At 42.1% G+C, this 56,844-nt stretch overlaps 3 protein-coding genes across 3 annotated transcripts; 1 reads left to right on the top strand and 2 right to left on the bottom strand.

The window, feature by feature from the left end:
• Positions 1-2,140: 2,140 nt before the first annotated feature.
• Positions 2,141-2,853, bottom strand: LOC308367000 (neuropeptide B-like; the record flags this gene model as incomplete). The annotated part of the gene is made up of 2 exons (XM_080840822.1): positions 2,141-2,269; positions 2,593-2,853. The coding sequence occupies 2 exons, from the start codon at positions 2,851-2,853 to the stop codon at positions 2,141-2,143; spliced, it is 390 nt and encodes a 129-aa protein (XP_080696948.1).
• Positions 2,854-9,911: 7,058 nt separating this feature from the next.
• Positions 9,912-51,167, top strand: LOC308366945 (E3 ubiquitin-protein ligase rnf213-alpha-like). The gene is made up of 67 exons (XM_080840748.1): positions 9,912-9,948; positions 10,939-11,045; positions 11,241-11,353; positions 12,335-13,063; positions 13,302-13,480; positions 13,636-13,800; positions 14,342-14,544; positions 14,643-14,941; positions 15,479-15,738; positions 15,918-16,130; positions 16,512-16,704; positions 17,086-17,141; positions 17,346-17,520; positions 17,620-17,775; positions 20,196-20,294; positions 20,382-20,504; positions 20,707-20,899; positions 21,165-21,338; positions 21,505-21,657; positions 21,818-22,443; positions 22,628-22,787; positions 22,891-23,108; positions 24,839-24,973; positions 25,274-25,438; positions 25,606-26,899; positions 27,028-27,209; positions 27,442-27,597; positions 27,696-31,289; positions 31,692-31,816; positions 31,908-32,003; positions 32,089-32,210; positions 34,167-34,289; positions 34,433-34,494; positions 34,778-34,934; positions 35,390-35,528; positions 35,890-36,078; positions 36,322-36,452; positions 36,849-37,006; positions 37,136-37,351; positions 37,627-37,814; positions 38,024-38,144; positions 38,246-38,346; positions 38,823-39,005; positions 39,294-39,460; positions 39,590-39,695; positions 40,297-40,411; positions 40,976-41,183; positions 41,361-41,557; positions 41,784-41,906; positions 42,064-42,174; positions 42,371-42,613; positions 42,821-42,896; positions 43,036-43,070; positions 43,181-43,281; positions 43,471-43,627; positions 44,459-44,630; positions 45,165-45,259; positions 45,678-45,929; positions 46,373-46,505; positions 46,594-46,668; positions 46,906-47,086; positions 47,312-47,513; positions 47,717-47,794; positions 48,169-48,366; positions 48,583-48,672; positions 48,941-49,119; positions 50,072-51,167. The coding sequence occupies exons 2-67, from the start codon at positions 10,946-10,948 to the stop codon at positions 50,223-50,225; spliced, it is 15,672 nt and encodes a 5,223-aa protein (XP_080696874.1). The 5' UTR covers positions 9,912-9,948; positions 10,939-10,945; the 3' UTR covers positions 50,226-51,167.
• Positions 51,168-52,122: 955 nt separating this feature from the next.
• LOC308366722 (baculoviral IAP repeat-containing protein 5.2-A-like) lies at positions 52,123-54,519 on the bottom strand (the record flags this gene model as incomplete). The annotated part of the gene is made up of 4 exons (XM_080840459.1): positions 54,401-54,519; positions 53,432-53,541; positions 52,935-53,052; positions 52,123-52,212 (listed from the first exon to the last, which is right to left on the bottom strand). Exons 1-4 carry the CDS (start codon positions 54,506-54,508, stop codon positions 52,123-52,125), a joined length of 426 nt encoding a protein of 141 aa, XP_080696585.1. The 5' UTR covers positions 54,509-54,519.
• Positions 54,520-56,844: the final 2,325 nt, after the last annotated feature.

The raw sequence follows: 56,844 nt of genomic DNA, 5'->3' as shown, positions 1-56,844 counted from the left end.
CAAGACAGACTGATCAAAACGAGGAAGCAGACTTGTTATACTGACTTTATCAAAGAAAATAATAATGACCCCTCAAAGTTATGGAAGACTATGAAAGATCTGTGTTGCAGTGGGGAAGTGAACGTTAAGGCCTGTCAAGCAAATAGTAAGTAAGTAAGTAAGTTTATTTATTTATAGAGCACATTTAGGATTACTCACAGAGAAGAGGATGGAGTTCGACTAATCAGGCTAAACTGCCAGATAAGACTGGAAACTGTGTCAAGATTGTCTCCAAATATTACAGCAATCTAGGAATTGAAGAAGGAGCATTTTCTTTTAATAGTCGCTGATGAAAATGTGAAAAGAAAAATGCTCAATGAGCTTAATGTAACAAAGGCTACAGGGCTTGATGTCATTAGCGCCAGATTCCTTAGAAAGACTCTTAAGCAGGCTAAGATGAGTCCTATTTATAAAAAAGAGAAATAAATCTGACCCCAGTATTTACACACCAGTTTCAATACTAAGCAAAATTCTGAAGGTTTTTGAAAAGGTCGTTCAAGACCAAATCTACAAATACATCTGTCAAATAACTTCCTATACGAGCTACAGTCCTGCTTATATTTCTGACCAACATTATAAGGAGGGAAATTGATAATAGCAATATATGTGGACTAGTTCTATTAGACCTGCAAAAAGCCTTTGACATGGTTGACCATGGTATTCCTTTATTCAAGATGAAAGAGACCAACAAGTAGACATAGGCAGCGCACTATCTGAGGCTATGCCAAATTCCTGTGGTGTCCCACAGGACAGTGTACGACTACTCTCTCTGTTGTACATCAACGATATGAAAGCTGCTTGTCCTAGTGTCTTGAATGTATCTGCTGATGACTCTATTCTTGTATCACGTAGAGATCTATGACCTGTATCACATCTGAAATACAGGACATTTTAACAGACAACTTCTTGAGAGTTAAAATCTGTTTTAAAAACAATAGAATATCACTTAACCAAGGACGAGGTCAGTTTTCTTTGGATCAGTAAATGGGTTTTGACAATTTAGACATTACCATAGAAGAAATATCAGTCACATACGTAAAAGCCCTTGGTTCATTTATTTATTTATTTGCGTCCTATGGTATTATAAGTAAAGTACCAGATTGCCAAATGAATAGCCTGAACATTTTAGACATAACTTTAGTCCATTGCCATTTTGAATATGCCAGCTCATGGTACTGGGGACTCAAGAAATCCTTAAAGCAGGCTGCCCGAAATAAACTCATTACAGTGGTTCTTGATCTGGACTATAGGAGCCATTTCGGGGGGAGGGAAGGTTTCGGTGGAGGACGAGGATGGGGCTACAGATCTTCAATTTTGTATGGTTCACAATATTTTAAATGGTAGAACTTATTTAAATGATCACTTTAAGAAACCATTTCATGAAGATAATACAAGAGGTAGTCAGGCTAATCTCACCCTACATGGCTACAACAGGTCCTCATTTATTTATTTTGGGGGAATGGAATGGAATGGAACTACCCCTGTTCATTAAAGAAATGGAGTCCAAAAGGGTTTAAGATTATTAACTGTTTTAACGTGTCACCCTAGAATCAGGAATGAAGCATATCACTTGTTTATTTTTGTTTAGACTTATTTAATTTATTAATATATATGGAATGACCTTCATATGGAATTATACTTACACACATCGTTAACACTTGACATGGATTTCCCTGACATGAAGTGTATGCTGCATATCGCTTTTATGTCAAATAAAGCCAATCAAAACACTCTTAAACAGCTCTGACTGGTTGTTTGAAATAATTTAATGAAATTTTACAGATCGATTTAGGATTTTAACTATTAACAAATAGAAATTACCCATTATAATGGTCTTGGACCTGTCTTCTTCATTTTGCTTCATGCCATACAATCTTTCCTCCTAAATACAACATCCATCAGACGAAGAAATGTGCTGTCTGTTAACGTTTAGATCATAATTTACATGGTATTCAATGTAATGTGCATGTAAAAAAAAATACACTCTACAAGAACGTGACTGGTTAACAAGACATGATACAGAACATCTACAGAGAAACAAGCAAGAGCTGTCCTTCACTGTGTCAGTTTGGATGGTGTTCCCGTTCGTGAATGCAGATGCTCAAAGTCTGTCACACTCCCGTGTATCCAAGGACAGAAGTAACTCGCCTTTGCACTGAAACACAGCTGTCCCACCTTGGACTAGTTCGCAGCTTTGAAGGTTCGGTGATACATCTTTGATACAGATTGGCTGTGGAAAAGAACAAAACATTTTTAATAAATCATCTTACAGCTATTGGTTGTTTAATGTATTCCCTGTGAGATGGGTATCTACTGATTTGTTTGAATTAAACTTTACATCAAAAGTGGCTAAAGCAGCAGTTCATTTTAACGTCTCAAGTCATGGAACACAGATGGCGGTTCTGAAAGGACAGCGCTAAAGGCTTACCATAGGAGTAGCTTGGACATCGATAATCGTGTCTCAGACTGGACACTTAATTTACCACAGCACATTGTGTTTTATTAGGTTTCCTAACTATACCGCACGAGGGATATGCAAGACAGTTAACTTACCAAAGTTTTGAGAAAGATTGACTGTCGAAAGTTTGAATCCGGAATCGAATTTTTATCTGAAGACTCTTGCAGTCCTTCGCTTTCAGATTCTGACTCTGCTCGTCGGACGTAAGGAGACCTCCTGATCCCGGACAGCAAACCTGACGCCCTGCCGACGGAGTAGTAGCTTGGGCTTGTAGATTGTTTGTACCAAGCTTCAGCAGGGATAGATGTGACAATACAAAACACCCAAAGAGCCACTGCTATTCTAAACCTATGCATGGCGACGGAGAGATACTTTTCAGCTGTGCTTTAGGTTGGTCCCTTCGTAACTTCCCCGCGCGTCTGACTGCCCCAGACTGTCTTCGATCCCTTTAAATATACACCGTGGGATCATATTCTGGCTCTGCCAGTGAGGTTTCGCGTCTGTGATTCATATTTTGCGTGTAACACTGCGGATTGGTCAGTTTAAGCGAGAGCTACGCACAAGCACAATGGTTAACTAGAAAATGCATTTCCTGAAGGAAATACCAGTGCATGAAATGCAAAAGTTAGGAAAGGAAGAAGAAAAGAAAGAAGAGTGAAAGAAGGAAATAAGAAAGGAAAGAAGAGTGGAAGAAGGAAAGAAGAAAGGAAAGAAGAGTGAAGAAAGGAGAGAAGATAGGATGAAGGAAAGAAGAGTGAAAGAAGGAAAGAAGAAAAGAAAGAAGAGTGAAGAAAGGAAAGAAGAGTGGAAGAAGAAAAGAAAGAAGAGTGAAGAAAGGAAAGAAGAGTGAAAGAAGGAAAGAAGAAAGGAAAGAAGAGTGGAAGAAGGAAAGAAGAAAGGAAAGAAGAGTGAAGAAAGGAGAGAAGAGAGGATGAAGGAAAGAAGAGTGAAAAAAGGAAAGAAGAAAAGAAAGAAGAGTGAAGAAAGGAAAGAAGAGTGGAAGAAGAAAAGAAAGAAGAGTGAAGAAAGGAAAGAAGAGTGAAAGAAGGAAATAGTAGTTGAAGAAGGAAAGAAGAAAGGAAAGAAGAGTGAAAGAAGGAAAGAAGAAAGGAGAGTGAAGAAAGGAAAGAAAAGTGAAAGAAGGAAAGAAGAGTGGAAGAAGGAAATAAGAAAGGAAAGAAGAGTGGAAGAAGAAAAGAAAGAAGAGTGAAGAAAGGAAAGAAGAGTGAAAGAAGGAAATAATAGTTGAAGAAGGAAAGAAGAAAAGGAAAGAAGAGTGAAAGAAGGAAAGAAGAAAGGAGTGAAGAAAGGAAAGAAAAGTGAAAGAAGGAAAGAAGAGTGGAAGAAGGAAAGATGAGTGGAAGAAGGAAAGAAGAGTGAAAGAGAAAAAGAGTGAAAATATTGAAAAAAGGAGATAAAAATGGAGTGAAGAAGAGAGATTGAGTGTGAGAGAAAGTAGACTGAGAGGGATAGAGAGAAAGATGGAGAGATGGAGAGAAAAAAAGTAGAGAATGGAAGGTGTCTTAATGTTCCTAGTTACAGTTAAATTGAGAGGGACAGAGAAGAGGTTCCTTTGATTTGGCGCAGCTGTCAGTGAAGCACAGGTGCAAGCCAGTTTAAAGACCCTATTATGATGTCATAATGGCCCAATGTAAGTCAATGGGAAAATTTCGATTTGTTTTTATTTAATATCTTAAAAAGTATAAAGTTTAGAAAAGTGAGAAATACATAGCATAAGTGTCCTTTACAAGACCTACGCGACAAAGTTTGAATGAAGTTTCTACGTTAAGCGGTTCGGGCTGAATTAATCGCAGAAAAAGGTAACAAGAATAAGAAGAAGAAGAAGAAGAAGAAGAAGAAGAAGAAGCCTAGGAATAACAATACAGGGCATTTCATGCACTGTAATAAGAAGAAGAAGAAGAAGCCTAGGAATAACAATACAGGGCATTTCATGCACTGTAACTAGAAAATGCATTTCCTGAAGGAAATACCAGTGCATGAAATGCAAAAGTTAAGAAAGGAAGAAGAAAAGAAAGAAGAGTGAAAGAAGGAAAGAAGAAAGGAAAGAAGTGTGAAAGAAGGAAAGAAGAGTGGAAGAAGGAAAGAATAAAAGAAAGAAGAGTGAAGAAAGGGAAGAAGAGTGAAAGAAGGAAAGAATAGTTGAAGAAGGAAAGAAGAAAAGAAAGAAGCGTGAAAGAAGGAAAGAAGAAAGGAAAGAAGAGTGAAAGAAGGAAAGAAGAAAGGAGAGTGAAGAAAGGAAAGAAAAGTGAAAGAAGGAAAGAAGAGTGGAAGAATAAAGGAAAGAAGAGTGGAAGAAGGAAAGAAGAGTGAACAAGAGTGGCTCTGGATAAAGAGAAAAAGAGAGTGAAAATATTGAAAAAAGGAGATAAAAATGGAGTGATGAAGAGAGATTGAGTGTGAGAGAAAGTAGACTGAGAGGGATAGAGAGAAAGATGGAGAGATGGAGAGAAAAAAAAGTAGAGAATGGAAGGTGTCTTAATGTTCCTAGTTACAGTTAAATTGAGAGGGACAGAGAAGAGGTTCCTTGGATTTGGCGCAGGTGTCAGTGAAGCACAGGTGCAAGCCAGTTTAAATACCCTATTATGATGTCATAATGGCCCAATGTTAGTCAATGGGAAAATTTTGATTCGTTTTTATTTAATATCTTAAAAAGTATAAAGTTTAGAAAAGTGAAAAATACATAGCATAAGTGTCCTTTACAAGACCTACGCGACAAAGTTTGAATGAAGTTTCTACCTTAAGCGGTTCGGGCTGAATTAATCGCAGAAAAAGGTAACAAGAATAAGAAGAAGAAGAAGCCTAGGAATAACAATACAGGGCATTTCATGCACTGTAATTAGCACCGTTTTAACTAGACGTAAGAAGTTGACCTTGTGCCCTAGCCAACTGTTTTCTATAGACCTTGCAATGCCTTTTAAAAGTCAAAATTCATATCTTTTTTCTCAGTATACAACCTGTAGGCTGAAGTCTGCTAAATTGTAGGATTCATGTGTTTTAGGGCGTTTCTTTAATTGCGGGCACTTTTGCCATTTTAACTTTTGAATTTTAAAATTAGAAATAAGGTTTAACTAATGATGTTAAAACAGTGTTTACATGCTTAGAAGTAAATATTCAATGATGGCCAAAATTCTGCATATGTGAATTTTGTATATTTTATCTTCTTTTAACATATGGCATTGCAAAATGTCATTACCATCACAACATCAAAAACTGCCTTTAAATTAAAATGATCCAATAGGAACAAAATGTAATCTCATCCATGTAGTAAAAATGGGGGACTGTTAACAATACTTCAAATAAAGAAAAGTTTACAGGCATCAAGAGGATTTCAACAATGCGAACTTTAGTTTAATTTCTATAAAAGTAAATATACACATTTTTTCTTTGAATAGGTGCATATAACTCAATTAGGGTATTAATCTTATAGCACCACATTTAAAATAAAATCATTTGTAAAGGACTTTTATGCCTAATTAAACTCATTAGAGTAGCAATGCGGTAATGACGTGCTGTTGCGGTAATGACATGCTGTTCCGGTAATGACAGAGTCACTTCATGGTCAAAACAAAAGACTAAAAGTGTAAAAAAGAAGTCAGATTATCTGTCAACTAACACTGACATAAAAGAACAAAATGTTCAAACTCATACTCATGACAAATTAAAACAAGTTTATTATCCTCCTTTAGTCTTTTTCTATGCTTTCTAGACCTCTGTGCCGATGTTCCGGGTGCCATACTGAATGGAAAATGTAGAAAATGCACAGATTTAGATTCAAAGAGTGATCCATTCCATTATAACACCACTCAACTATGTTTTACTTCACTTAATTTCTAAAAACTCACTAAGATACCAATGCTAAAAAAAAAACCATGTCATTACCAAAACAGCCCGTCATTACCAGAACAGTGAGTTTTGTGTCGGTAATGACCGTTGTGGTAATGACATTTTTTAGTTTTTTCAGGATAAAGGGTGCTAAGTCTTTGAATAGCTAACACCACTCAACAGCTAGTTCAAACTGTACTTAAAATATATTATGAATAATCTGTATATTTCATTATTTTCACAAAAAGTGTTATTGTAATAGCCATCGTGGTAATGACGCTGAATTGATGTACTCTATGGGTAAGAGGAAAACAATAATAAATTAGGCCTACTTACTTTTCAAGATATCAATTGACCCTCCTCCCTCATGGCTGACATGTGCACCTCTGTCAGCCTTCATTTCCATGGTTACAGCATAAACAAATCTTGCCCTCATACAAATATATGCACTTATCATAGACCGTCGCGGTAATGACGGTGGTGTTGGGGACAGGGCTATATTGAACACAGCTAAAATATCTAGACTCTTTTAAAGATGTTAACATAACAAACATTGACCCTTATTAATTAAATAATAATATTCTATATCTGTTTTGGAGAAAAGAAGTTTAAAAATCTGGGTTGGGGACGAGCCTATTTGGCCAAGTATTAGTATTTACAATATTTTTAAAAATAGAAAACCTCATGATTGGGGTGTAAAACTTTTTTTCATAGTACAATAAATATTATTTAAAATAACTAAGGTATTTATTATGTACAATATCATTTTAAACAGACATTTTACCTCTGGGGACATAAAAGTGCCCGCAATCAAAGAATCACAGTATTCAGTAGCCCAATGAAAAAAATGCTCCTGTTTCAAAAGTAAAAGGAATCGCTGTACCCCTATGAGAAACTTCATGAAGGGACTGCGGCATCATATTTAATTAAAGAAACAACAAGGCCAGACAGCCTTGGCATTTCCCATGACATTCCAAGGCAAGTAAACTGGAAACTAGTTTTGAAGTCATTTTTGCAGAAATTGTAGATCTTTATTACCACCAGACTAGGAAGTGTAGTACTCGCTTTACCTCAAACCTAGATAATTTGTGGAAACCTGCAGACCCTTTTGGAATTGTCTTAGTCAGGGTAGATTGAACAACCCGTTTGCCAGACCCCACCCACTGGCTTTCCACTGCTGTCTAGTCTGGGTTGTGTATGCATTTGAAGAGCAGCTTAGTCATGTCTTCATGTCATTCATCTGCGATCTCTTTCTTCCAACATCATCACAGACCTGACATTTAAGACTAGCAAGACTAAGACTAAGATTAAGGCCGACAAAACTCAGGCTACATTACTAGAGTTTACAGCTTTGTATAGGGAATATTGTAAAATGCAGTGTTTTCCAAATCTTCAAACTATTCACCATGCGACAAAACATGCCCTTCTGCAACATAGCATTAAAATACATCAACAATGTTGCACATTTAAGACTAGCATGACTACGACTAAGATTAAGACCGACAAAACTCAGGCTACATTACTAGAGTTTACAGCATTGTATAGGGAATATTGTAAAATGCTGTGTTTTCCAAATCCTCAAATTATTCACCATGCGACAAAACATGCTCTCGTGCAACATAGCATTAAAATACATCAACAATGTTGTACATTGAAATGCATCTTCATTATCATTATAATTGTTAAAATGGACATGTTTATTTGTGTCCATTAATGGCTAAGGAACAAATATTACAGGAATGTTTTGATTCTGCCCACACTGAAGACAGTTTGTGAGGCTGCCCCTGCCTTTTGTTCAGCTGCTAGCTGGAGCACCCTCTGCTGGTTGGTGCCATGCAGGCACAGGGCCATGTTGGCAGCTGTTCCTCTCTCATGTCAACTTCATCAAACTCTGGATCACCACCATATAATGAATCACAAGGTGCCGTCATACCCAGCCACACCAACTGTAAGTTACTGTTAAAGATATGCTTAAGAGTAGTATCTGAATACCATCCTGATATCCTGATATCCTGATCTGCGTGGTTAATCACAGACATAAATCAGACATAAACTGTCTTCGCATTGCAAAGATTGCATTGCCAAAAACCTAACAGAAACAAATACTTGTATGAAAGCAATGCTCATTTCCGGTTAAATGGATACACATGTGAGGCTGAAATCATGTGGGAGAAAGGTATTTTCAATGCAATTATGCTTGAAATATGGACTTCTTCCTCGGTCGTCTGGGAATGATCAGATATGGTGGGACATACATTGTAGGTCACCTAGGAGAACAATAAAGTTTAACAAGTCAAATAAATTAAACACATTAAAGCAGCAATACAGAGTTCTGTTCCAAAACCAGTAAGCTAACTACCTAAAAGGCATGCAAAAACCTTTCAAACACCACCAACAGCCCAGCTGACACTGATAGAAGCTTGTCAACACACTAACTGGTGTCTTTTTGCAGTATAGCTGGCAATGTCATGCGTGTGAAAGTTTTTCTTCCATTTTTGCAGGGGGTTCCAGCCCGTTACACAGAACTAGGGCATATCTTGGATGGCTGCTGGGGAAGACACAGATGTTTATCTGCTATCAAAATGAATTTGAGAGTGGTACCAAAACTAGTTGCCTATAAAACCATGCCTCAATAAGTGTCAAACTGTTGCATGTTTTTAAGTGAATTTTGATTGGACTATGTAAAATAGAATGAGAATAAAACTGCTTAAATACTCTCTCTCACTCACACACACACAGACAGAAAGAGAGAGAGGGAGAGACAGACAGACACAGAGAGAGAGAGAGAGAGAGAGAGAGAGAGAGAGAGAGAGACACACACACACACACACACACACACACAGAGAGAGACAGAGAGAGAGTGAGAGAGCGACCTAGTGGACACAGCTTGGCATATAAACTGGGGGATCCCCAAAAAGTACAGACAGAATGTGAACAGAGGTCAGTCAAAGCAGAATTGTGTTTCATAAATTTGAAATAGCAGGTCAACACTTGACTTATATTATATCTTTGAATATTCTCTTGTTTTGAGTAGGAAGTTACAGGAATGGATACCTAATTGTTATTCAGTCAGTAAAACAGCCTAGTCAGCGTATGATACGTCAGTTTGTAACACAATAAGGATATCTAATCAGTGTATCGATATTATATCGTGTAAATACATTGAATATTTTTTATATAGTATAACTAGTAAGCAGTGCTGAGTACCATATTGAATAGACTATTTGACCCGGAATCATAGATCATGACGCACTTGGACTTATACACTTCATATGGGTACAAAAACACTAGCCTTACCACAGGGCAGAGTACGGACACTTTACCATCAGGTAGCATAGACTCTCGTCTGTGACCTACAGTAATATCGCTATGTCCATGAGGAACATATTGTGCCATGTTCACGCCCATCTGAAACAGAAACGAAACTTTGTACAGTTTCATGATTTCGCTTAGCCTACTTGGAAACATCTAGACCAATTTTCAGCACTTCATAGTATTGTCAAAGCTGCGCTTTTGAACTATTCGATACACTCGACAAGTCAAGTAACAATGAACGTCAGGTGTACCTGAGGCTTGCTTCGTAAGTGTGGAGAACAGTGTTATGATAGGTAAGTTTCACACCTAACGTTACTTGACATGTTTTGATATGTCATGCTTGCGTGTTTCCTTCTGAATTTAACTTGACGTGAGATGTTGGTGTCTATTGCAAAGGTAAGAAGATTCTCTATGATGACAAATCTTAAATTACCTAGCTAACGTTAACGTCGGGTTGGCCACAACCATAATGTACGAGCTATCTAACGCTAGCATTAATGCTATGTAGTTAGCAATGTGTGCTGTAACGTAGGCTATTTCCTTGATTTGCAGAGCCCCGTATTAGACATGATAGCTTACGCATCTAGCAGTTAGCCATAATGTGAAGTCTCTACTGTAACCTGTTGGTAAGCGGGCTAACTGGCTAGTTTAACCTACATACCTCGCATAATGTTAAGCTTGGTCAGCTATCCTCGGGTAACATGCTTGTAGCAGGACATATTCTCTGTATTCTGTCATGTTTGGTAGTATGACTGACAAGAATAGATAAACGCAGAAATACTATATTGGTGGTTGTATAACAAAGTCTATTGCTTGGCCTTCAGCCTGGCAATAATTGGGCAACAGCAGCAAAACTTTCCTCCAACATCACTCAAAGGGCAAGGGCATTGGCTCTAATTGAGTACCAGTGTGGTTTGTTAAATCATAGTTTCTACTTAAATGGAATCTCTTAACGTATAGCCTATAGTACATTGTGCTTCAGATTAGAAAGCCATGACCTTGTGCATCTTAGTTTATTAATCAGATGGAGGGGAGCGTATCTGAAGCATGAGGTGGAAAGATGGGCTACCTACAGCCTACCGGGGACAGCTCTTGGTATCTAAGCTAAGTTGGACAGATGGGCTACGTACAGCCTACCGGAGAAAGCTTGTGGGCTTGTCAGACTTGTTCACATATTGTGGCGAAGGCATTTACAGTGAAACGAAAGCGAAAGCCTGAGGACGTTTGTAACCTAAAAAACTACTGAGTATTAGAGAAGTTGTTCACTCCTCTCCGTCTCACAGATCAGACATGAAGTGTGTATGTGGTCATGTCGCCAAGGAGCAGGATGCAAAGTTTTGTAGCCAATGTGGCGCACGTTTCGCCGCTCAAGAACACCAAGTCACAGCAGGTAATGTAATGCTTATTTACTATCGTTGATTAACCACAAAAATACATAGCACAGTTACTGATGTAAGTACTAATGTTAATGTATCAATGCTGGTTGTTCTTTGCCTCTCAAACCAAATTGTATTTAATCGGCATTGTGAGTTCTCTTACCTAAATGTTGTTTTCACCTTAGCCAATTCCTCTAAATTATTGACAGGTGGTGTTGAGAAAAACTCACAGCTATCTGATGAACCTGCATCTCTGGACAGTCAACCAACATCCTTGTCTCCTAAACGCCCCCTTGAGGAGCCCAACAACCCCAAGAAAAAGGTACCCACTTTGGGGCTGGCATGTCACTTGGTGTGTCTGATTATTTTTCTCTTTTCCGTGTGTTGTTTCTGTTTGTGTGAGATGGAATATAAATTAATCTAAGAAGCATTTGTTGAGAATTATGGTTATAATCCAGTGGTGTGGTGGACATGAATCAGTTTTGCAACAACAAGTGTCTTAAGGCCTGTGTGCAGCAATGGGTGTTATGATTAGGTCAAACAGAATAGCCTGTGTGCAGGAGTAAGTGCTTTGTTAGTTAAAACAGAATGGCCCGTGTGCACAGACCAAGGTCAGGCCAGCCAGACAGACCTACGTGCAGAGAAGCCTGTGTGCCAGGCAGAGAGGCCTGTGTGTAGGGATGAAGGCCAGGCCAAACAGAGATGCCTAATTTCTCAAAACAAGATCACGGTTTCCACAGGTGCAGGCGTACAGAGACAGCCAAATATGAATTTAAAGGTTTATGCATAAGGGGATGCAGAATTCATCAAAGAGCATGTAGAAAAAGAGCCTTGACATTCCTAACCGGGAGGGGTGAAACTACTGAAAAGGACACAGCTGTTTCGGCCTCTTGAAAGATGTTTTGGAACGGAATATGCCCTATAAATTGTTTGTGCGCTGGGTTTTTTAGTCAGAGCTGCTCCATGGACCACCACTCTCGTTTTTGATGAAATGTCTGCAAGGATTGAATAAAACTTCAGTTTATTGCATTCCGGACTTCTGTTACTGATTGAATCTTTAAGATTTGGAAACAGTTGTTTTTCGCTACAACACATTAATCATAAGAGCATGTTACCAGCTCACCACTGAGTACACAGTGGGGGTGGTGTTTGAAATAAGGTCTGGATAACTGTGTGTGTGTGTGTGTGTGTGTGTGTGTGTGTGTGTGTGTGTGTGTGTGTGTGTGTGTGTGTGTGTGTGTGTGTGTGTGTGTGTGTGTGTGTGTGTGTGGTTGGGTATTTTTGACATTGTTTACCCTACCAGAAAAAAGCTCGTAAGCGACGGAAGAAGAAATCTGAGGTGAGGGATGGGCTGCAGTCTCTTACCAGTGACCTCTCTGACACCTCCCTGACTGAGCGCAATGTACATCAGGACTGTGGAAGTGGGGATGCTGGCTCAGACAGCGAGAGTTCTGCCAGTGCCATGGATGAGATGCCTGACCCGGTGGCCAGTCCTGCCGACAACCCGGTGCTTTCTCCTGTCACTGAGACGTCTGAGCCATCTGACACACCAACAGCTAATTCCTCGCCCGCTAAGTCTCCGCCTGACAGAGGAATGGAGGAAGTGATCTCTGATCAGACTCCGCCTGCTAATGACGCCCGTATAGTCCAGCCTGAGGCAGAAGTGCCGGAGCAAACTAAGGACTGTATGGAGCGGGATGCTGGACCTTCCTCACTGGAGATCAAAGCACCACACCCTCTTCAAACAGGCGACCCTGCATCCACTGGCGAGCCCATTTCTGTACAGGCTGTGTCCAAGAGTCAGTCCCCAACAACAGACGAGACTCAAGCCAAAGGCTTAGCCAAAAATAAGCAGAGCTCCAAGAAGAAGAAGGAAACTTCCAATGCATCAAAACCTCAAACCTCTGAGGACAACAGTGCCAGCTGTGATAAGAATGCAAACGTAACAAAGGCCCCTGCTGAGAAGACCAAAACAAATCAGCAGAAACAGGGAAGTACAGAGATGGTGTTTGGCCCCAAGAACAAACCTCAGGTACAATAAAATACTTTGCCATAATGATGTTCTATAGTTTGTTACGGTGTCTTATATATATGTATGTATGCATGTATGTATGTGTATACAGTACAGTGTGTGTGTGTGTGTGTGTGTGTGTGTGTGTGTGTGTGTGTGTGTGTGTGCATATGTCTTATAACCTCTTATAACCTATTTTAGCAATGAAATGATTTGTGTTGTTCTATAATACACTGTGCTTTATGATGTCTCTGTGTAGGTTAAGGACCGAGGAACAAGTGTAGACCACCCAGTGGAAGTGAAGGTGGAAGAGAGTGAGGTCCACCAAGGTTCTGCCCAGGCTCCAGGAGATGTGCCCTCAGAGCCCTCTCAGGAGAAGGATGCCAGCGGAAACAACAAAACCTCAAAAGCCCCGAAAAATGCCACACCCCCAAAAAGGTCACTGCAGGTTTTCTACTATTTCTTGTATTTGGGGAATAAAGAATTTCGTGACTCTCTTTCCGCCACATATTGAATGCCATGTCAGGATATCGTAAGTTCTATTTTGCTGACGATTTTTCCTTTAACTGATTTGATGTTTATGGGTATTGCAGGATTACACGCAGTCAGCAGATTGCTCCAGTAGACAGGCTGACCATCTACTTCCATGCTGTGCTGTCCAAGGACTTCAAACTGACACCAGAGGACCGAGTCTTCATCCGTGCAGGTTCACGCATAGGAAAGTGGGAAACTGACTTAGTCGAGCTTTCTGTGTCTCGGTGGGTTCAACTCTTTGACTGTTTGTATCTTTAGATTACCTCTGTGGCTTTTCACCATTGATTGTTTTGACCATCAGGTATAGTTAACAATGGGTCCCATAAAGTTGATAATAATGTTTTGAACAGCTAAAATGGTCAGACTTCCTTTAGTCCTGAATCTGACTCATATATCCTGTGATTGCTTTTTGTTAAATAGCTGATTGTGATTGTTCGGAAACTTGATTAGTGTCTGAAAACATTCACAAATTGCAATTATTGGTCCACATTGGAATATTTGATTCGTTATTCTGGAAATTGTCAGTCAATGATCATTTTGATCATGTTGATTAAAATGTTCAATGTTGCTTATGGAGGACCATCATTAACTTTCAAAATAATGATATATAGTTATTTGGAAGATATTGTGAATGCAACAAAGCAATGCGATGTCCAACAGTCCATTTAATAGTCCTTTTTGATTTTTTCTTCTTTTTGCTTTTTATTAAATTTTGCATATGTTCAACAGTTGATATTATACAGTGGCTGCTTATATCGTTTACAGTGACCTGGGAGAACATGGTTACCTCATCGAGGGAAAACTGCAGACAAACAAGACAAAGGCTACATCAGTGTCCATTCCATACAAGTATCTTGTATGGAAGCAAAAGAAGGAGGATTACGAGTATGAATATATTTACAAAATGGACTCACAGATTACTACCAACAGATGCCTATTTGTTCAGCCACATCTTTTAAACGAGGAAGGCAAGTCCTACAAATTATGTGTTTTATTCCCTTCACATATATTTTTGCTATGTACAAATGATGTGTAATGTCTGTTTCTGCCTGTGTCCCCTCCTTAGGAGAGTGGCATCAGTATGATGATATCGTCTGTGCTGAGCCATCCAAAAATATGTTCAAACGACTGACTAAAGCCTTCTCAGACTTCTGGCTTGAGAAGCAGAGGGATCTGATTCAGGGCAGAGGGATTGCTGGGAGAGTAATGTTGGAGAGCATCTTTGACCTCCTTCGTACTTGGAGTGACGTCAACCGCAAGAGTTTCTTCACTCAGCTCAAACAATTCCACCAGATCTACGGAAACCCCTTTGTGTATGAAGAAAGAGAAGAAAAGTGGTTAGCCTTAAACTATGGTGAAAAAGATGTAAGTGAACTCACTTTACATTTAGGGGCATTTTACTTTCTGTAGAAAGCAAAAAATAAAATTGAGTTTGAAACCTATTGTAAGTATGGACAGACTCCTCCCTGAACATGATCAACTGGCTAATTGGACAAGTGCATACACCAACACTTCTGTTGGTCTAAAAGGTTTTTAAATGTTAGCATAGCAACTATGATTGGCCTGCATTTTCAATGTTCCATGTACATCATTTAACATCAACAGCAATGCTTATTCAGTCCGTAAGATGCTGGGAACTGAAGGCATGTTTTACGCAGATTAAAAGAACAATTTTGAAGGATTGATCATTCTGGCATCGTCCCCAAAAGACACAGACTAAAATTAAAATGGTAATCGCCAACCAATGGGGACATTGCACTGAACATATCTCTTATTGGGAAGCCTAACTCCTCTATTATATTACCTGCACTTCACTCCTGGGGCATTTGAAGAGTTTCCTGTCAAAATTATATTTGGGTCTACATGCATGTCCATTAATGCTCCCCTCTTTCCTCATTGTAGGTGAGTAGACTCCTGAAGGATTTCATGCTGGAACATGTGACTCCTGAGCTGCTGAAAGACAAAGGAGGAAAGGGCTCCTTCATCAAAGATCCTCTTAATGCAGCTGTTATCATGCTGTATGCGTGGAAGACCTTCAAGCTTACATTAGACAATGGAGAGCTCTCTCGTCTCTGTGTGGCACTCCGCCTCCCAGACCTCCCCAAAGACCAGTTCTTGCTCCACTGGGAGGACTTCCAACAGTCATTCTCCTGCCTCAAAGGGTGATCCTCACTTCTCATCCTTCATCTGAAATTGAATACATTTGTGAGCAATTCAGTATTTAATAAGGGGTTGCCATTGTACAATTGTATGACAGATATTTAACAATGAATGGTTGGTAGTATTAATGGCATAGTAATGGACATAAAATAGTCATGACATGCTTTTTCTGTTTCCTTAGTTTCCCTGATTTGCTGGTGACTCTTATGAATACTGTTCGGACAAAAGATATGCATCACTGGGTCCTAGTGCTACCACTCTTTCACCTGCAGCATGGTGTCTCCAATCCCTTTGAAGCAGCCCCTCTCTCCCTCAACCCCAAACTTGAGCCATCCTGGGCTGGGCTCCAAGGCTTAAATTCATTGCGTACACCCTATTCAAGCCAGGACAGAAGGTGCTTTTCTTTTTTTGTAAAGCGGCAATCAGACTATATGACTCTTCAGTCACAGACAGTAACGTGTGATCGCCATAATCCTTTGTGATAACTGTCTGTGACTTGGTGTTTAACACTATACAAATTCGGTTAGTTTATGAATATACGCTCTTCGACACTCTCTGACAGGACTGCTCTTAGATTTTCCCGAGCTGTGCTCAACCAGCACTTTCCTGTCTGCAACTGAAAAGTTGTGTAGTCTGAAAGGATATTTAACTACTTCTCGGCTATCCAGCTTTTTTGTGCATTGGAAAACATTAGCTAGTTTGAAGCATGGCAAACATTTATTTCATTTTGTATTAATTTGTTGTTTTTTTTTTTACCGTGGCCTCTATCATTTAGCTCCATATTGAATTTAATGAAGAAACACCCACATCTGATGGAGATTGATCATCTGCTGGCTCGGTCAGTCATCTGCCTGTTGACACCGGAGGACCTGACTGAGTGCAGCTCAGTACTCAGTGCTGGACTGCTTGACCTGCTGCATATCTTCAGTCTGAGAGCCCCCGCTGAAATCAGCTACAACAACGTCACAGTGAGTTTCTCATGGGCTGGTTGGTATCGATGGCAGTTTTCTTTTTTTTATGTAGTTGTTAATCCTGTATTTCTTTTTTTAACACTTTATTTTGATTTATTTTTTAAAAGTTTTATCACAGATACAGAGGAACAGAAAAGTAAACATCAAGCATCTTCCCTCCTCTCACATTGGATTTTAAGTGTATATAATTCTGATATTTGTTAATAGGAGGTATTTTTTGAAAACCGATTAGAGGAGCTCTCTACTCTGCGTCTATCTCGCTCTAGCGCCACACAGGAAGTCCTAATCCTATATTTCTACGAGTACTAGGTATACTTCTGGCATTTGTTTATAGATCAATGTTGATAAAAAGTTGGTATTTATTTCTTTGCCTTTCAGATGATTTCTGATACTCTGGCTCACATTCAGACAAACCTTATTGAACACAAATTCAGGTAATTTACCGTAATTGTGCTGGTCTACATTTATACCAGGCCTATATTTGAAATGAATTTCCTGCTAATGAATGTTCACTGTGTATATGTGTGATATGTATGTAGACTCTTTCCGACTTCCATTCTATGAAATCCACCTTCAGCCAAATAATTTGTACTGTGAGACAGATTCTTGTATACTAATACCCTGAACATCCATTGCAGTTGCTATAGTGAGGCGTACGGAACCGAGTGTTTAGCCACTGCAGTGAGACTACTTGGGAAAATCTGCAAAGGAGTGAAATATTACTCTTACGCACAAAACCATGTTGCAATTCCTGTTGCCTGCATGAGCCTTGTTGGGGCAGTTTCGGATTTCACCCTCTCCTCCAACTCACAGGTTTGAAAAAACCTTGATTTTGAAAAACGTTACTGAGCTTTATTTGTTTTTATTGTCTGCTTGGGTGCATATATGATATGCTTGTGTGTTGTGTTCCAGGAATCAGAGGCCAGGAATGGTCTAAGTCCACGCAGCCTGAATCTGCTGTCTGAAGCAATGCAGGTTCTCCGCTCCTGGATGAGTCAAACCTTCAAGCAGAAACTGCTGCATTCATACATGTACCTTACATCAACCACTTTAACCTCTGAGTTTGAGGTAACACTCAAAACACACAACATCCCTTTTGCATTTGCATAATGCAATCCTTTGAGCTTTTGTATGTGACATGATTTCATGCATGTTGGATGCTTGGTGTCTTTGTTGTGCTCTATGAACTGGTAATTTCACATATAATCATGATTGCCACTTTGCAGTGGAAATGTAACATTTGGTTTATGTATAAACCTACCTACATGTAGAAACATGTGTATATCAGGAGTGATAGGTGGTAGAACCTTTTCTTCATGAAAAAGTTGACATTATGGGCCTTAGTTTGGCGTGGAAACTTGGCAAAAACGGCCTATTCCACCCAGGCGGGTTGTCATAAACTCAAGCGATAAATGACATGTTCCACATCCAGTGGCGGCTCCTGAATAAATTCTCAGGAGGGGCAATTTTTTTGATAATGATTAAGGCGACCCTTTCAGTAGGTACATTAAGTTAGCCGATTTAGTCATACAGCAATACCTTTTTGTCCACTATTGGCAGCAACTAACAGTAATATTTCCCTTCTTTCTACATGAAAGTATGTGAACTCCTTGAGTACTTAAGAGTTTTCAGTTGATTGGTTTGCTTAATTGTCTTATTAAGCACCCAAATATGTTTCACCGAGTCTGTTACCTGCTTGACTTTACCAATGCAGCTGGGGGTTCACTTACTTTTGCACATACACTAATTCCATGTTTCATGTAGTTCTTTGGCTACTCAAACAATTCCCTCTAAACAAGTACATGCAATTGATAAACATAAACTTGACATTTCATCTATGGAAAATTGATAAATAAAAAATTCAAAATCATGGTAAAACAACAGAAAACTCTTAGGTGCTCAAGGGGTTCACATACTTTCAAGTGGCACTGTAGCTTGAGTAGCAAGTTACAGGTGGAACGCTATGGAAGAAAGTTACATTCAGGAGCCTTCATAAGCAAACATGATGTGGCTCCACATTAAATGATCACACTTTTACATTATCCACATGTCTCAAATGTTGTATGATGTAACATAGCTGAACAGGACACATGATATGTCCACTAACAACATAAAGAAGGGGGCAACATACGTCAAAACCAACGATATTTATTGACTGATCTTGAAAGTATTGGCTTACAAAATCAAAATAAGTCATCACATAAAAAATAATTAATAGTTAGTTCACACTGTGAAACCTATGAAAAGTGACAGTGGTATATAGAAAACAGACCGCGTTAGCCACTTCACGACGCGATTTTCTTTGGTTCCCATTCCCTCCCTTTGTTGAATGGAGACATTTGGTCTAGGAAGTCCTAATTGTTTTTTTGGTCAATTTATCTTCATTAGTACGCTGACTAAAAATAAGTTTCTGTCAAAGAGCGGATGGAGTTGTACTGAACAGGTGCCATCTTGACATGCCTCTGTCGAAGCTGTGTGACATCCTTATTGGCTTTTACCATAGGCCTTTATGTCCATTACTTATGAAACGATATTGAGGGGCGAGCCCTCCCGGAAGCCATAGAGAATGCATTGAGAGTTTCGTGAAAAAAATGGATTTAACATGGGAGTCAATGGGAGAGGTCTAGGCGAAATTCACCTTCAGGGCCATTTGAAGCACGACTTTTGGCTTGACTGCCTGGCTGTTACCTGATTGGACAATGACATTAAAAGGCATATCAGACGGTCTACTGGTTGGATCCGACAGGGAAAAAAATATGACATTTACATTTAGGCGTTTAGCAGACGCTATAATCCAAAGCGATTTACAAGGAAATTGAATTTATACATCAGGATTTTTTTTTTTTTTTTTTCCTTTTCCCATAGGCAGTGGGTCTCCCCAATTGCCCTTATGGATTAGCCGCCCCTGTCCACATCCATTCTGGATGTAGGCGTGGCAATATATTCTTCTCTGACAGGGAGCATATCCATGCGCCAATCACGAAACCATCACTGCCAGATTCCGATTTATCTATCTAGCAAAAATATTACGTTCCCTTAATTGGAAAAGTGGTGCATCATCCCTACATATTCCTCAACACAGGTTTGCTCCTCAATGCAGCCGACTTCAGGTGGTAAAGCACGTCTGACAGCTGACAGCTACAGCTACAGTGTATACAAATTGGATTATGCTGAACAGAAGCACTATGTCTTATTCCTTGTAAACCCGTGGCGATATTGCCATTTTGCATTGTAATCTCATGTGACTCATTCAGTTTAAAGTAATTGCTCTGCAATGCTATTGGTTGGCTCAAATCAAACTTCGGCCTGGCACTGCCCACTTAGTGCAGATGACCTTTCACCTTTACCTCTCTCTGAAGCATCTCTATTTTGTGTAACCGTGTGCATGCACTGCCAGTCGTTTTCACTACTTCCCAAACTGTTACTTCGACCATAGCAATTATGAGTTCCTGAACACTAAACTACTGTGTTATCTGATGTTTTCACAGATATGGAACAACATAATCTCTCTTAGTTTTGTGAACGAGGACTTCACAACCACGTGGAGAAACACCTTCACCAGAGATTTTGAAGGCAAATTTCAACAGGTATGTATTTGAGTACATGTTATTATAATGTCGCTTAATAACTTTATGGTATTCCACTGCAAAGTGTTCTGATCTATTTGTTCACAGGAGAAGCATTTAGATCAGGTGGATGTCTACTGCTCCAAGATGGAGGAACTGAATGACTCTCACCCTCATATAGCCAGGAGTGTAGAGAAATGTGCCCTCGATGCTGTCACTGCCCTTTGCCAGGTATCTCACATTACATTAGGACTTGTATTAGGAAAATCTCTTCAATCTATTCCAAACATCTCATCACCTCCTTCTTTTACATTTTGTTAGCTTTGGACCCAGCCTAAGACTACTTGTCATTTTGGTACTACTATATGAATCATTTGAATAACTCGTTATTTAGTAAATGTCTATAACGAAGGCTGATGCTGCTTCTGAATAGGTCAAGTCAGAGGGCGATGTCTTCAAAAGGGTAAGCAACTACCCCTTGAACTGGAAGTTTGGGAAGCTCCTATCCACCATGATCCAGCAATCCTGGCCCAAGGATAAACATGGACAATTCCAAGACGAACAGGAAGTTGTCATTCGACATCTCATGGACTGGAGTGCAGCGAAAAACATTTTCCAGCTGCAAGGTAACATCCACATAGCCTGCTGCATGGTATCCTTCACATAGCCCGCTGCATGGTAACCTTCATGTAACCCGCTGAATGGTAACCTTCACATAGCCCGCTGCGTGGTAACCTTCCCATAGCCTGTTGCGTGGTAACATTCAAACAGCCCGCTGCAGTGTGTGGGCAAATATTCCGTGTGTCAACACACTCATAGTTAGATGAACACATGGATGGACCTCGACATGGAAGTGCTTCTGAAAACAAACTGTCTTACTTGTTCATGTAGGCGCAGAACGGAAGCTCATTGACAACCTCTCTGAAGACGCCCAGGAGAGGATCACTGTGGCTATATCCTCATTCACAGACGTCACAGAACAACTGATCAGAGGTGACATTCAGATGAGGCTCCTGAACTACATTCTGGAGAAGAAAGAAACGTTTACAGAGTTACTCAAGACAGGTGAGAGTGAAGCCAAAATCCCTGTGGTGTTTGACCTCTTCATTAATTTTAGCAGGAATTTTAACAGTAGCTTCAAGTCTAACTGCTTACCTACACTTCATAGTCACATTAATGTGGTTTGTGTGCATACCTGTTTGTGGAACTATACATTTGTTTTCCTCTGCAGAGTGTCTGTGTGGAGATGAAAGGGTTAAAGATAGCAGTGCCATGAGGAGATTGCTGCAGCAGAGACAGAAAGAGGCCAGAGCTGTGTACCACGAGAAAAAGCTAGTGGATGGCCTTGTCAACATGTGCCACAAGTTGCAGGAGCACTTAAAAGGTATGTGCATGAATTTGCATGGCGGTCTTGGGTTTTGTATGTGGTATGTTTTTTTTTAATAGAAATTACATAAGAACCATCTTAAAAAGCAAAGTAGCACACACATGAGCATACTACTTGATATTGGAATGTGTAATAATAACAAATTAAAAAATTTCAGTTGATGTTGAGCGGCTGGATCAGAGAAAAGAGGTCGACATTGAAAGAATGAACCTAGACGATTTCATGGAGGTCCATTCCTTCGGTCAGGTCTCCTCTCTCCTGGCAGGAGCGGTGACGTTCTTCGAGTTGGATGAGGATGTGAGGATGATGGCCGAGGTTCTGCATACGTTTAGAGACAGTTTCATCTTTAAACTCTGTTGGGACTTGCAGGCCCGCGATTACTCAAAAATGGAGATGAGTGATGAGTCAGACCTAGAGGACGGTGACCTAGAGACTGACATTGTGGTCACCCCTGAAATAATTCACGATGAGATCTTCCAGCCTTGCTACAGCAGGTATCAGCAGATTTATGCCCAGTTGAAGAACGGTACTCTCCGTCTGGAGCAGGTTGATGTCTTATTCAAAGCCTTTCAGGGCAGGTACGAGGAGCTGTCTAACGATCTGGGCATCATGTGCTGCATCGACCCAGCTGATGACAAACGCTGGCTTGAGAGGAAAGTACAGCAGATTGAACAGTACCATGAGCTTCACCTGGCTGTCGAGTCTGCAAAGGTCGTTCAAAAGGTCAAAGAGACCCTCTGTCTACAGGGAGACTTTGATGTTTTGAATTTGCTACTCCTAGCTGTAAGTAATTATAATTTAATTGACCAACATAGTTCTAGAAATATGTTTTGTGTGTGAAACTAAACAAAAAAGGACCTGTCATTTTGGAAATAAAACCTACACATACACAGTTTTTAGCCTGATGAAAAAAAAAAACATTTACTTTTTATACACAATTTTGAAGTGTAGTTGTGTTTGTCCACAGACAGAGACGGACTTCAAGAAGGAGTCCCTTGATCGCATTGATAATGACATGATGCATGCTAAGACCGCACTGGTAGGCATCACAGAGACACGCAGATTTTGCCTCCAAGAACTTGGACTCAGAAAGAATTTTGTCATGTGGGTCAAAGAGGCCCTTGAAGGTGACTAGTAGTTTTTGATTTGTTATTTGTGCATCATTCAATTTATGTGAAACTTACTGAGCTTAAGTTTAAACTTGAACTCATGTCCACTCTTTCCACATAGACATCAATGAGCTGAAAGTTTTTGTTGACCTGGCCTCCATTTCTGCTGGTGAGAACGACCTGGATGTGGACCGAGTGGCTTGCTTCCATGATGCTGTCCTCGGTTACGCCCCAATGCTTTATGAACTGAAGCCTCAGTCAGGGTTCAAGGATTTTCGAGAGATGCTGAAGAAGCTCTGGAAGGCTCTGAATAATGATCCAAACCTTCCCAAGAAGCTGGTGAGTTTTCTTTCAAGAGTTGAATCTATTACTAATTGATGCCAGTGTAAGCAATACAATTTCATTTTTTTGTTGCTTTCTGCTGCATGCTCCATTTCTCAGCCATGTTAACTGCGATTATAGTAACATGTGTATAATAACATGTGGATAAAGCAGCTATCACCAACTGCTTACAGATGTACTGATCCTGCAGTTAGTAAAAAAAATATGACTTTGAAAACAGTAATTATGCTGTTCACTGCTCATAACAGTTAACACATTTTTTTTCAAATGTATTATGTCGACAGTTATGTTTTATCATCATTCAATTTTTTATTTTTGTTTAATAATCAGCATACTTTGCTATGGTCTATGGTAGCATTACGAGATCCAACAAACCCATAATACGAATGCATCCCATATTGGACATGCACACATAGACACTCATTCTAGAAATCTTTCACAATTTAGATTGTTATTCACCGGTGTTCTCTTATCTTCATTCATAAACTTTGCCATGACAATGATGCAACAAATTTCAATCCATCCAAATCCAATGCAGATTTCTAAATAGAAAATGCTAGTTATGAATGAACTATGAATGCTAAAGGACACCATGAAGGCCTATGAATATCATCACTTGCATGTAATGTGGATCGAGTATTTATACCAACAAGGTTATGAATGATGTGCACAATGCTATTTATAGCCTGAGTTATGTCATACATCCTCAAACATCCTACAAACTTCACTTGGCACAACCCAAATAGGGTAGTCGTAATACAATCCAAGGTCGGAAACACGAGTAAACAATTAACATATACGGAACATAAGGGAAACAAACTAAGAGACAGAACGGGCAGATAATCAAGGGCAGGGTGTGAGGATTCAGACACGAGGAAACAAACGTAAACAATCACAAAAACGAAGAATACGTGACAACACAAGGCAAACAAACTAAGAAATAGGACAGAGACAGACCTGACATAACCCCCCCTCTTAGGGCTGGATTCCAGACGGCCCAAAACCAAACTGAACAGGTCCACATAGGGTGGGTGGAGGGGGTCAAGAGCAAGGCAGGCAGGGGGCCAGGCAGAAGGCTGGATAGGAACCAAGGGTGAGGCGGCCCGCCTGAGTGGACGGCCGAACAGGGGCAGCGTGTCTGGTGACCGGCTGGGTAGGCGGCCAAACGGCCAGAGTGTCTGGTGACCGGCCGGGTGGGCAGAGTCTTTGGCGGCTGGCCAAAATACAATATGTTACAGCTCACAATGAAATGAGATTTTGACATTAGCGTTATTTTGACGAGACAAGTTTTCATCGTTCTGCATCGCAGCCAGCGGGCCTATTCTTCAGATGCTCAAGCATAATGTTCCCATGCCTAGCAAGGGCAGCTCTGCAAATGTTAGAGTTCACAACATTCTTGGCAGAGTCAAGGGTGAATTGCTGCCACACTGTTGAGGACTTTGGTAGTGAAGGTGCTGCCATCGCTGCTATTGTTCTGTTTCATTGTAGTTTGTGTGGTTTTTTTTTGTGCTGACCCAGAATGGTCAGTGATGTCACCACCAATCATCTATGAAATTTGTTGGCAATAAACTTAATTGATTTTAGTCGACTACATTGATCATCTGTTACACCCTTAATCATAACTTATGTTGTTCATTGTAACTCCCTTGAGTTTTTTTTATGCTTCTCAGTTTTTCACTGCTCATAAATTTGTCCAGTTTTACTTAATGGTGTCTGTCATGTTTTAGCGTGATACAGCCAGGCATCTCGAGTGGCTGAAAACTGTGAAAGACAGCCATGGCTCGGTGGAACTGTCTTCACTCTCCCTTGCCTCAGCTATCAATTTGAAGGGAATCTACACTATTGGTGCTCATGGCCAAAAGGTTGGATTGTGTTTTACTTACATAACTTTGAATTTGGTAAAACCGGTCTTCACAGCAAAAGCAATTTATGTTTTACAAGTGCATACGGTGCAGATCATTTTGGGAATAAAATGATATTATTGTTTATAGTTCCAAAGTGCAGGTAATAATTATGATGAAAGTATCTTTCAAAATAAGATTTTGTGTCTGTTTGTGATCAGGAGGTCATCAGGGCAGCAGTCCACAGCAGTCGCTACAGCTAGTCCCTCTGTCCTTACACATCCCTATTCAAGTCTAATTCATTGTTGTGTTGTCTTCCAGCTCAGCCTAGACACTGTGGTAGCACTTCAAATTCCCGAGGATCATGACGGCGTTCAAGAGCAGAGACACTACTCTCTTGAGGACTTGCGAGACCTTCAAAACAAACTCATGCTAATGTCTGGGAAAGGGGACCAGGGCCAGAGTGAGGTTGATCACTTTGCTGAGGTATGCATGCAGTAAGATGAGGCTATAATTACCCATTATGTGACTTCATGATTGTACAGATATGTCATTAAGAGTAAAACAAATCTTTAAATTCTAAACAATTTGTCATTTAGAGTAGAACATCTTTAAATTCTAAAAGATTTGTATGCTTGTGTGTATTTTGTCAGGTCTTTGCCAATGTACAGAGGTTAGCGGAAGCATTCATTGATCTCTTCGTTGCTGGCAATCCATTGTTTCGTCAGTGGAAGGCCAACATTAACTGTAACGCTGAGCAGGCAGGAATCATCATGGACTTTGGTCTAGGAAATGCTGTCAGTGTGATCATGGTCGAAGGAAGTCCAGCTGAGCAGCTGCCAAAGCTATGCAAGAAGATGGAGACGTGCCTTAGCTTCTGGAAAGACTTCATGAACAAACAGCGGTCTCGACATTACTATCTCAACTACTTCACTGCCGAGCAGATTGTCTACCTGTGCAGTAAGCTGACACAGAAGAGCATTATTAAACCTGATCAACAGGCACTTATGATGCTTTCATTCATTAAATCAGATTGCAACCCATCCAACCTCAGAGAGTCCTGGCACTCTTTGCAGTACCACTTACTGAAAGAGTCCCCTGAAAAGAATGATGACATTGAATATCAGACTTTTGTTGAGGTTCCGATTACTCAGGGAATGGGTACACAATTGGGAGCTGAGTTTGAATCTGACTCTGATGATCTTTTCAACAATATGGTGCAAGTTCAAGGTCCAGACAAACTGGATCTGATCTGGAACGCCTACATGAGAGATATGAATGCTTTTCTCTCAGATTCTCTCGATGTTGGACGTCTAGGACATCTGCTTGAAATCTTAGCTAACCAGGTTGATGAGGATAGCAGTGATGAAGAAGTTTTGAGCAGTGAGAAGAAAAATGGAGTGATTCAGCGACAGTTGCCACAAGGACTAGCTGGTGGGCGTCCAAACGTCATTGTGTGTCCTGCTTCTCAGATCCTTACCTCCTGCATTTCTATTTACATGGCCAGCGCCTCAGAGCCCTTGCCATCGTATGATGAGGTGCTGCTTTGCAGTCCCACAACACCCTATGAGCAGGTTGAATTGTTTCTCCGGCGCTGCCTGATGGAAAAATCTGACTGTGGCACGAGAAAGATCTACACCATGCTCTATGTAGACCAACTCACCTACGAGGTCAGCTACAAGGTTGAGCAGTTCTTCCACAAGCAGAAAATGCAGAGTGCAGATAAGTACCGCCTGGTTCTGATCTGTAGTTCTGATCGGGAGCATGCCTACATCCCCTCTGCCTTCAGTCAGTATCGGCTGCCCATGGTGCCACTGGAACGCCTGGAAGACATACAGAAGTACCTCACCTCTCATTACAGAGTTCCCTCAGACCAGTCCAGTGCAGCTGCTGTATTCAAAAGTGGACTGTTTGTGGGGGTAGTGACCTCAAAAAGAGCAGGTGTAGGTGAGTAGGTTTTGTATTACCGTACAGAGATAATGTTGATTTAATTGGTAATATTTTAACAATGTGTTGCATACATTAAAGTTTAAGTCAAACATACAATTCCTAACACTTTCTCTATCCATATCTAGGTAAATCGCTGTATATACAGAGAAAGTATGAGAAACTGAAAAGGATCACCAAAAAGCCATCTGTACTTAAGTGTATCCGCTTGATCGAGCCCAGGGTGGATGAAAACATCATTCTCCATTCCTTACTTGAAAGCATGGGGAGAAAAGAGCTTGCAATCTTCCATTTTGATGTCACCACTTCAGTAAGCTTGTTTTAAGTGATTACATTTTTTTCATTGATCAATTATTAATTTAGAAAGTAGCATTAGTGTAGTGTACATATTGAGGAAAATCTAAAGCCCTTGTTATCCCTAAATCTGTTGATGGTTGGAGTGTTCATATACGTAACACTAAGAATTACGGCTACTCTTGTTTATAATGGGTATCTATGAGTCATGTACAAATTAATTATTTTCTGTTGTGATGTCACCTCAGGTACAAAAAGGGTTGCACGAGTTCCTATTCAAACTGCTGGTCTTGCAGTACTTGATGGATTCTGAGGGGAGAATGTGGAAGTGCAGCAACAATCACCTGTACCTCATTGAACTTTTGCAATCTGATGGACACTTGCAGAGGAATGGTCCAAAAACTGTGAGCACCTCCTTAAACTTGCCAGTGTTATGTAAAACTGTGTGTACCTCATCAAAAAGTTTGTTTTTATATATTTTTTCTCCATTTTCTCCCAACAGACCATGAATGATTCCTTTCCCTTCCTGGATGTGTTTCCAATGATCTACTGCCACCCTCCAAAGAAAGTCCTTGAGCTGGAGATGAGTCCACATGCAGAAAATCTAGAAAACCCTCTAATGGATGATCAGGAATTCAGAAGTGAGGGCTTTCAACGTCCGTACCAGTATTTGACGCGTTTCCACAACCAAGTCACCCTGGATAATTTTGCATACAACGGAGTAGAGGGAACTCACGTTGAATGTCTTCAGATGCTGTTTGTGTATTGTGGCATTATGGATCCTTCCTGGGCAGAACTGAGAAACTTTTCCTGGTTCTTGAATTTACAGCTACAGGACTGTGAGACATCGGTGTTCTGTGATGCCACTTTCACGGGGGACACGTTGCAGGGCTTCAGAACCTTTGTGGTGGACTTCATGATCCTAATGGCAAAGGACTTTGCTACTCCATCTCTCAGCATCTCGGATCAGAGTCCTGGACGGTTTGAGATGGACCTGGCTGAGATGAACGAGGCAGATCTGGCTCCATTCAGAATCAGAAAAAGATGGGAGTCAGAACCACACCCTTACATCTTCTTTAACGACGATCACGTATCCATGACATTTATTGGCTTTCACCTCCAACCAAATGCACAGAATGGGGTAGATGCCATTGATCCAGCCACACAAAGAGTGATCAAGAGGAACATCATGACCATAGAACTGTATGAGGGCCTTAAGTTGCAACGAGTCCCTTTCAACATTGATTTTGATCAGCTCCCAAGAGGAGAGAAGATTGAGCGCCTTTGCAATGTTTTGGGAATCCAGTGGCCTCTTGACCCCGATGAAACTTACGAGCTGACAACAGACAACATATTGAAGATGCTTGCCATTCACATGCGCTTCCGTTGCGGGATCCCGGTCATTATTATGGGAGAGACTGGGTGTGGAAAAACTAGGCTGATCAAGTTTCTTTGTGAGCTTCGAAGGAGTGGAGTGAACACTGAAAACTTGAAGCTGGTCAAAGTTCATGGAGGCACAAGCTCAGACATGATCTACCAGAAAGTGAGAGAGGCTGAGACCATAGCAAAAACCAACAAGGAAAACTATGGTTTTGACTCTGTCCTCTTCTTTGATGAGGCCAACACAACTGAGGCCATTAGCAGTATCAAGGAAGTCTTGTGTGACCACACTGTTCTAGGAGAAAAACTCACTCCACACACAGGCTTAAAAATAATAGCTGCCTGTAATCCATACCGAAAGCACACAGATGAAATGATTACGAGATTGGAATCTGCTGGTTTAGGATACAGGGTCCGGGCCGATGAAACAGAGGAGAAGCTGGGGACCATTCCTCTTCGGCAACTCGTGTACCGAGTTCAAGCTCTGCCCCCCAGCATGATACCACTGGTCTGGGACTTTGGGCAGCTAAATGACCAAACAGAGAAAATGTACATCCAGCAGATAGTCCAGAGAGTCGTTGAGACAAACTCCATTGACGTGAGATACACAAGCATCGTTACAGATGTCATGGCGTCATCTCAGAAGTATATGAGGACCAGGAAGGATGAGTGCAGCTTCGTGAGTCTCAGGGATGTAGAGCGTTGCATGCAGACCTTTGTATGGTTTTATAAAAACCACTCCATGCTCCTCGGTGAGCTGGAAAAATTCCAGATAAGCCAAAGACCTGGACCAGCTGAAAGAGCCCACAGGCTTGACAATCACAGAGACCCAGTGCTATGGTCCTTAGTGATGGCAATTGGAGTGTGCTACCATGCCTGCCTGGAGGACAAAGAAAAGTACAGGATAAAAGTCAGTAAATACTTCAGAGAAGTCTACACTCCAGCAAAAATCAATGATGAAATCTCCCTAATGCAGGATCTGATGCTGAGTGGAGTACCCCTTGGGGATACAATTGCACGTAACAATGCCCTGAAGGAAAATGTCTTCATGATGGTGATTTGCATTGAACTGAGAATCCCTCTGTTTCTTGTGGGGAAACCTGGGAGCTCTAAGTCTCTGTCCAAAACTCTTGTGGCTGATGCCATGCAGGGCCAAGCAGCACATTCTGATCTGTACCGCTGGCTCAAGCAGATTCACTTGGTGTCCTTCCAGTGCAGCCCCCACTCCACCCCAGACGGCATCATCAATACTTTCAAACAGTGTGCCCGCTTTCAGGAGGGCAAGAACCTCCAGGAGTATATCTCTGTGGTGGTCCTGGATGAGATTGGATTAGCTGAAGATTCTCCCAAAATGCCTTTAAAGACCCTACACCCGTTATTGGAGGAAGGATGCATTGATGATCAACCATTGCCCCACAAGAAAGTTGGTTTCATTGGCATATCTAACTGGGCTTTGGACCCTGCCAAGATGAATAGAGGAATTTTTGTGTCCCGTGGCGACCCTGACGAGAAAGAATTGATTGTGAGTGCAAAGGGAATATGCTCATCTGATGCAATGGTGCTTGAGAAGGTGAGGGAGGTCTTTAAGCCTTTTGCCAGGGCTTACTTGAAAGTCTGCAAACGCCAGGGGAAAGGCTTTTTTGGACTGCGTGACTACTACAGTTTGATCAAGATGGTATTCGCCATGGCAAAAACCTCTGAGCAAAAGCCTAGCCCAGAGCAGATTGTAGAAGCAGTACTGAGGAACTTCAGTGGCAGAGATGATGTGAATGCAGTTGAAGTCTTCACAAGCAGGCTGGGGATCAAACCCAACCTGGAAAGCATCAGTGCCATTGAGCTTGTCAGAAAGAACATCTCAGCTATCGGACAAGATGAGGAATGCCGTTATCTACTTGTCTTGACCAAAAACTATGCAGCTTTGCAGATCCTTCAGCAGACCTTCTTCACTCAGCAAACCCAACCAGAGATTATATTCGGTTCCAGCTTCCCAAAGGACCAGGAATACACCCAGATTTGCCGCAACATCAATCGGGTAAAGATCTGCATGGAGACTGGCCAGACCATTGTGCTACTGAACTTGCACAACTTGTATGAAAGTCTGTATGATGCCCTCAACCAGTACTACGTCTGCCTTGGAGGGCAGAAATACGTGGATTTGGGGCTGGGCACTCATCGGGTCAAGTGCAGGGTGCACAAAGACTTCAGGCTCATTGTTATTGAGGAGAAGGAGGTGGTCTACAAGCAGTTTCCCATTCCCCTCATCAACAGATTGGAGAAGCACTACCTAGACACCAATACTGTCCTCAGTCGAGAACAGAAGGAGATTGTCAAGGAATTGGAGAAATGGGTGAATGCATTTGTTGCTCCCGACAACCGTCAGTCGCTGACCATTCTGGTGCACAAATATCAGCGTCCTGATGCCTTCATTGGCATTCATTCGGATACTTGTGCCTCCGTCATCCTGCAAATAACAGAGAAGTTGAGGGACAAGATGACAACGCCAGACTACCAGAAGAGAGTGCTTGAAGAAGCCAAGCTAGTGTTGCTGGATTGCGCAACTCCAGATGCCGTGGTGCGGCTTGACTGCACAAACCTGCCTCGTGTGGAGAGTCAGCACCTGGAGAGGGTCTACTTTGAGGAACAGAAGCACAGTTGTTTGACTGACTTCATATTCTCTCACATCCAGCAGGACAAAACCCCTGTCTCCTTTACTGAGGTAACACCAATTCAGTTATTTTGTTTTACATTTAGCCAGATGTGAGGTAGGCTCATGAGTCATAAGACCCCACATAGTCTATAATATTTTGAAGATGAAATATATGGAGCTATGGGCATATCTAGATAAGGCTATGCCCATGGATTTACTGCCAATCTTCACAGTCTTCAAGATGTGAAGGTCCAGGGTGTAGATATTTTTCACTTTAACAGTCTATTTGTCACCATCACCATGCACATTTAAACATAATCATGGCACACAGATAAGCATTGTCTGTTCTATACCAACTGTGTGTCCCTCTATGTCATTCTCTGTAAGGCATGTCATAATTATGTTAGATATGTAACGTTTTACAGGAATTCTTAAATGTTGTGATGTTTTTTTCCACTGCATATTCAATAGGTGACCACATTCTCCAGACTTTTGACAGCATCAGACCTTGGGCAACTTCAAGAAACTGTGAGAGGTGTTGAACTCCTCTCTCTTCAACAGTTTGACACAGAGTACTCCTTCTTGAAGAAGATCAGGTTAGACAAATACAAGCATGAATGGTGATATATTTTCCATTCAATAATTGAATGGTGATTCATTTTCAATTCATATATGTTCTTTCCCTAGGACTTTCTTGGACACTGCTCTTGGGTCAAAAATCCTTATCATTCAGACAGATTTAGAAGAATCCTCTCACAGTTCAAACCTCATTGCTTCGGCAAAGTGAGTCTTACACTTTTGTTAACTTGCTACTGTTTTCTTTCTCCCGGGAAAATGTGTGACATGCTGAAATGATTTTCCCTTTCAGGTACTCCGCAATTAATGAAATTAATAAAACGAAGCAAGAAGACAAGGGGACGGTGTTCGTCTATTTCATTACCAAACTGCCCAGGGTTGGAGGAGGAACCTCCTATGTTGGGTTTCATGGAGGTCAGGCTCATACTTTTCACTTGTTATTTTTTTTTCACATTTTTTTCGTTTTCTGTTATACATTTTATGGTTTAAATAAAACCTAGTTATTTCAGAAATAGATTTCCACTGATAGTGCAACCACCAGAAGGGAGATTCATATGAGTTCCATCAAAGTACGGAATAGAATAGCCTAGTTTAATCATGTAATCTAATAGACAACATAAGGACAAGGACACCCATAACATGTTGTATACTAATAGTGTAAGAAGAAGGGTTCAGATCATCTTAACAGTTCCCCTTTAAAAAAAGGAAGGTTGTAGATAAGGTTGCTTTTTTGATAATCAATTCATCTCTATTTTGAAGAAACAATTTTTTTTGTTAATTGATTGGTTGGGTAGTTTGAAAAATGTTTAACATTACATGCTTAGGAATTTAATCCAATGTGCTGCACTGCTTCATTCATTCAGCAGATTTTCAGCATTAAAAACATTTGATACATCGCTCAAGTTGCACATTACCAGCAACCACCCCACTGGCAGCTAGCTTGCAAACTGATTTTTGACCATATATTCGGTGACTTATGCTGTAAAAGCCTTTCTTTCAAGCAGCATAACGGAAGAATTGCTAATCTCTAACAAGAAGTTAGCGGCTAAAACTAGTGTAACCTCTTGAAATGTGCTTACTTTAACACTATGACCAACTAGTTAGTCAACAACTGTCCTAACACAGTCAAACATCAAGCAATTGCAACACAAGACAAAGCAAGACGGCAAATAAACGACTTACTAGTAGGGCTGAACGATTCGGGAAAATAATCTAATTGCGATTTTTTTTTTTTTTACCCAAATATTGCGTTTGCGATTTAATATGCGATTTTTTTTTATCCTCTTTTTTCCCAACAAAACGTTATGAATGATTTAAATATGACCAACACAATATTAGATACATTTAGTGTAAAATCAAATTTTTCCCCCACATTTTACATTTTGATTTAACTGCTCATTACAGAAACAAGAACAACAAATCGGTAGCTTTGCCACTGTGCATTTAAGTAATTTAAATAAAGTAATTGTAAGTATAATCACAAGGCATGCACTTTTTAAACACTGTTTGCAAAATGTACCATCTTAAAAAATATATATATTTTTTTTTTAGACCACGTTGTAATCGCGGACGTTGCCGTTAGAAAATCGTGTTTTACCATATTGCGATTAAATCGCAAATGCAATTAATCGTTCAGCCCTACTAAGTAGTTTGGCAGACAGTAGAAACCGGGCGGCTTCAGGCAAACCTACATTATGCAGTAATGTGCCTACGGACCCTGGTATGGCACTGAAGCGATTCTCTAAATGAAAAGTCATTGTAGCGCCCCAATTTTTTTTAAGGCTGTTATTTTAAGGTAAAGCTGCTTATTTTGCGGTGTTTCTGACAGCTTATAGAGAACCGATGACGTAAGATGTTATCCAAAGTTTTTTAGGTCTGTGGTGAACAATGGGGTGGCCAGTGAGAGATATATAGTTTTAGAAGAGGTCTGAAAGACCTTGTGTAGACCTTGTTTCCATCTGTTGTATTCAATTCATAGCAGACTGGTGAAAGACCTTGTGGCTGTAGCCTGAGCATCTCTGATGTATCTCCGACAGCAGCCTTATCTTTTCCTCACGGCACAACATTCCTTAGGACCTCTGTAGAGAAGTAGGTCATACTGTAGGTCAGGAGAGGCATGTCATTTTACAAGTTCTCAGGCATTAGGTAGTTAGGTAACCATCCACGTGGTTTGCACCGTATACAGTTGTAATTCAAACATGTTATCAGACGTTTTCATGGACATCAGGATTTCATCTGGTATCAGGGGTGGTGGACTTGAATTTTGGATAATATCTTGGAATGTTTTTGGAAGGGTTCTTATGGTTTCCAAGATGGTCTTCCGAATCATGTCAAAAGTCTCATTCACTCACATGATCTCACCCATTACAGGCCCATGGAGATCAGTCCACATAGATGATTTGCGGAAGTCTAAAGACATGGTTTCTGACATCAAGGCTTTAAGGAACCTCACAATCAGCCAGCTGTTTGAAGAGAAGGAAGACCAGCCTGAAGGTTGGACTGCACCTACTTTGCATACCTGTTTAATGTAGTAGTAGCCCCATACCACTTTCACAATACTGTAATATTCACACCAAAATAATAATAATAATAATAATAGTATAACAATAGTCCCTTTCTTCTTCTTTATGTGATAGCTATGGAAGTGGAGGACATGTACTCATGCAACACAGAGCCCATGGAGCTGGAGGAAGCTGTTGTAAGTCTTAGCCCCTCTCTTCCTGTCACTAGACTGATCTTCTTAACTACAGTGTTTAATAAGAATCAATCAATCTGACCAATAACGAATAAATCAACACTTTAGTGTTAAATTAGAATGAATCTGACCGTTAATGGATGAATCAACACTATAGTGTTAAATTATAATCAATCACTATAAAGGAACAGATTTGTTTGCTTTTACATTTTAGTTAGATTTCTTGTTTTGTCTAAATTTATGGATGTTTTTTTCCCCCTCAATTCTGTGTTCACAATGCATATAGCAGGCCGGTGGCTGGGAGAATGTTCTAGACACCACAGTGTTGGTACGCAGCTGCGTGCAGAGTGCCGTGGGCATGCTCAGAGATGAAGTGGGTGTGCGCAGCACCAGAAGAGTGGAGCTTCTGCTCATGCTGATGAGTGAGAGTGAGGAGCTCAGAGGTGAGAACCTAAGACCACACACAACATGCTGAGAGTTCAGGGTTTATGCTGTCAGCACTGCTGTCTTCAAACAGCATTTCACTCTGACACCACAGGTTATCAACACTGTCACAAATCAAAGTCTGCTGACAATATGATAGCTTTGGAGTTCAGATGTGAAGCCATTCAAATCAGTGTTTGTATTATATGTGGTTTTGGCACTGAAGTGTAGCCAATACATTCATGATTTAAATGAAAGATGGCACTTTTTGTTTGTAAAGCTAGTAATATAGGTTAATATGTATCATAAAGGGACACTGCCAAAGTTGTATTGTTGGATTCTTCTCTGGTTTCTTGAAGAATTCGAGCTGACTTCAGATGGCTCATCCATGCCTTAAGCTTACCCACCAACCTCGTGCAGGAATCTTCTTAGATAATTGCAGTGCTGTTGGTAAAACTGACTTTGATATCCACAGCCATGTTCCTGAGGACAATGAAGAGGCGCTTGCACCTGCTTCTACTTGCCCGTGATGACGAGAGTTCCCACTCAGCCAGGTCCTGGGTCTTCAAGGAGGCTGCTAACATTGATGCACTGCAGGAAGGGGGCACCTTCAGGTGGGAAGTTCACTCACCCTCTTATGTTGCTTAAGTTGATTGTGATAAACCCGAGGTGGCGGTCTAGCCCTAATGTACATATTTTGATGTATTCTCATTTGCCAGATAAATTGTTCATAGGCCCGACTTATTCAGTATGTTAGTACTAGACAGCCTACACTTGGAGTGTTAACAAATTGTTTGCTAGGACTGACCCTTTGTTTACATGCCCCTCTACATTTGAATTTGCCCTGAATGGTTATTGGTTTATAATGGTACATAGTGACAGTACTGTCAGTAGTGCATCAATTGTTCCCTTTTTTGAACCAATTAAGAGCATTGTTAAAGTGTGATTGTAAAGAGTGTTGTGACCACTTTCCAGGCATACTCTATGGAAGCGCGTTCAGGCTGTGGTCATTCCCTTCCTGGCGCAGCTCATCTCTGTGATTGACAGGGACTCTAACCTGGACCTGCTGCTGGACCCTGATGTCAGAGAGCCCCTGAAGGCTCTGTGGCTCCACATCTTTGAGAATGACAAACTATTGGAAGTCCCCTACACCAGAGTGGACAGGTGTGTTTATGGGTGTTTCTGCTTCTTCTCTTGAAGAACTTGTCTTCATGTTGATAGAGCAGAACAGCAGAACTTTTGATGGAGATGGTTCACTAACTCTCTTGGGTGGCATGCATATTCTGTGGGGAGTGGTCTCTCTTTAACAACTCCCTTTGTTGGCACACTTTGTGCCAAACATGTAACATGGATAAAGCGGATATGATCTGAGCTGAATTTAACTAACCCTCGTCCGCCCTTCTGCAGCTCTGAGGCGAAGACCATCCTAGTGCCGAGCTCCATCCGGGCAGCAGGTGGCGCGGGCTGCAGCATGCCCTTCAGCTGGAGGATCAGAGACTATCTGGAGGAGCTGTGGGTCCACGCCCTACAGAGAGAAGGTGAGGCGAGCACACAAACATCAGACAAAAACAAAAACAAACAAGGGACAGGAAAGTGAGCGTTAGTGACCTGGGAATGTAGAATTGAGTGGTGTTTAAACTAGTTTAACTTTCGGAGAGTTACCCATCATTCATCAACATCTATTTAGCGTATCCTTGAAGTGTTTCAGGCACCCCGAGACAAGAAAGCCATAAGATTCTTAATAGGATTAAACGGACAACCAGGCCAAGACAAACAAGAAATTAATTCTCACTTCTCAACCAAGTAGAACTTTTGCATTACACTTTTCCACTGCTGCTTCTGCAGTGTGATTGTTGTTGTTGATCACACTACTTTTTCACTTCCACCTTAAGATGTGCAGATTGACCCTTTCTTTGGTTTTGTTTTCTTCATAGGCCACACCCAGCAGCAGTTTGAGGAGTTCTATTGGAAGACTCCTCTGGGTCGGCAAATAACCCAATCAGATGCTGAGATGCAGGTAGAGTTTCTGCAGAGGTACCTTCAGGATTTCATCGCCATGACGATGAATGTGACATCAGAGGGAGAGCTACAGGTGAGGGTTCAGCGTTTTTCAAAAATTGCATTTTCAAGATGTAGCCCTTATCCTGTGTGCAGTGTGTATATTTATACCCTTACATGTAATATCTTCTCGGTGTGTGTGTGTGTGTGTGTGTGAGCACAGCTGCTGTGTGCTGCTCTGATGTGTTGTGTGAACGAGCTGCGTGCGTCTGTGAGGGAGGACACAGCGGAGGGGGAAGCGCTGGCGCTGCCATGGGTTCACTCGGCCTATCACCAGTACTGCACACGTCTGCAGAACCTGTCCAGGATGCTCAGCATCGAGCCACAGATCACACAGGCCCTTGTCGCCAACACACACGCCCAAGAAGGACAGGAGCTGGTAAGATTCAACACACACACACACACAGGAAAACACACAAATACATATCCGGGTGTGCTCATGTTGCATATATGTAGATGCACTTACGTGTGTGTGTGTGTGTGTGTGTGTGTGTGTGTGTGTGTGTGTGTGTGTGTGTGTGTGTGTGTGTGTGTGTGTGTGTGTGTGTGTGTGTGTGTGCGTGTGTGTGTGTGTGTGTGTGTGTGTGTGTGTGTGTGTGTGTGTGTGTGTGTGTGTGTGTGTGTGTGTGTGTGTGTGTGTGTGTGTGTGTGTAGGTGCTGGATGTATATGCTGCCTTAGCTTGTGTGGAGTTCCTGGAGCCCGAGTCTCTGGACTCTGAGGCCAAGTGTGCAAAGTGGCTGAGACGTGTCAAGCAGCTCCAGGTGCCAGTGGAGCTGGTGTGTGCTGAGGAGAGCGCCCAGCACTACAGAGAGAGGAGCACAGCCATGGTCACCAGAGTCCAGTAAGTTTGAGACACACACACACACACACACACACACACACACACAGGGGTAACACACAAACAGGATCCTGTGAAATACAAAGATGCCCTACTTACAAATGTGTAAAATTGACTGTTTTTTTTTTTATTCTTTTTTTGTTCACAATTAAAGCACGTTGAATACATGGAAATGTTTCATACTGAAAGACTTTCTTTGTGTGTGTGTACAGGCATGGATGGAGTCGCATCTTCTCTCTCTCCTTGTTTGTGGAAAACATGCTCCTGGGGATCCACAGCCTGGACCAGAACCTTTCTCCTCTACTGGTGGAAGGCTCTAAAAAGCTTGGACAGGTCAGAACTCGGAATCTCTCTTTCTCCCTCTTCTCCCTCCCAAGATCCCTTGTCACTTGTTTCATGTTTACTCCGTCTTGTGTTGTCCGTCTGTGCTGAAGGTTCTGGAGAAGAACCCTGACCTGAAGCAGCAGCAGCCGTTTGAGGCAGTGCTTGTGATCCTGAAGGAGTGCAAAGATGGAGCTGTGGAACGCATCTTCAGGTTGGTCTCTCAGGTCCCCACCACCATCCCCGGCACACCAGCATGGCCCTGCTGGATTCATTATCACACACACCAGCAAAGCCCTCTGATATCTGCCTTCTATCACTCTACTTCGTTCATGTTGACATAACTTTACGTCTAAAAATGCAAGGGGCTTTGTGTTGGGCATTGTCATTTTCAAGGTTATTGTAAATTATAAATAAATACCACATTTTTATGGTCTCGGGGAACATAAATGCAACACATTAAGACGGTTATGGTATATTATTGATTTATAGGGAAAATTGCTAGAATAAAGTATGTAGTACTGCATTGGCAGAGAAATGTACAGCTCTCCTCCAGATGTATTTCCAAATAGGGATAAGCAGATTATCCCTGCTTCTTAAACTGAAAATGCATACTAGAATACTAACTCCTGGTGCTATAATACTTCCAAAGCTTCAAGGCTTGTCTGCTCTACTCTGTCCCAAATGCAGGTTTGGAGTGCAGCTGTGCCCGGTGTGTATGGGCGACCCCAAGGACCCACTGGCCCTCCCCTGTGACCACATCTACTGCCTGGACTGCATTCGCCAGTGGCTAGTCCCCGGGCAGATGTACTGCCCCCTGTGCATGCAGCCCGTACCCGATGATTTAAGACTACAGCCATCTGAGGAGATCCGGTATGAATCCATAACTCACACATTTCTCCACACCTAACATTCATACACGTAACCTGTGATGGATGCACGGAGCACTAAAGGACTCATTAATCCTTAATCCTTAATTTCATTAATAGTGAGCATAGTCTCAATGGCCTACATCTCCCAGGTGTAAAACTATGGCAACAGGATCATATGGCTGTCCTGACTACCATGTGTTGTCCTGACTACCATGTGTTGTCCTGACTACCTTGTGTTGTCCTGACTACCATGTGTTGTCCTGATTACCATGTGTTGTCTCCGGTACAGGGCCCTGATCACACGGAATGCTCAGTTCAGACAGCGCTGCAACGGCTTCTTCATCGCTCTGGTGTCCGGGGTGTGCTTCAGCCACGACACCCCGCCCTCCCAAGAGGTCATCCTGCACCTGCTCTCCCTGCTCATGGTGGAGTCTGGGACCGTGCCAACGATCAAACGTGAGCCCGACACGCCCCTCATGCTCCTGCTACCCGTCTTAGATTAACGGCGTATTATTTCAGATGAGGGTCACCCACTAATGCTGATATCTGTGTTTGTATGTGTGTCTATGTGTGCTTTGTCCTCAGGTGGGAAGCACAACAAGCTCACCAAGGCTCTGTCTCCGTTTGACGACTCTGTGGACAAAAACCCAGTGGTGCGCTCTGTGGTGCTCAAACTCCTGCTGAAGTACAGGTGTGCTGTCTCACACACTCACAGCCTACTCCGTACAATAACATTCACTCCTGTCATGCAGCACGTTCACATGAGTTCTTTTTTTCAAATTTTAGGTAAACTTTAGGATTTTTTAACCTGGGTCTTATTTTGTCTTTTGGGTTCAAACTTTTCCATTTGCGAAAATTAACAATCTAAATCGTTCCAGTATTTAGTTAGAACGATAAACCTGGCAACCACAGAAATTCTATGCAATGGAATCCTAGGAGGCAAACCAGCACCTCAAAGTAAACTGCTTGGGTCTGACGTCATGGAGAGGATCCCTACAGAGATACACCTGCATCTGTTTACCACAATAACTGTAAAGGAGCTATAGAAAATGGATCTGTAGTTTGTACAGTCGGTGTTTCAGCTTACTCTTCTTCCAGTCTCTGACGTAGCACCCCATTTAGTGCCTGTGGCGACTGGACTCATTTGTCAATTGTCCAGTAAAAGCTCGTAAAAATAGGGCCCAGGTTGAAAAGTCCGGAAGTTTTCTCTTTAACCCTAATAATAACTTCAGTGTTTAAATGGATCTGTTACTCTGTTCTGAGTGCTGAACAAGTGTGTTTGTTTTCTGTAGTTTTGATGATGTGAAGGTGTACCTTCAGCAACACCTGTCTGCTGTGGAGCACAGTAACCTCCTGGAGGATAAAGACAAATCAGAGCTCTACTCACTCTACATTAACTGCCTTGAGGTGTGTGTGTGTGTGTGTTTGTGAGTGTGCTATGTCTGCTTGTGTTTGTATTTGTGTGTGAGTTTGTCTTTGTGTCGAGTATGAGTATGTTTACGCTTTGGTCTTTAAGTATCTTATGTCTCCACATTCCTTATCCGAATCTCCATGTTCTGAAAGCCTGAATTATAATATATCAACCAATTCTGCAAACATGATTTCTAGTCATGATATACAGTAAAGGCTATATACAAGATTATTTTTTTGTGTGTGTGTGTGTGTGTGTGTGTGTGTGTGTGTGTGTGTGTGTGTGGTGTGTTTGTGAGTATGCTATGTCTGCTTGTGTTTGTATTTGTGTGTGAGTTTGTCTTTGTGTTGAGTATGAGTGTGTTTACGCTTTGGGCTTTTAAGTATCTTATGTCTCCACATGCCTTATCCGAATCTCCATGTTCTGAAAGCCTGAATTATAATATATCAACCAATTCTGCAAACATGATTTCTAGTCATGATATACAGTTTAGGCTATATACAAGATGATTTTTTGAATGTGTGTGTGTGTGTGTGTGTGTGTTTATGTGTGTTTATCAGGACTCCATGTATGAGAGGATGCAGTGGCGCTCAGTGAAGGAGCAGCAGGTGTGTCTGCAAGAGGAGAGCACCTTCCTGCTGCACTTCCTGCAGTCGAGGCCTGCACCTGCGCAGTCAGTCTGCATTGAGCTGCTGCAGCAGCTGGCCCGCCTCCGCCTCTGCCTGGACACAGCGGCGCAGCTCATCGCTGACGCTTACACAACAACAGGTAACCATACACTCTGGGCTGCTCTCAAGGGCCTCACAGGAGTGTGACCCATGTAGGCCTGCAAACTGTCTGATGTGTTAATATATTGTGTGTGTCTGTGTCTGTGTCTGTGTCTGTGTCTGTGTCTGTGTCTGTGTGTGTGTGTGTGTGTGTGTGTGTGTGTGTGTGTGTTTGCAGGAGGTCCAGAGCAGCCTCCTCCAGGAATAGAACCATTCCTAGCTGCGGTGAGGGATGTGTGTGTGCGCAGCAGGAATGACTGGTACCGTGTTTACCTCATCCGTAAGATCCGCAGCCAGCACGGAGCCGAGTTTGTCCAGATGTTCCTTGGCATTCCCCAACTCCACTGGATGTTTCCTGAAGAGGTCTTACAGCAGGTAGGTGTAAGGCCAGGGATAGACACCATAAATGTTGGGGTACCAAATGATGGCTATATACTAAAGGATACTGAGAATAGTCATCAATGTCATTGTCATGTACCTCATAATATAATTATGATTAAGACCTGTATGTCACTGTTTACCAATTACCTATTATGTTGTGTTGATGACCGGTATGGCTGTTTGGTCCATAATGGTGATGTTCACTGTGTTGTGGGTTCAGACGTCGGAGGGTGGCCAGATGGACCAGTTCCTGGTGTGTAAAAGTGACTATAAGAGCATCAGGGATGCCGTCGCAAAAGCCATGATGGAGGGAAGAATGGAGAGGATACAAGAGACCTGTGATGTAAGATTGTGTGTGTGTGTGTGTGTGTGTGTGTGTGTGTGTGTGTGTGTGTGTGTGTGTGTGAGAGAGTGAAAGAGAGAGACCTTGAGAGGAAAATGTTTCTTTTTCTGTGTTGGTGTGGCACGTTTCATCTTGGGACTGTGTGTTGTTGACACAGGGCTGCAGAAATCCTCCACTGAAGAGGAGCGTGTTCCTGCTTTTGGCTCTCTTCAGAGAAGTCACCTGTCTGTACAGAACACACAACCCAAGCCAACACCCTTCCCAGCAGGTAAGACAGACAGACAGACAGACAGACAGACAGACAGACAGACAGACAGACAGACAGACAGACAGACAGACAGACAGACAGACAGACAGACAGACAGACAGACACTCTTATACTGTATGTTGTCTAAACAGTCGCATATTGACTGTCCAGGAGTGAGTGCAGGGTGTCTTTCTAACTTCTCCTGGTCTCTTCTCAGCAGGTGCAGGCTCTGGAGGCCTTCATAGGGAAGTGTGGCCTCCTGGCCACTGCAGAGCAGAAAGCATTTGCGGTTGGGCTGTTGAAGAACCAGCTTGGACCACTGAGCGTCCGTGCAGAATCTTCCGGAGCCGATCAGACGGTCACCGAGTTGTGCGTGCACATGGCTGCAGTTCTCCTCTGCGGCCACCATGGGGTGCTGTCTCCCCTACGGCAGCTCGCCCTGTCGCCCGCCGACATGCAGGTATGCATGCAATACCACTGCATAGTCATGTTCCATCCAGTACGAAACCACAAGAGCAGCTGCTTGTGTGTTGCACACAGACCTATAAAGGAGGAAACACTCTATTTAACATCTAAACTCACTGTGGATACATTCAAAAAAAGCATGGCATGAAAAGCATGTTGACTAGTTGTAAAAGTAAGGGCGTGTTGATTTGTGTTTGTACAGGCGGCCTTCATCCCCACCATGCCTGATGACATGCTGCATGTAGCCCAGCAGGCAATGGGCCCACTGCAGTGGTACTGTAAGTACTGAATGCCAGTGTTCCACAGCTAGCTTAGATAGCATAGATAGCCATGCAGCAAAAGCCTTTATATTTGAGGTCAGTAGCATTATAAATTATCCTTTCTATACAAGTTCATTTCTTTCTCTTTTTTCTCTAGTCTGCCCCAATGGTCACCCCTGCACAGTGGGGGAGGTGAGTGTATTGGCACACTCACAGGTGTTTTTACTGACTCTTAACATTTTCATTTCTGGACTGACAACTTTTTTGTTTTTACTGATATGACTGTGGTCTCTCCCCCTCAGTGCGGTCAGCCCATGCAAGTAAGCCGGTGCCCAGACTGCAATGCTGAGATCGGAGGACAGGATCACAGGCCTGTTGCAGGCTTCACCATTACTCAATTACAGTGAGTGTTTCAGCATTCGGTGGATGGGTTTGCTTAACAATGACCGAGTTACCGATGCTGTAAATACATGAATGCATTGTTTAGTGTTCTTGTCACCACTGGAGTTAACACAGTGTGTGTATTTGATGTATGCTTATGCACGTGTGTGTGTGTGTGTGTGTGTGTGTGTGTGTGTGTGTGTGTATCTAGGGGTGATCGCACAAAGGGAGGGCACATCCTAGGTGATCCCAGTCGCAGGGATCAACCAGACATGCAGGACACCAAGAACATGAGCCCCGCTCCGTTCGCACTGGTCCGCCTCCTCACACACGCTGCTATGATGTTGGGTGCAGCAAATAATGCACAGGTACTTCCCCCCCACCCCTTTATAAAAGAGGAACTCAACCCACCAGTGTACAATAAACCCACAGCATGGCATGACAGAAAAGAACAGGACCACAATACGAGGACTGTAACACACACACACACACACACACACACACACGTACGTCTGTAACACACATAGTTGCAGCTGAAAATATGTCAAACACACTCTTTATTCTACCTATAAACAGCACGTTTTCTTACATAACCTAATGACTGTTCCAAGTTCCAAAGTATTCTTTAACAAAGAAAAAAGTCCATGGAATTCCTGCATTCCGCCACTTCTCTTTCTTTGGAAGTCCTGGCAGGCTTTTTTGATACCTGATATCACTCTTGGTGTACTAATGAGGAATTTTGTATCTTCCTCTTCCTGGAACACATAGACAAACACACACATAGACAAGTAAATACACACATTTCCCCCCACTATTCATTCAATCACACACACACACACACACACACACACACACACACACGCGCACGCACGCACGCACGCACGCACGCGCACGCGCACACACACACAAACAAACACAACTGGACAAATACACACAGACAGACACACAAACACAAACACATCAGGACAAATACACAAACACACACACACACACATACCGGGACAAATAAACACACACAAACATGAATTTGCAGTAGCTAGGTAAGATTTAATATATAATTGAGAATATAGTTCCTCTCTGTGTTTGTCTGTCTCTCTTTCTTTCCCTGTCTTTCTGTCTCTCTCCTCCTCCATCTCTCGCCCTCACTCTGTCCTCTGACGGTGTGTTCTCCGTGGTGTTCTCCCTTGGTGTGTGTGCAGGCTCTGGCGGCCCTGATCTCTCCAGCTGTGGCAGACTGCAGTGCGTTTCTGAGGGCTCACCTGCAGGTGGACCTGATGCAGCTCACACGGGCACTGGGGAAGGGAGCCGACGACACCACCGCCTCTGCACACATCATCATCCACGCCCTGTTGGATCCCCCGCCAGCAGCCTGTGAGGAGACACACACACTCACGCTCTCTCACACACACGCACACACACACGCACGCACGCATGCTCCTTCACTCACTCACTCACTAACTCACTCACAAACACACCTGTTCCTATGCATTTTAGCAGGTATTAACACCCATTGTGGCCTTGCTTGGCATTGCCATCCCATAATGTTCATAGTGCTTGGAAGTTCTCCCTCGGGATTCATCTGTGAATGGTGTTAATACTCATTGAAGTGAAGCTGGTAGCACCCAATTACAAGGAGCCAAATGGTAAATAGTTTACCCAGTAGGGTAAGAGTCCAGTAGGAGTTTCTGCTCAGGTTTCAATAGATATACTCTCTCAGGTAGATAAATTGGAGCCAGTTTTTCCATCCCTGTCAAGCTTGACTATTTCAGGTGTTTTTGATGCTGTGGCTTTCTTTCCCCAAACCTCTTCTTTAAGCTCATTGATTTATGCTGTTGTTTTTACTTCACTGATCGTATTTGACACAATGGCCTCATTACCATGTGTGTGTTTATGTGTGTGTTACAGGGTCTATGAATCATGACCCTCGTCTCTCCACTAAAGAAGCACGTAACGACTGGGAGACTGGTGTGGCCAACAACATCCTCAGCCCCCAGCTGAAGGTACGCACACCGCAGACAGGTCACAGCACCTAGCCCACACTCTCCATCAACCTGTATCAATGCAGGCGCATGGAAGAAACACAGAACATATTAAAACGTTTATATATATATATCTTATTCATTTATGTCATAAAAATTGAACAGGTTCGATGCATAATGCTGCTTGTGGTGTCTGTTTTGCTGCAGTATGGGCATTTTACAAAATGGCTCCTGGTTCCGGGTCATAAAGCCGTATTCTGTTCCTCTTTCCTCATACACTGCCCCCCCCTAACTCCCATGTCTTATATCACCTCCGTCTCTCTCCATCCCTCTCTCTCTCCCTCCCTCTCTCTCTCTCTCTTTCTCTCTCTCTCTCTCTCTCTCTCTCTCTCTCTCTCTCCCTCTCTCTCTCTGTCCCCCTCCTTTTCTGTGTGTGCAGTCTCTGGACAGGCATCTTCAGGAGGTCAGTGAGATCCTGCGTGAGGATGAGCGCGTGAGCTCCAACCTGGTCATGCGCCTGACCTTCGGGGACCCTAGCCTCTTCCTGCGCTCGCTGCCCCGGGGCTCAGCGCTGCATGGGCCGGCCGTGTGGAGCTGCAGAGAGAGGCTCTCGCTCACCGCCCTCACACACATCGTGGAGCAGCAGGACGGCCGAGACACGCTGCCCCTGCTCTGGAGGTTCCTGCAGAGGGTGAGGAAGCAGAAATATCACAGACAACACACACACACACTCACACTCACACTCACACACACTCTTGTTCTCAATAACTACAGGCTACACACATAGTTACTTGTATAACAGATATTTTGCTTTAAAAAGGTACACACACACACACAGACTTCTTGTCAATAACTACATGCTGCACACATAGCTACTTGTATAACAGATATGTCGCTAGAATTTAGCTTAAGAAAGGTATGCAAATGGAAGAGGTCTGGAAACGATTATGTTGTTTTGGTGGTTTCATGGCTATGTTAATGATTTATCAGCCAAGACATTAATCATGACTTATGAAATCTGTTGTGAAGACACGTCTGTGGTCAAACCTCTGGTACAGAGAGATTTACATAAAACAAACCCTGTGATTGGTTGAGGTCTGTAAGTGACTAACATTGACCCCTGTGATTGTTTAGGAACCAGAGCTTCGCTTGGTGAGGTTCCTGCCAGACATCCTTGTCTTGCAGCGGGATCTGGTGAAGAAGTTCCAGAACTCATCAAACCTGACCGTTGGGAGCATTACAGAGTTCCTTCAAGGACAAAGAGCAGGTGCTTGAACAGCTCAGTCATTAAAGGTTACGCTTAACTTCTAAAATCTTCCGATTCTAAAACCATTATCTCTTACTTCATCATGCAGCTGCATGGTACAAAAAACGCATAACCATCTTCCTGACCACATGGAACCAGCTTCGATTGTCTTTGGTCACCAATGGTAAATAGACGTTCCCACACATATGCACACATACTGTTTGCACACACAACAACAACAACAATAACGTATCTAATGTCCAGTGCCTTGAGCTTTAGTGTTGACCTCTGTGTGTGTGTGTGTGTGTGTGTGTGTGTGTGTGTGTGTGTGTGTGTGTGTGTGTGTGTTTCTGTGTGTGTCTCTGTGTGTGTGTGTGTGTCTGTGTGTGTCTGTGTGTGTGTGTGTGTGTGTTTTTCGTAGGGGAGATCCAGCTGCCTTCAGAGTTCTGCGAGAAAGATCTGGATATGGAGTGTGACCTGCAGGTGCTGTTGCCACGGCGACAGGGACTGGGCCTTTGTTCCACAGCACTGATCAGCTACCTGATTGCATTGCACAATGAGATGGTGTACACCACTGACAAATACACCGGAGAAGAGACCAGGTACAAACACACACAGCCTTAAGTACTCACACAGCCTGAAGTACGCACACACACACATGAAGCCTTTAATTGAAATGCAAAGGTTTCAATCTGTCCAGATGTTCAATCTGTACAAATCTGTCCTGGTGTAGTTAGTGTATGTCTGCGGTTTTTCTCTACCCTCTCTTACACTTCCATCAAATGAATCCGTGTTTTACCATCCCCCCCCCCCCATCTGTGTGTCAGCTACACAGTGAGTCCCGCCGACCTGTGTGAGCTGCATGTGATCCGGTATGATGTGGAGCGGGACGTGCTGCCCCTGGTTCTGTCTAACTGCCAGTACAGTGTGGAGGGCGGCGGCAAGGCGCTGCCCGACTACGACCTGCCTAAGATCCAGCAGCAGCTCCTCACACGCTTCCTACAGGGCAAACCTCGCATCACACTCAACGTGAGTGTCTCACTTAGTCCTGCATTTACTCTCTCTTGCTCACAGACACACACACACACACACACACACACACACAATGTCTCCCTCTATTCCCATGCTCTGTTTACACACAGATACCAGCACACCATACACACACACACACACATACACACACACACACACATACAATTTGTGTGCTTCACTTTCTCTCTCGTTTTTCCCAGGGTATACCAACGCTGGTGAACAGACATGACAGAAATTATGAAAACATTTTCAGGGACGTCAAAGGAAAGGTTGTACAGGTGAGACAGTGCTTTTGTTAACCTTACAGCATATGGTTTACACATGTAATGGTAAAAGCTACCCATTTCAGAGCACTTCAGTCTTTGCAACCAGAGAAATGCATACAGAGTATTTTTGAAAAGTAATCCAGGGACTGACCGGGCTGAAGTCTGATTTTTTTAATTTTAAGATGAATAGACACATCTCTCATTGGTTAAGGTCTGACATCACTATAATGGGTGTTTAAGGGGTCACACGTGATAATTGGGTATAAAATGATTTTTATCTGGTCAGTAGAGATGTGTATTTAATGCGCCTGTGCAATGCATGTCCTCATCATCTAAAATATACTGTAAGCAAATATACTAACATTGACCCGTGTGTGTGTGTTCAGGAGCTGCTGCCCTCCCTGACGCTGTCGTCCGTGGCGGGGGAGCTGTGTGGCTTCAGCGACGTGTGTGAGGCGCTGGGGGCCGTAGAGCTGGCACTGGGCTTCCTGGCCACCACCGCCGCTTATCCAAACATGCAGCTGGGCAACTACCTCCAGGAGGTGCTGCAGATGGGAGACCACACTCCACCACATATACTCAAGGTACACACACACACACTCATACACACACATAATACACACACACACACACATAATACACACACACACACACACACACACACACACACACTCACACCCTCTCATATACTCGTGTAAATATTGTTTTATAGACAGGATACAAGTTCAAATACTCACACACATAGACACACTATATGATATAAACGTTTTGATGTGTGTGCCGTGTCCTATGTTCCTCAGGCCCTGAGCAGGTGCAGCCTCAAGCACACTGTGGCATTGTGGCAGCTTCTCTCTTCTCTAAAGTCTGAGAGCATGCTTCGCCTAAAGAGGGTAAGACTGTGTGTGGCTGTGTGTGTTTGTATGTGTGTGTGTGTGGCTGGCTGTGGCTGTATGTGTAAGTGTGAGTGTGTCTGTATATTTAAGTGTGTGTGTGTGTGTGTGTGTGTGTGGCTGTATGTGGCTGTATATTTAAGTGTGCGTGTGTGGCTGTATATTTAAGTGTGTGTGTGTGGCTGTATGTGTAAGTGTGTGTGTGTGGCTGTAAGTGTAAGTGTGTGTGAGGGAGAGTGACCAAAAACTGCATCTCTGTGTGCTGCAGGAGCCATTCGTGGGAGTTTCTGAAGATTACAAGCAGCCAGTTGATGAAGAGGGACGCAAGCAGCTGATTGGCTTCCTGTCCAAGGGCGGAGCCAGTGGTTTCCTGCTGGAGATGCACGAGTTCCTGCAGCTGAAGCTGAAGGGCCTGCGAGACCCGGAGCTGTTCCGGCCCGACTGGGGGTGAGCAGCCATTCCCCATTCCTCTGAATGTCATTCGCTCTGCTGCTCAGCTGTTTAAAACACGCATCTGCTATAATCAGTGTGTCATTCCATTCAGGTCAGCAAACTCATTACCCATGTAGCAGTTTGGTTTCAGTGCGGAGGAATAACCTGTTTGCCATGAAATGTGAAATATATGGTCCTGTTCTGCATTTTAGTCTGCAGCCCTAGGCACGGCAGGCAGGTTTAGCAAGGAGGCTAAAACCCCCAGGTGCTAGTAACTATGGCCAGTTTACTCACTCTCGCTCTCTACCACTGTGAATATTACTGTGACCATCATTACGTATATGACTGAATATATTCCAATGACTGTAAAAAGCATGCACAGCATGATGAGCATGCCCTTCTGTTACCCTGAAATGAAGTTAAAATTTGTCAAAAAAGTGCGGTGCATATGTTCAAATTCCGCTAGATTCTGCACAGTTAGGCCTTTTTGGAGCCAGAGCATCGATCAGGTCCGCCCAGAACTGACCTGTATTTGCTTAAATCTCCCTTCTTTAGTACTGGTTGATATGATATAGCAAAAACCGGAGGCAGCCCAAGGAAAAGCCCCAGTCTTACAGTTCTATTATTAGTTCTAACATCTGGGACAATAGCAAAGAGAACGTAACAACGGAAACTTGTAATTAATGCAGAGTAACAAATGTAACAGCTTAAAAAGTAAACCACCTACAAATTAAACCATTGTTTACAAATACGATGAAATATATAATATCATCAACCTGAAGTAATGGTTGATAATGTTGTACTTGTTGTGGCAGTTAAGCCAGCATCAACCACCAGGTAAGCTGTGTGTTTAGGTTTTAGAGTCAGACAGTACCATGTTTATTGGAGGGATTCCTTCAATTAATGCTTTCCCTTATGCTGGGCATGCAGATGTGTTTAAGCCATTGCAATGTGTGCTCCTATTCAGGCTGAAGGACACACTGGTGTCTTACATCGAGAGGAAAGACATGGATGCTCCACCTGAGGTTGAGCAGTTCTTCCCTGAAGGGATCCTTCTCGCTCACTGTGTGGACGCCTGGAGAATCTGTGTGGAGTTCCAGCAGGAGCGCAGCCACAGATAGCTTTCAGTAACACTCCACCAATACTGCCTTCATCCAGCGAATTGTGAAGGTGTGTGCGTATGAGTACATGTATGTGTGTGTGGGTGGGTGAGTGTGTGTGCGCAGCTGTTTTGAAGGTTGTTTACAGACATTACAATCAAGAACGCTCCAGTTCATTTGTAAATTCCAGCAGTGCCTATTCTCAGAAAGTGCCACTGACTGGGTACTGATCCAAGTGCAATATGCTGAATCTGAGCATTACGGGGCCCACCTCTATTGTAACCAATGGTGGTACGGGCCGTGGATTTGCACAAGTACAATGTACTGTACCTTCTGACCTCCTCCTTTCTCCAGTGTATTAGTAGATCAGGTCTGGCTCACCCATGATTAAAGCAATCAAATCAATTATATAATGATGAGAAGGATATTTCTATTGGACTCAGGGACTCGAATCTTGTTATTTCTATTTCTTTTGGTGTTTACAAATGGAGGGAGCCTAAGCAAATCTATCGTGGACATAATGGTGTTTTGACATTCATACTTTGTGGGGCAACATATCCTGAAAAGGCAAAAAACATGGCTTACACAGAGAAACACTCATTCTTAACTCAACTCACCATATATACAAACCTTAATCATGACTCCCTAACCTGTTCCTCATCTCATAATGGAATGAAGTACTAGGTATTCCAAATATAGATTTTACTGTGTCGCTGCAACTATCACATACAGATAAAACAAATCAAACCCATAATACTCTTGGATGTCTCAGAATATTACAGCTATCTATGCCTTTTCCCTATTATATCTCATGAAGCTTGATGTTCTAATAGCCATATTTAGCCCAATCAGAAGGCCTCTGGAGTTTTTTTTGCACTGTCCAGTTGGCAATCACTGTGGTGTTCCTCTATAAGGTTCTTTTCTTTATTTTGTGACAACATTGTAACAGATCATTCCTTTGCATGCCATACAAAATTGAGTTGTATTCAATAAAACTTGTGTTTCATGAACAGTGTGTTGTGTGTCTTAAAGTCCTCAAGAGACTTCAAATACAGACGGCCAGGTTGAGATCCCAGAAACAAGGTGGTGGGCATTATGGTTGGGTTTTGTATGAGATATCTCCAGCAGACTGGATTATTTGGGTCATTTTATATGTAATTTAAGTAATTTCAGGTGATCAATACCATGTCTGCAAGTCATATAAGAATCGATATTTCCTTGACTTACTTTATGACTGTCTTAGGAGGACTACAATAATGTATCTGTATGCAGATGTGATTAGTGTTTAACCTAATCATTATTTACAATCCTACTCATTCATAAACTGTGAGTCATTCAAGCTCACTCATTCAAGCCTAGTAACAAATGCAATGGAATGGGGAGCGATATCTACCTTGCATGTGGAAGTGCACCATGGCTTGATAATGGAGACAATCACATTTGGATGTCTTATCCACAGTTCCCAAACATGACACATCAAGCAATGAAATGTTTGAAACTGCACATATAAGGCTAGAGTTTATTACTTAAATTAGAGAATGTAAAAGACACAGCATTTGTAGTGAAAATAGTTGTGTGTCAAAGAATTCTATGATACTCAGTTTAGTGCAATTGTTTTCAAAGGCAAGATGAGTATGAAACGCAACGGCACTGTAACACTACAAGGGCAAGGGCAAGGACAAACACTGACTAGCACAGTAGGACAGCAGTGTATTAGTAGAGATTAGACGAGGCCGTTAAAGACGAGGCATTATTGTCTGATACCTACACCGACACAAGTGCTCCTGTATTAGTCAGTACCAAGCTGATACTTTGCTGATCTAAATATTGTGTTTAAAAAACAATAAGTAACAATAACATGACAGGAAACATTACACAAACACATTATTAACTTCCAAACCAAAGCAAAACAACCCACTCATCCGTCCATTGCCTTTTTGACAATGTCGCCTCTCCTTTTTTTTGCAGCCTCTTCAAATTTTTCAATAACTTGATTGCAGGTCTTTTTCTATGATGGATAGAAAAGCAGAAACAAAAAAAACTCAGTGTACACGCTAGGTAAAACACAATCGATATGTGTTGAATAGCATCCCAGAACCATGGACATTGAAATTATTTCATCTTTTCACACACACAGAGTCTAGGAGTGGTGTGATTTCCACTACTCCAGCTCACACAGATGCACTGTGCCTGGTGATTGTAGGCTTGTGTGCTGCTGCTCAGCCATGAAAACCCATGTTACATAGATGTTGATGAAACGTTCCTGTGCTTAAATGGCCGCGAGCATTTAAGCCAAGGAGTAATGCATTATGTGCCCTTCAGCAGTGCCACTCCATGCGCTGGGACCACCACTTCATGGCTGAGTAGTTGATGCTTCTAACTAGACATTGCCAATTCCATTTTCACAGTATCAGGGCAAATCTACCTGTGCCAAGATTTTACTTGCAGCAATGATGGTACACAAAGACAGTACCATGTTCAAAGTAACTAAATTCACTGTGATGCATTCTATTGTGAATATTTGACAATGAATGTGGCAAGAATGACAACATGCTTGACTTTATGAACCTCGGGTAGGCAATGGGTGAGGCTTAGAAAGCTGAACCAATAACTAGGAGGGGGACCACAGACTTTTTGACTTATGTAGATGTTGTAGAATACTTTGATAATGAAACAGGAAAAATACAGAGATGGACTTCAGGCTGTCCCCCACCCCAAAACCCTACTCACAATGAGAAATTTCTGTCGTTCTTTCTGCAACTTGAGTAGTTCTTCTACCGACAGTTCGTTCACTGACTTCTTCAGCGAGATGAAATTACAGGCAGGAGAATGTGATTTGTGTTCCTTTCTGAAAATTACGATGGTAATGATAATAGAAAATTAGTTAGAACATTCAAACAGCTTTGGATCAAAATAGCATTCGTCACCTGGACATGAGCAAACTGGTTACAAACACTGGTGTATGTTGTAAAGGTACACCAAATCATGTTTGTTGTGGGGGAAGTAAGTGCTTGTAGATCTAGGTTTATAGGCCTACTAATGTGAATTGGTGGGGGTCTACTGTGTATCTTGATGTTTTTAGTGTTTATTACGCACTTATATTTGGGAAACAAGCAGACCATGATGCAGGCCCAGAAACATTCCTATTGTTTGACAACACCTAATCTCAGGTTTTGAACACTACAAATATTCCATAATGTCATCGTATATTCATGGAAGTTTCTTACACCGGGTCATCTTCAGGCTCCCATCCTTCTAGCTCTTTGTAGCAGAAAAAACATTGCGCTACGTCCGGGCTATTCTCGGTGGGCGTGTGAATGAAGCCCGCTTTAGCCATCTAGGGACAAGAGAATCAAAATCATCAATTCATATCGTCATAAAATCGTGTCGAATAAATGACACTGGCTTTAACAGTGATGTTTAAAATGAGATTCTAAACCTGATTGTTCAAATCCTTGATTGTGATTGGCTAGAAGCCGTTGTAAAATCCAGCATTACCTTACAATTTGACCTGATTACATTCCATATTACTGCGCAGCGAATGGCAAGGCATTCATATAGCGCATTTCATACCCAGTGTTCCATCTGGCTGTTGCGTTGCTTCAAGGGTTGCGTGGCAACGATTTATTTAGGAACTATAATTTTTAGTGGCGGAAGAATGACGGTTTATCATTAAACTATTGTTTCTTAAATTGAATTGTCTTTATTTATGAAACCATATAAAATATGTGTAGTAACAGGTTTAGAAAAGCAATAAGCCCCGCGAGTCCGTGCTTTGCGCTGATTTTAGAACAGGTAAGGGGGTTTAACGGCACTCCGCTTCGCGTCGTGCCTAACAACTCCCTTACCTGTTCTAAAATCAGCGCAAAGCACGGCCTCTTGGGGCTTATTGCTTAATGTAATGTGTTCAGCTGCGCCCTCCGTTGTTAGCACCATCCGCCATAATGACAGCTAGGATAACGTTCACTCAGGAATTGTTATACGGTTACAATCAAGTATAGCCAGTATAAATTAAACACCTTCAACATTGGGCGTTTGTTGAGCTATGGACAAAAAACAAGACTAAGAACACGTACTTTCTAGCCGAATTAACGCTGATTAATTTCAGTAACACTAAGTAACGGATATCTATATCTTACCTTGGTGTTATCTTAAGTATTCTATGCTAACCTTTTTAGCTGAAGAGTGTTACTTACATTTTCGGGCGTGCAGATGCAGTCCTCTTCAAATGGCCACCCTGAATATGTTTGTAATCTACTTTCATAAAAGTACATTTTCGTATGTTCCGCGCTAACAGAGTCCATGTTGCTTTGATGGTTATGTCTATTTCTGCTCCCAACTTCAAATATTACCGGTCCCTACATTCATTGGTCACTTGTGACATTAGACCGTTCAGGATTGGCTTAAACCGTCGACGCACGGCACATTACTCCCTCTCACTCTAAAAAACAATCGTGAAGGAAACAAGGAAGGAGTGCAAGGAGGATGAGGAATCAAGGATCTTTCGAACCTGAGCTTGTCAAGAAATTCTTTAGACAAACCTACAAAAATTACATCTGGAGCTTTTTCCAAACCAGCACTTTTTCCCTGTAGTCAGACAAGCGACAGAGTAGAGATATAAAGCCACCAGCTGACGAAGAGTTGGCATATTACACCGATAAGATGGTCTATTTCATGCCAATTCTGAGCGACGCCAAATATGTGAAGGCAATATTAATACTAGTATTCATATAAACCGACCTTTTAAAAACAGTATGTTTTAAACCAAGTCTGAATTGAGTTAAAACTTCTTTATGTAAAAGTCTGTGGAAATTGCAGAGCAGACAATATTGACCTTGATAGAAGGCCTACTATCCTACCATTAACACATCCAGGCTCATAGGCTTTTCACATGAATGTATTATTATTATTTTTTTTTAAACACCACCCTAGTAGCAACAGAACCATGCATGTTTCATTTAAGTTGCACAAGAAGATGTTTTCTTGGTTTGACGGATAATTTAATTTTTGTTCATAAACTGCTACATCTTATTTTAAATTGTGGACTGGCAGATGTGAGGAAAGGGAAGGGGAATTTCTACCTTGGGCCATAAGTCATGCATTCCAATTCTGTAAAAGATGCTCCTTTTCCCCTTGCTCAGTGGCGGTTCTGCATGGAATTACGCCCCGGGCGATATCCCCTCCGAGCGCCCCCCCCCCCCGAAAAAAAAATCTTACTTTTTCCAATTATAACAATATAAGTGAAAGAAAAAATGAAATGTATCAATTGCACAAATCCTTCAATAGAACATTTGAATAACACACTTAAGATAATTATTGCACACATAATTTACATTAATGTTAGCTAACCAGCCATCTGCAAGTTATGTTGTGCAAGTGCAACGCTTGCTAGTCTAGTGGTGTCAAAAGGAAATCTATGGTCTAACCAGCTAGCTATCGACCTGTTAATTATTAAGATTATACTAGTACTCTGTATGCTTTTCAATTGCACAACTCTTTCAATAGAGCATTTAAATAACACACTTTAGATAATCAATGCACACATCATGTGCATTAATGTTAGCTAACACCAGCTCTTTGCAAGTTATGTTGTGCAAGCACTCAACATGCATTATAGTTAGTTGAGTTTGCTAATAGTGGCTAATGGGATTTCGCTAACGCTTGCTAGTCTAGTGGTGTCAAAAGGAAATCTGTGGTCTAACCAGCTAGCTATCGACCTGCTAATTATTAAGATTATACTAGTACTCTGTATGCTGTACCATTATGTAGTTGTGGCTAGCGGGATTTCGCTAACACTTTAGCCTAGTGTCAGATGAATGAACATGTTCATACCCTATGGTCAAATCAGCTAGCTAACGCTAGCTAGCAAACAACTCAGTTGGTGCTCAACATTAGCTGGTTGCCTTACAGTAATGGAGTATTGGTTAAGCTACACTTGATAAAATAAAACACATTTTTACCTTGTCCACTCGAGCATCCTGCAATAGCTTTATCGATAATGTAATAGACTACTCTGTTAAAGATGTATTACATTTCCCTCGGGATGAATAAAGTATCTATCTGACTATCTATCTATCTATACTCTGCTCAGTGCTCACTATTACCTTCACCAGTTGGATAAATTGATGCAGTTAGTGGTCTCCTTCCACCAATTAACCTTGCCCTTGGTGACCACATAATCGTTCTGTATTACCTATTTTTATAAGCCATTTCACACAATTCAGAAAAACAAAAAGTATAGGGTAATTATAATGTTTATTGGGAGACCCAGAGCTGAACTGCCCGCCGCCCCCTCTCTCTCTCTCTTTCCCCCTTTCACCCAGGATTGCGCTGCACCTTCTTAGCGAGCAGGTGCGCCTGCAGCTGCAGGGGGCGCCAATTTGCCAATTCCTCACGCAGTGATATGATATATAGAAATAGAAAAGCGCTTCGCGGCCCAGATTATTATTACTATTTTTTTAAGTGCTCGTGCCGCCCCTCACGTGTCATGAAAAAGTGCCGCCCCGGGCGGCTGCCCGGGTCGCCCGTGCCTAAAACCGCCACTGCCCTTGCTTATAGGGCCTCTTGTTTCTCGGTTCCTCTGAGAGTATTTAACAAAATTAGACGTCCTTCATGACATCCATTTAAGAACGACTTCTGG

Source organism: Sprattus sprattus, assembly GCF_963457725.1.
Source record: "Sprattus sprattus genome assembly, chromosome: 6".
NCBI lineage: Eukaryota > Metazoa > Chordata > Actinopteri > Clupeiformes > Clupeidae > Sprattus > Sprattus sprattus.
Note: the sequence above shows the minus strand (reverse complement) of the source record. Positions and strands in the feature narration are given on the sequence as shown.

Coding starts and splice junctions, on each gene's coding strand:
- LOC308366945 (XM_080840748.1), top strand. CDS start 10,946: ATGAAGTGTGTATGTGGTCATGTCGCCAAGGAGCAGGATGCAAAGTTT. Junction 11,046..11,240: donor AGAACACCAAGTCACAGCAG/GTAATGTAATGC, acceptor AATTATTGACAG/GTGGTGTTGAGAAAAACTCA. Junction 35,529..35,889: donor CAGGAAGGGGGCACCTTCAG/GTGGGAAGTTCA, acceptor ACCACTTTCCAG/GCATACTCTATGGAAGCGCG.